Source organism: Humulus lupulus, chromosome 1 (assembly GCF_963169125.1).
Source record: "Humulus lupulus chromosome 1, drHumLupu1.1, whole genome shotgun sequence".
NCBI classification, from domain to species: domain Eukaryota; kingdom Viridiplantae; phylum Streptophyta; class Magnoliopsida; order Rosales; family Cannabaceae; genus Humulus; species Humulus lupulus.
Genome location: NC_084793.1, coordinates 21,654,975 through 21,727,063, shown reverse-complemented (window position 1 = coordinate 21,727,063; position 72,089 = coordinate 21,654,975). Strand labels below are relative to the sequence as shown.

At 32.5% G+C, this 72,089-nt stretch overlaps 4 protein-coding genes and 1 non-coding gene across 5 annotated transcripts; 2 read left to right on the top strand and 3 right to left on the bottom strand.

Moving 5' to 3' along the window:
* The first annotated feature begins 10,687 nt into the window (after positions 1–10,687).
* On the top strand, positions 10,688–11,586 carry LOC133817073 (auxin-responsive protein SAUR24-like). Its single transcript, XM_062249486.1, has one exon. It carries the CDS (start codon positions 10,974–10,976, stop codon positions 11,298–11,300), a length of 327 nt encoding a protein of 108 aa, XP_062105470.1. The 5' UTR covers positions 10,688–10,973; the 3' UTR covers positions 11,301–11,586.
* A 9,733-nt stretch (positions 11,587–21,319) lies between these two features.
* LOC133813118 (small nucleolar RNA R71) lies at positions 21,320–21,426 on the bottom strand. The gene has a single exon (XR_009884160.1). It is a non-coding gene; the product is annotated as a small nucleolar RNA R71 (small nucleolar RNA).
* Positions 21,427–35,523: 14,097 nt separating this feature from the next.
* Positions 35,524–43,247, bottom strand: LOC133788825 (pentatricopeptide repeat-containing protein MRL1, chloroplastic). The gene is made up of 19 exons (XM_062226443.1): positions 42,772–43,247; positions 41,755–42,472; positions 41,437–41,668; positions 41,248–41,311; positions 41,029–41,173; positions 40,805–40,920; positions 40,239–40,367; positions 39,920–40,093; positions 39,663–39,827; positions 39,280–39,420; positions 38,899–38,998; positions 38,613–38,721; positions 38,399–38,490; positions 38,161–38,251; positions 37,494–37,725; positions 37,313–37,405; positions 37,046–37,094; positions 36,755–36,851; positions 35,524–36,221 (listed from the first exon to the last, which is right to left on the bottom strand). The coding sequence occupies exons 1-19, from the start codon at positions 43,105–43,107 to the stop codon at positions 35,987–35,989; spliced, it is 3,318 nt and encodes a 1,105-aa protein (XP_062082427.1). The 5' UTR covers positions 43,108–43,247; the 3' UTR covers positions 35,524–35,986.
* Positions 43,248–43,957: 710 nt separating this feature from the next.
* LOC133795849 (putative HVA22-like protein g) lies at positions 43,958–44,798 on the top strand. The gene is made up of 5 exons (XM_062233321.1): positions 43,958–43,989; positions 44,111–44,209; positions 44,290–44,346; positions 44,425–44,488; positions 44,598–44,798. Exons 1-5 carry the CDS (start codon positions 43,958–43,960, stop codon positions 44,796–44,798), a joined length of 453 nt encoding a protein of 150 aa, XP_062089305.1.
* A 1,688-nt stretch (positions 44,799–46,486) lies between these two features.
* Positions 46,487–47,071, bottom strand: LOC133795781 (uncharacterized). Its single transcript, XM_062233261.1, has one exon. The coding sequence runs from the start codon at positions 47,069–47,071 to the stop codon at positions 46,487–46,489; it is 585 nt and encodes a 194-aa protein (XP_062089245.1).
* Between the last annotated feature and the right edge of the window lie 25,018 nt (positions 47,072–72,089).

The following is a 72,089-nucleotide window of genomic DNA, read 5'->3' as shown; positions in this document are numbered from 1 at the left end:
AAAATATAACCATAATTCATATAAGCTCATTAAACATAAGCATTCACTAACATAATCATGCATTAACATAGACATATCTCATAAATAGTTTCTACCATGAAGTACGTCAAGCGTACACCCTACGTGCAGGTGTCCACTCTTCTTACCTCAAATGCAGCAGCAATCCACACACCCTAATGCGTCTCTTCAAGTATCCTCGGCGAGCCTAAACATAACATATAACATTAAGGCTTTAAAACCCTCAACCAAGAAAAACCATAATTAAACCCACTAAAATTATTTTTAAAACTAATTCATCACCATTATACTTAAGAAAGTCTTTAAAACCCTTCTGCATATAGTCCCAAAAATTACCAACTTATATCTAAAGGTACATTAAAATATCCTCATAATCACATTTCTAGGTAGTTGGCGCTGTCACGCCAGTGCCTGGGTGCGGTCGCGCTCATAGAGCGCCAGGACAAGCTAGGCAGGTAGCACGGTCATGCCAGGGTTGGGCGCGGTCGCACTAGGTCTCTACTTTCAGAGATCGCAGTGCGATTTCTAAACCTGAAACTCGAGCCAAATCGTAAAATCTCTAACCCCAAACCCCCAAAACAGGTGTCCTAACATGTTTCTAACCCCATGAATCCAGATATTAACATCCCTAAACCTATATTAAACATTCATCAACCTAGAAACAACAACAACAGTCTTAGATCTTCAAAAACTTAGAATGACAAAACTTTAAACAGAAGTTTGAACACTTACAGATGAAGATCCAGCCACCAAAATCTTAGATCCTTGACGTCTATGGGATCTCCTAGCCTTTCAATATTCCAAATTGATGATCTCCTCCAAACCTCAAGCTTTAAAATCTCAGATCAAGAACGAGAGATTGTTCTTGCTCTGTTCCCCTTTAGCCTATCACAAAACCAGAGTCTGAAGAAAATACGACATTTAAACTTATTTTACTTACTAATTAATTATTTAATTTGACTTAATTTGTGTAAAAACCAAATGAATTTTCTGTCCCTAGCCTCAGATTTATTCTTAATACTCACTGAAGACCCTTATTGTAACTCCCATCCAAAACTAATAGCTTCAATTTTTGATAATTCACTTTCTATTATAAAACTCATAATTCTTCTTGGATCCCCAATACACAACTTCTATTACACCTTGGCCCCTAACACTTGAAGAAACTAACGTGTGTGGATTGCTTGACAGAATACATAAATAAACATACATCATAAATCATGCATATCATAATTTGTATAATTAAACACATAATATCATACAATTTACCATAATACTCTTACAAGTAAAAGCGGATATTACACCAATGACTTCAATAAGGCTTTGTAATATTTTTGTTGACCACGATTTTGGCCAACGACGAGTAGACGTCAAAACTACAATAAACCTTCAAGAGAAAAAACGACACTGATGATTTTTATAGTGGTTCAGCCCCAATATGTTGGTAATAGCCTAATCCACTTAGAGTTACGATTTATGGATCTACACTCAAGATCAGATGAACCTGTGTCAACTGAGTTTCTTCAGTGTAAATGAAAAGAATACAATATTTCTCTCAGAATACAAATACTTTCTTAGGAAAATTAGAATTCGAATCCCTCAGTGATGCCATGAGCTTTGTATTTATAGGCCCAGGATCGTGCAAACTGAACTCCCTCATAATCGGGACACTTCTGCTACTCTCACAATATTTAATTAATAATGAAAGTTAAAATACAACAACATGCGATTTCTTTGGGATAATCTGAGAGATTCCCGCGTAGGTAAGACTAATTCTAGCAAAAGGCTTTACTGGAATCTCGCTGCATAACGATGATCTATCTAGTCGGCCAACTTCACTCCTTGAAGAAAGATTGGTCGGCCAAAATAACTGACTGGTCGGCCAAGACAGGTGACTGATCAGTCAAAAATCTTTTTCGGTCGGACAAATCACTTCCAAACTAGATAAACAATTTTCATATCAGCAATACCACCAGATTAATCTAAAACCTTTGACTCGGCCATTTCTTGCCACTTATCACTTTTATTGCCACATCATCGTTTTCAAATTTTGGGGATAACAATTTTCACTAAGGCAAAGTTCAAATTGAAAGATATTTTATTTTATACACCAAAATTGTTAAGCTAAGAAGAGATTATTTTATTTAACCAAGTGAGGGAATGTTGAGATTGGTTAAATATAATGGTTAAGTTGAAGTGAAAACAAGAGATTGTGTAGAAGACATCTAAAAGTGACTTTTATGGGTCTAAAGTGATACAATGAGGTATCCAAACATTCACAAAAAAAATTGTAGCATTTGGAGCAATTTGATGACCATTGGAGAGGTCCAAAGTCAGAGGAGGTGGCGATGTGTCGCCCCCTAAGTGGCGTAGCATCGCCAAAATGTGAAGGGCTTCAAAAGCCTCAGCAGGCAATACATCACCTGGGCGGTTTTTAGGGTTGTGCAGTTGCGTAAAATGCTCCAAATGATGTGTTTTAAATTCTTATTGGTTAGACTATGACGATGCCTACACTATAAATAAATGTTATTAGAGTTGTAAAGCATTGATTACACTTTCAAACTCTCTCTCTCTCTCTCTCTCTCTCTCTAGCTCTCAAAGTTTTCTCTAAGAAACTCATTAAACTTTGATTGACTTACATAAGTTTTAAGACTTGTTAAATCCCAAATCTCATTCTACTTAGTTGAAGCTTCAAGCAATAATGGAAGGCTTGGAATATAGATTTTGGACAACAATATTCTTATTGTGTTTAAGCCTTAGAAGTTCCCCAAGTTTGAAGATTCTAGTTGCTCTAAATCAAATGTTGTACCTATCTAAACCTAACTTTATTTGTTTTACTCTATTTTGTTTTCATTGTTAGTATTGATGATTAAATGTTTCTAAGTTCATCTTATCATCATTTAATCATTTAGTTTCTTATATTCAAGATTGACATTCATATAATGAACATGTTTATTTCATTATCAAGATTTGTATTTATACTTTGAATAAGGTTCTTGCCACTACTACAAAAAAATGCTTTTTAGGGCTCGTAAAAAAGTTTTTAGGACTTGCGGGGCGTGAGCCCTCTATTTGAGAGCTTTAAAAACTAAGGTTATTTAGGACTTACAACAGAATGTTTTTAGGGCTCGCATTGTGAGTCCTAAAAATTTTTATTTTTAATTTTTAAAAAATTAAATGGTAGCCAAAGCTCCCACCAGAGCTCCGACAATGATGACGGCGCCACCACCCCACGGTGGGGGTTTGGTCCGATCCTTTAGTGGGTTTTGAAGCCCAAGGCACAAGGAATGCAGTGGTGGTGGTCATTTTGCTCGAGGTGGCTCGAGGTGATGGGAAAATGCCCAAAACGTTTCGGAAACCAACATGGTCGCCGAACTTAAGAGGCTCCCTCGACTAGGCTAGTGGGAGCTTGAGGCCATAGGCTCGCGGGGCTGAGGGTTTCAGGGACCAGGGAACGCTGTGGACCGGCGCGTGTAGATGGGCGGTGGTCGGAGTGTCGCCGTTCGTGGCTTGGCAGTGGGCATGCGTGAGAGAGAGAGAGGAAGAAAGAGAAATGGGGGAAGAGAGCATGGAGAGAGAGAGAGAGGAAGAGAGAATGGGCTATTGTTTTTTTTTCTTTGTGATTTAATATATAATAAAACTTTAGTTAAAAAAAATTATTCAAACTTTTATGACACACATAAGTTTTTAAGGCTCGATTTGCGTGTCCTAAAAGAAATTTTTTAAGGACTCTCAATGAGTGTCTAAAAAGTCCAGAAACTTTTGTTAAATAAAAATTCAAACTTTTAGGACACACATAAGATTTTAGGGCTCGTTTTCCATGTCCCTAAAGAAACTATTTAAGGAATCTCAATGAGTGTCCTAAAAAGTCTAGGAACTTTTGTTAAAAAAAAAATCAAACTTTTAGGACAGCCAAGCCCTAAAAGAAATTCTTTAAGGACTCTCGAAAAGTGTCCTAAAAAGTCCAGGAGATGTTTTTACGGCTCGCATCTAGGTGAGTACCCGAAAAAAGTGTCCTAAAAGCATGTTTTTGTAGTAGTGTGCTTAGCATTTAGGATTTCAAAATATTGAACTCTTCCCATTATTAATTGTTGATTTGCAAAGTGTAAAACCATATATTCCCAACAATAACTCATTTCTCAAAGAACTACAAGGGGCAAAATGGTCATTTAGCTTAAAGTTCCCACTAAGCCTTAAATTAGACCACTAATTCCCAACTTAGTCCACTAATCCATCCAACACAAATATTCTGCCAATATATTTCATTTACTTATAGTCCCAAAATATTGAATTTCCCAAAATACCTCTATGCTCGGTCCAAGCCAGGTATTTATCTCTGTTATGACTATCCGCTTAACCGCTCGAACGGATCCACTCATGCTGAAAATCACGTACATATCTACATAATAATATGGTCTCAAGCACATAACACATAATAATTACAAATACGCTCTCAACAAGTCAAAATTATGAAAATGCTCATTTTTAACAAAATTGGGTCTTTAAACACATTTAATACACATAATCATACATACGCAATCATATAATAATATAAATCAATTAATTTACACATAATTATCTCATGTGCCCTCCCAACACGCTAATCAAAGCACTTAATTGTATTAGGAATTTTGAGACGCTACAGATCAGGTTATCTAATGGTGTAAAAGTTAATGTAAAAATATGTGTCCATAATTAATTAATTAATTATGAAAATCTAGATTTAAACTTTTCTATCAATTTTTATGTTTTTTTTTTTTAATTTAAGTTTCATAATTAATATTACTAACCAAATAAAAAATTGTTAGTTTAAAAAATTAACTTGATTAAAAACGTAATTTTGGAATGAAGTACAAAATATATGATTTTTTTTTACAAAAGAAGTACAAAATATACGATTAATTCTAACGTCTTTGGTAAAAAATAATAATTATATATTGCCTAAATCTATGGAAAAAAATGATATAAAACTATATTACTATTACTATTACTTTTCAAAATCATATATACATAAACCATATTTTTAGCCGTTAAAAAGATTGGATAGAGATGAGCCTCCATTTGCAAAACACATGAAGGAAGACAGAGAGTTATAGATAAAGGGGTTGTTGTGGATGTGGTTGTGGTGGGTCTATGTGGCATCAAATGTTTTAGTGTTTAATTAAATAATATTTTTATGATAGGTATTATATGGTATCCAATATTATTTGATGTTGTATTTTGTGAATAATTAAATTTAAAATAATGTCAAACCCATATTTTTTATACACATAATACACACAATAATTGTTTTTACATAAAAATACACATAATGATTGCAGTATTTATTTTAAACTAAGGTGTCATCTTAATAAATTAAAATTATTTTTACACATGTTATATTATTATGTGTAAAAAACATATGTACTTATCATTACTTTTAGGGTATATTTGGTGTGTTGTATAAGAACTTCTCGTTGTATTAATAAAATACAATGCTATATTTGGTAAAGTTTTTTGTATTGTATTACATAATAAAATGTCAAATTTTTGTACAATGTGGATTATATTACTTAATACAAACAAAAAAAGAATTGTTGTACTATGTGGTATGGTATAATTTTATTTCTCATATTGTATTACATAATTTCAAAAAATTTCCATAATTTTATATATTTTTTCACATCACCTTTTCTCATTTAATTTTCTCTTTTATCAATTTATCTCTCATCAATTTTTCTCATATTATTTTCTCTCTCATCTTTTTCTTTTACAATTCTTTCTATTTCCTAACTTTCTCTCTCCCATTTATTCTCTTTTTATTATTTCATCTCTCATCAATTATACACTTAATATAATTTGAAATTGTTTATCTTATTTTATAATAAGTAAAAATTTAATAAATACAAAGTTAATGCGACATCTTATTAATACAGCTTAAATGAAATATTAGTATTATATTAAATAATAAAAAACAATACAATATACTATCTTAAATTTTAGAGCATTGCTATAGAGCGCTATGCCTGGCACCACCTTATATTGATTGGTGCAATTAAGTATCATGCATCACTTATTGTATTATAAATTATAATATGTGAGACTCAATACTAAATTGCACCAATAACAATATATCATGTCATGTGGTTTTGAATACCATTGGCGTTGTTATATTATTTTATAATATAATATTTAGATTAAATAATGTGACAATGAGTGTCACATATTGTAACATATTAAAGAGGGTTACAATATTTGGATATATGTGAATATTCAAATATGTAACATATTTGGTGTTACAAATTTGTAACTCCCAAATATTACCCAATAATGTGTATATTTGATGTTACACATTTTGATTTGAATTTCTCAAAGTCATAAGAGATGTGGCTGTTAGAGATGTGATTTTAACCTCAATAATGCGTTTAGGGGTTACAAAATCAATTGTGAGTGATTTTGAACCGTTTAGAAAATTGTACAAAAATATGTGCTGAAAATGGGTTGTGGGCGAGGTCACTGTTTATCACTGGTCGCGCCCTGGGGGGCAGAGGCCAATGGCTGTGGTCATTGACACTCATGGTCGCAGCCAGTAAGGCTGACAACCAAATTGGATTTTCAATTTTTTCCAATTTGAACGGTTCTAACATCCTAAGTAACTCTCAAATCTCTATTTTAATTCCATAAACATCTAATTAAACATTGGTAACAGCCATGGGGTTGGTGGAATTTGAAATTCAAATAGTATCTCTAAACTCTATAAATAAGAGCATATTGCTCACTTGTAAAACACAATTTTTCTATCCATTAAAGCACTTGGCTAGAAAACACCTAAAGCCTTGATAATTCCACAGAGCTATTTCCAAAATTGTGAGAGTTCCCTTAGTGCTTGAGTTAGGGGGAAATAAGCTTTTGAACAAAAGTTTCAAACCTTGTTCAAATTAGTGATCCCCAACACTCTTCATTTTGGTTGTGCGAGTGAGAGTTCTTTGTTCATTGTTCTTGTTCTTGTTCTTTTCTTTTTATACTATTGCTTTCATCTTCTTCTCATATTCTCTATTTACTCTTTTACTTGTATATTTTGTTTTAGAGTTGTAATATCATCTACATCTTTCATTCTACTACTCCTAGTTTATTTGTATCATTTTGTCATAGAGTTGTATTTTCATTACTATCTTCTTCTACTATTTTCCATATTTACATGTATCTTTTGTTATAGAGTTCTAATTTTATTTAATTAATTGTTGTTCATTTGTATATTTTGCTTAAAGTTGTAAAAGTTTTTTACTATTTCCATTGAGGCAATTTATATTTTCTTAAGAGGTGTCCCTTCGCAATACTCTAAGATTATGTTTGCTAAGGAGGGAGAGAATAGAAAGGATGAAGAGTATAATAATTCTCCTCTATGTTATTTGATATTAGAGGTAAAGTTAGAAGGAATGAGAAAAAAAATTAATTATTAAAATTACCATATTATCATTTTTAAGATAGACATGTATTATTTGTTAAAGAAAAAAAAATGATATTTTATACACCCTATTTAGTCTTTTTGTTATTTTCTTCTATTTTTGGAGGTATTAAACTTTGTGGGTTTGGAGCAACTCTCTTATCCCTCTTGAGGAATCTACATTAACCCTTCTCTCAACTCTACTAAATATAGGGTAAATTTTAGGAAAATTCTATAATAGGAGTGTCAATTTAGCCCTTACTAATAGGAGCATTTCTGTTTCTGGCATATAGAAAAATTATAACTATATATATCATAGTATATATTACAATTATAGTATGTATTCTACTAGTTTTTAAAAAAGTCTAAATACTTTACAACGACGAAAACAATAATTCAAAATGGTAAGTTGCACGAATATAAAAAGAAATGCATATATGCAATTGATTGTTTGAACCATATTTTGAATATTGTAAATTATTCATAATTTTCTAAAAACTAATAGGATGTTTACTATAACTATAATGTCCAATATTATATATATAAAAAAAAGAGTATGAGATATAATTACTGGTGGGTCTAAACTCAAACCCTAATATAAATTTCCGTTAATTTTAATACTAAATATTAGAAATTCTAATTTAAAATATCAAAATAAATGGTTGGATACCACAACAATACTAAAATAAATGATGAGCCAATAAGATATAAAATGGCAGACTAGACTGACAGCGAAGAGCGTTTAATATTTTTTGCACAAATCTCAACACAAAAACAAAGAGAGAAGCAGTAGTTGCACAAATATCAAGAGCAGCCATTCCACCAAATCCAATAACCGCACATGTGACAGGAATGGACGAAATAAGTACCCAAAAAATACGAAAATAATAAAAAAATAAAACCTATATTTCATTTTTGATTGGTTCTACTATCATCATTGAAGATTTTTTTAATTCTTTTGCACAGAGAAGGTAATTTCTTCTGTTTTATAATAATAAAATATGAATTCAAATATAATTTAATATTAAAATTCTCAACTTGATATTGTGTATTGTTGTGAACGATTTCCTATTTTTAGTAAAAATGATTTGGTTGTTGTTGATATTGTCTTAAATTATTCGTAGAGTTCTTAGGTATGATTAAGCAATTAGATAAGTTAAAATGTGTTTGGATAATTATTACTTTGCACAAAACAAGTTTTATTGGCCAAAAAAAATCTATAAAAACACGATTAAGACTACAATTTTATTTAATAATAATTGATGAGAAAAGAGATATAATGGAAGACTTGGGAAGTGGGAACTACTAAAACTACCGATATCTCAGATATAAATTATAGTTTGTATCTCATCTCAGTGTCTATATACTTTTTTACCAGATAAAAATATTGTGTTCGTGATTTTATAATACATTTTTAATGGTAACAATTTTCCGAAAAGTATTAATTTATTTCAATTTTTATGTGACAAAAATTTGGTATAAAATCTTCAAAAACAAAATGAGAAAACCAAATAATTAATCACTACATTTGAAATTGGGATTTAAAAGTGATGAAAATAAACAGATGGTTTGATCAAATTTGTAATTTCATCAACAAACAAAACTAAATCATTAAGGGACAGTTTGATATTGTAGATTCGAGAATGAGCATGTGAATAATTTTTTTTTATTATTTTTGGTACTAAATTTGAATTTTTTAAATCCAACAAAGTGAATTTTTGAGATTTGATTTTTTCTGGTTCAAGCAAAACTCATTTATAATTTTTAAATACTCAAAAATATGAAACGCTTTACAATATATATTTTTTAAAACAAATCTTAAACCAATATTTTCTTGGTTAAATTATATTATTATTTTATTTTTATGGCTTATAATGTTAGAATTTTTAATACACTCAAATAACATGAACAAAGAATAATCTTCAACACATAATTCAAAATAATGTCATTATAAATGCATATATGAGAAATCTTAAATCATAATTCTATAGATCATTTGCTAAATTAAAGAGGCCATTGTTTGGAGATTGCACAGAGGGTTTAAATCTTCCTATATAATATGTATAGAGAAGAGTCTCTCTTTTCTTTCTGTTAATGGGATTACAGACAGAATAGAATAACATATATATATAGGGGACCACAACCCTAATTTATAATTAGTGATTTCCAATTTTGCCCATTATAAAATTAAAAGTTCACTTTCCTGTTTCTACACATTAAATTCATAACACTTTAATACCCTATGATATTTATAACATAATTGTTCACTTAATATTATATCACACTTTATAATAGCATTGTACATTATACATATGTGCCTATAAAATAGGATTTTAATCCAACATATAATATATGTATACAAATTAATTATAAAATAAAATTGAGATGTAAAGTTTTTTTGTGATATTTTAATTTAAAATAAGAAATATAACAATATTAAAAATAAACATTTATATTCATAGCTTTCAGTATTTAATTATTGTATTTTTTTAGTTTTAGTAAAATTTTATTTTCATGAGAAAATTTATTTATAAATTAAAATCTGAGAAATTTTTAAAAATGGTAGTTATGATTTTACTATTAAATGTTGATAAAATATACTATTATATTAATAAACACCCCCATAACTCTCTTGTTACTTAGCTAGCCACTTCAGTTTCACAACACTCGTCTCACTTCTTTTGAGGAATTTTTTTTCTTTGTTTGGATGAATTTAATGTGATCATATCATTGCTAGTGATGAGCTACATACTTCCACAGTTCCACATTTCATTTTTTCTATTTATTTATGATAAATTGGTGAAAATTGTATTTTTTGTAAGTGAGTTTCTACTTTAGTATATTTTTGATAAGTTTTTATAAAATGACTTGAAATTCGATTAATTATTTAAATTTTTTTATTAATTATTTAAATTTTTTGACTAACTATTTAAATTATTAGATACTATTTTGAAAAAAAAATTATTAAAGCTAAAATAAAATACAAAATCAATTTAAAAAGTATACTATTTTGACAAAGGACACTTTATCTATTTATACACACATACCATTTATAAAACTATTAAAATTTCATAATTCGTTGGTTATCTACATTATTATTTTTCCAGTGTACGGCCTCCTGTTTCAAGTTTCAACGCATTTGACATAAAGCAACTCCATGTGAAATCTTTACAGTTGGATCATAATTCCAATAGTATTTTATTTTGTTTTTTGAGGGTTTTTTTTTTCTTTTTTATTTGTTGCTTGATATAATAAGAGTGTGGATAAATGTTAGCCGATTGAGCTATAATGAATGACCAAAGCCATGTGAAATCTCTGATGAAGTGGGGTCCCCAAAAGCTTACCTGGCTGTCAGACTTTCTGACCTCACATCCACCTGTTTCTCATTCCCTCCCTATAAATAAACAACACTCAATAACCCCTTCTCATTCCAACATTTTTATCCATTATCAAACTTCAGAGAAAATCTAAGCAAAAGCCATTAGAATCAGGTTTTAGAGTTGCCCACTTGGAGTACTTGAAGTTTACTCAAATGGGTATCATCAGATTACCATCAACTATTCACAATCTCAAGCAAGTTCTCAAGCTTCACTCACCAACTACAGGAGCTAGGCATCACCACCACCATTCTGGTGTCCCAAAAGGCCATATTGCAGTTTACATTGTGGGAGAAGTTCAAGAGAAGAAGAAAAGATTTGTGGTTCCTATAGCTTACTTGAACCACCCTTCATTCAAGGAGTTGCTAAAGAAAGCAGAGGAAGAGTTTGGTTTTGACCACCCAATGGGTGGTTTGACCATTCCATGCAAAGAAGACACTTTTGTTCATGTCACTGCTCAATTGAATTTTGCTTCATGTTGAGGAATGATATTGAGAGTAACTCCACATTTTTTTGGGTAGTAGAGGTTGTAGGGATTTTTGTTACATGTAATACTAGATAAATCCTACCATTTTTAACTGTTATAGCTCATATTGCTTTCTATTGCATGGCTACAACATATGGCTTCATTCCTCAAGTTGTAAATTCCATGGCCGTGACTTTGGAAGCATTTTCATGTGCTTAATTTTTCTTCACAATTTGAACATAAGCTTATGATGTGGATTCTGTCAGGCAATATTTTAAACTGAAAGAAAACTCAAGTTTAGATAATATGGCACTCAAAACAAGCCATATTATTCCATGTACTTTTTTTCCCCTTGAATTGGTTCATTTTGGGAAACGAAACAGAGCTTTTTCAGTTGCTCATTCATAAGTTAAAAACGATACCAATATGAGCTTAGACATCCTTCTCATGGCTTGGAAAAGTAATGAAGCAAACACCTTTAATCAGCTCTTTCTTAAGTGTGTAGATTCCATTACTTTTTCAATAATGAGAACTCCAATTATTAAGTGAGGAGTGTTAAGGAGACTATATTTCACTTTTTTTTTTTAATGACGTCTGTCAATTTTTTTAATAATATCTATTTTAATAAAATAAATAGTCATAATATTATATTTTATTACAATTATGTCACTATAATTATATACGTATATAATATATCTGTCTACCTAGTTTTATTTGGGAAATTTTAGTTTCTATGCTTTATAGAATGTACTAATTAAAAAAAATGCTCAACATATTAGAGATTTAAAAATAATATTATGTTTTGATACTTTACTCAAAATACTTTTGTCATTTTCCCTCTCATTTCTCACTTCTCTCTTTTATCTTCTCTCTCTCTCTCTCGGTTCACTCTCTCTCACCTCATGGCACCACCAATACCACCACCACACTAAATACTGCATTTCGAACAAATCTAGGCATGATTTTTGAGTTTTTTTTTTTGCGATTTTTTTTTCAGATCTGAAACTCTGAAATGTGCAAAAAATCGACATTGCTCGATGGTGGTTCGATGGTGCTCGATGAAGCCTTCAAAATCATGATTTTTCATGAAAAAAAGACTTTGTTCAATAGTGGTTCGATGGTGCTCAATGCAATTCTTGCAAGAGACATAATTTTTCACCCGCATATTCGTTTGGGGTGATTTTTTTATTTTTGGTATTTTTTCAAGATCTACACATTTAACATACTCATATGTAAATTCGTGAAGTGTAACACTTGAAAAAAAATACAAAAATACAAACATACCTCATATTTAAGACATGTTTTGGTATATTTTCAAGTTTTAAACTTCCCAAATGTGCATATGAGCATGTCAAACATGTAGATCTTGAAAAAATACCCAAAATAAAAAAAATCACTCCAAACGGACACCCAAGTGAAAAATTATGTCTCTTGCAAGAATCGCATTGAACATCATCGAACCACTATCGAGCAAAGTCGTTTTTTCATGAAAGTCTTGATTTTGAAGGCCCCATCGAATGGTTGCTCGGTGGTGCTTGGTGTCAGCTCGATGTGTAGCACCCACATTATTTTGATATAATATAGCCAATAATCACATGATTGCATTGCATTGCATTACATATCATACAATATGTATAATTTGAGCATATGCATATTCTTATAAGTGTTTTCATGTATAAGTATAAAAGTTGTGTATGTGATGTCTATATGTATGCTCAATATTATTAACTTTGTGGCATTTGAGTTGTCTTTTATGGGTGTTTGATGTGCTCAAGATATAAGAAAGTGTGAAAAATATGGACAAGGCATGGAATTAAGTGAGGAAAGTGAGACATAGAAAGCAAAAGATGTTAAGTGGTGAAAAATAGTACAATGTCGATTACTAGTATTTCGGGGTAAAATTGAGTATTAGTGGATTTACCAAATATAATTGAGGTATGATTAAGGTCTCATTGATGAAGTAAAAATGGTTTTAGAACCATTAGATCAATTCTTGATGGGAGGTATACATAATCAGTGGTATTGATGCAAAGTGAAAACGAGCTTAGCATAAGTGCGCTACGCTCGATCGGGTAAGCATAACTATTGGGTATGAACTCATATGGACCTAAGGTTTGGTGTGAGTGTTTTACACATAAGGATAATAGGCCTAGCAGATGATTAAGTCGAAATTATTGAAGTGATGAGGTTTTCATAAGTCAAAAGGTGAAATGATGAGATGAAATGTGTCAAATTTTGATACAATAAGGCTAAATCATTGAAAATAAAGAATTTTCATCAACCTTATCACTTTGCACAACCATTACTCTGAAAAACAGAGAGAAAAGAAAACCAAAAACTATTTCTTAGCTGGTTTGAAGAAATTTTAAGGAGATCCAAGTGAAATCAAAGCCAAAGAAGTGGATTAAGCTTAGTTCTAGCATTTTTATGGTAAGTTCTTGTACTTGGAAGTTAAACTATGTTTTTGAATTTTGCTGAGAGCTTATCTATGGTGTTTTATCTCTTGTTAAGATATTTCTTGGTGGTTTCAAAGTGGCTTGAGGTTTAGAAAAGCTAGAAGAGATTGTTTTCGCCGAAAAGTTGCTCAGTAAGTGAAAATTTGTGTTTTATGAGGTTTTTGGGGTTCTTGGAGTACAAACTGATTTTTTGGTTATTTGATTGAGTTTATAAGAGAATATATATGTTTATAAATGTTTGAATAGATGTGGAGACTCATTTAATTTGGGTGATGATCTAGGAGATAAGAATTTTGTCAAAATCGGTATATGATAACTTTATGATGAATCATGTTGGTATTTGGGATATATGGTTATGGCAGGTTATTTGATGTTGATTATTGATTGATTTTGATATTTGAGGATAGCTAAAATTAAGGGGAAACTCTGTCAAAATTTCTCCAAATGTCTAAGATAAATTTAACGCTCGATCTTAGGTGGTTTAAGGCATTTTAGGCATGAATTGGATAAGAAATTTGATATGATGTTTTATGGGTATTTTTAAATGAGAGTTCAATGTATTACTGCCATCATTATGATGAGAAATCCATGCCATTGTCAGGATAAGCACATCAACACCTAAGACAGAAGGTAAGTAAAGTACTCAACTGCAACACAAGAATTACATGTTATGTGATGTGAAAGTATGTATTATATGAATATTTTGTGAGTAAGTGGTATTAACATACATTGACACTTCATCATAAATTTGTATGCATGGCATAATAGTGATATGGTAAATTATTATATGATATAAGACCATGCATGATATTATGATGATTAATTATATGATGCCTTAGCAAGTTTTGTGCAACATAAAAAAAAGTTGTAATAAGAAGTTTAAGTTCAGTGCCACTGTTTTGACAAGGCAAATGAAAGTGTTAATAAGTGTAAACGGAGGCCTATAATAGGCTTATAGTGGCTGCCCAATAATTTGGGCTAGGTTTTAGTGAATCAATTATATTGTTTGCCATGTTTCCGTTTTTATTTCTCCTCCATATGAGTTATTGTTATATGTATTGACACCACAGTGTGTGGCCGCCTTAACTCTTGAGACCGACGGGGCAACGATGGAATAAGGTTTTTAATGTGTCCTACTGTGGTGATGGCTAGCCGGAGGAGAACCCATGGGATTTTATATTATATGTGTAACAAGCCCTGCAGGCATTGACCAATTCAAACAGTGTGCACAATATTAAGGGGCCCAAAATTTAAAAAGAAGTTGTGTATGTCCATTGATATTGGGTAATCATTAGCATTGCATGCATTACTTTGCTTACTGAGCTTTAGGCTCACAGTTGTCTTGTGTTGCAGGTAGAGAAAGAAATGAGTGAATGACATAAGGAGAACTGAAGATGGTCCTGACCGTGATTTGTACATATGAGCATATCGACCTTTTTGTGGGTTATTTCAGTTATCAGTGTGATGTTTGTAATAAAGTGTGAAGTTATGTTTTGAAAACAAATTGGGTTATTTAATACTTATGTATAATATATTTGAGACACACTTTATATTTAATGTAAATAATGTGAAATAAGTTTTCAAGTTTAAAAAAAAAAAAAAATGTCCAGACTTCCGCAGTAATAAATTATGATATAGTTTTAAAACGTAACACCTCAAATATGGTTTTAACTAAAGTAAGTGAGGGTGTTACATGATGGGGCCTTCAAAATTAATATTTTCATAAAAAAAAATGACTTTGGTGGATGGTAGTTTGATGGTGGTTCGATGCAATTCTTCTAAGAGACATAATTTTTCACTCGGGTGTCTGTTTGGGGTATTTTTTTTTTATTTTGGGTATTTGTTCAAGATCTACACGTTTGACGTGTTCATATGCACATTTGGGAAGTTTAAAACTTGAAAACATACCAAAACATGTCTTAAACATGAGATATGTTTGAATTGTTGTATTTTTTTCCAAGTGTTACACTTCACAAATGTGCATATGAGCATGTCCAACATGTAGATCTTAAAAAAACATCCAAAATAAAAAAAATCACCCCAAACGAACACCCGAGTGAAAAATTATGTCTCTTGCAAGAATCGTATCGAGCATTATCGAACCACCATCGAGCAAAGTCATTTTTTCATGAAAAATCATGATTTTGAAAGCCCCATCAAGTAGGCATCAAGCACCATCGAGCAAGGTCGAATTCTGCAGATTTCAGAGCTTCAGATCTGAAAAGAAAAAAATCGCAAAAAAAACTCAAAAATCATGCCCAGATCTGTTCGAAATGCAGTATTTAGTATCTTAAGTGAAAGAAACATCATTATATTTTAGAAACAATTAATTACCCATAAATTTCTACTCAAAGAATCATCAAAATGTATGTTTCTTTGGGTATAGTGTGTTTATCTCTACAAAGTGGCCAAAGTTATTGAAGTCTTTTTGGTGTTGGTGGTGTTGTCTCTGCCGTGGGTGGTGGTGTCGTGAGGTGAAAGAGAGTGAACGGAGAAAGAGGAGGGGGGGGGGGGGGGGGGGGAGAAGAGAGAAATGAGGAGGAAAATGACAAGGGTATTTTGGGTAGAGTGCCAAAAAATGACATTATTTTGAAATCTTTAATATGCATAGCATTTTTTTTTAATTAGCACCCTCAACGATGCATATATAGAATGTGAAATTTCCCTTTTGTTTCTACTATATTATATGTATTTATATTCATAAACGTCAATGCTTATTTTTTTTTATCTGTTTATCTTTATATTAGGTAAAAGTAACGTATAATGCAAGTTTGCTTGGTTTTAAAGTTGTATACATTATCTATAATTTTAACAAAAACTCGTTTACTATTTTTTTAAATATATATATATATATAATAGAATGAATTATAGTTCTATAGAATATGTAAATATTTATACTAATAATCTCTACATATATGACATCTAAATACAACACTGACATATATATATATATATATTTATATGACTATGTGACATACATATAAAATACAATAATATTTAAAAATAAATTAATAATAGAAATATAATAAGAATAGAAAAAGTCATAGTGTAGACAGTAGTATATATGCATCAATTATTTTTAATTTCTAATATATCTCGCAATGTCCTTTGGTGAATTTAATGAAGAAAAAAAGCTACAATCACTTGATAAAAAACAAACTATCATACAAATTTATAAGATAAAAAAATGATATGTATGTCTTTATTATTTTTAAATAAAATGATTTAATTATTTAAACTATTATAAAATATCTTTAAAATGTGTTATTTTAATTAATTAATTAATTTTTTCTTAAGCTTATGTTTGTTTTAGATTTTGAATTTGGCAGTGACAACAAAAGATTATAGATTATATATTTAATATAATATTAAATTCAATTTAAGTTATAAAATGTATGGTTTTATTATTTTTAAATAATTATCATTGTAAATATCTCAAAAATATCATATTTTAATTTATTTAATTATTTATTTTATTTTATTTAAGTCTGTTGTTAAATATAAGAATATTTTGTTAAATATAAGAATATTCTGTTAAAGTTAACTGAAAAAAATTAAAAACTGTTATAATTAAGAATTTCCGTTATCAACACACTTTTTATATAGAAGATATATATCTTCTATATAATAAGTGTGTAGATAACGAAAATTCTTGGTTTTTACGGTTTTTTATTTTTTTAATGTTAACTTTAACAGAATATTCTTAAATTTAACGGTAGTTTGTAAACACTTAAATTTAAATAAAATAAAATAAATAATTAAAAAACTTAAAATATGATATTTTTGAGATATTTTACAATGATAATTATTTAAAAATAATGAATAATTAAACAAATTAAAATAAGATATTTTACAATGACAATTATTTAAAAATAATAAATAATTAAACAAATTAAAATATGATATATTTTAGATATTTTACAATAATAATTATTTAAAAATAATAAAATCATACGTTTTATAATTTAAATAAAATTTAATTAAATTTAAACTCATTTATTATAATAATATCATATTAAACATATAATATAATCTATTGTCAATTAGTAACAAATTATTTTTTTTATAAAAAAACTAGTAAGAAACTCAAATTTAAAATATATGTATAATATTTAATATTACATTAAATATATAATATATAATCTCTTGGTGTCACTTCCAAATTAAAAAATTAGAACATAAACTTAAACAAAAATAAATAAATTATTTAATTAAAATAGGATATGTATTTGAAATTTATATGACATTAATATAAATTTAATAAAAATAATTAATAAATTTTATAAATAAATCTAAACATATTGCACATTACTATATATATATATATAAATAACGCCTGGACTTATTTATATTTTTTTATTTCTGTATATATATTTGAGTTATTAAGGCCTCAACCCATTTTTCTTTTTGTTATATGTTTATAACTAGGAAACGATACCGCGCTTGCGCGGTCTTGATAATAACTCAATGTTACATATATATTAATATTTTTTATATATTAAAATATATGATGTTATTTTTGATGCATTAGAAACAAAAATAAGAAAAGAATAAAATTGAAAGTACTCAAAGATACGCAACGTGAAAAAAAAATATAATCATTTATTAAGGATACAATTGAGCTACATAAAATTTTAAAAAATGAGTATTATCTTGAACAAATAGAAGGATTGCAAAAGTTATACCTTATTAGGTAAAAATTCGAAGCAATGACATAAGTGACATGACTACCACATTGCAGACTGGATATTTTATCTGATTCATTGATTTGTGAGCTGAATAAGTAAAACACATAATGAAAATTATTATTTTAGTATGAGGTTGCAATAATATGTTAATTAAATTTAAAATAAAATGTAAGGATGTGATACCTTGATTTTATGGGCTGATTATACTATATTTTGGAATACTTCATTGTACACGATATTAAAGAGGAACGTAAATTATTATTAGCATTAATAAACACTTTTAAAATTATTATTGATATTTGTACTAATAAACACTTATTACTTATATTTATAATTTGTGTCACAGTATTAGAAAAAAAAAACATGAGTTAAAAACAATATAGTTTTGTTATGCAATCTTCAAGATTTTTATGTAAAAAAATATGTACAATATTAAAAAATGACAAAAATATAGATTGATATACTTACCTTTACTTAGCTTTGGGTCGTAGGAATCTCAAACGCAAGAAGAAAAATTTTATAGCTGAGAAGAAATAAAACAACAATACTAATTTATAAGAACATGCAATACAAAATAATAAACAACTCAAACGATATTTTTTATTAAAAAAAAATGGAAAATGCAATCCTTGAAAAAAAAAAAAAAGATTAAAGAAATTTGTTTTGATATATTTTTTAATTCATTTTTTTCAATATTTTATCAAATAAAACAAAGTTAAAACTCTCTTAACTTTATATAATTGCAAGGTGAACACAATTTGCTCAAAAGTAAAGTGCAATACACACACATATATATATATAAAGAAAATAATGATATTTCATAGACACATGAACTTGTATTCTTTATTAATATAGTAAAGCTAATAATTAGAACAATGAAACTAAAAATACCTTTAGTCTAAGTGCAACTCTATTGTAAGATCACCTTTTTTTCCTCCCAAATACATTGGAATCGCTCCTCATCAAGATCTCAAAAATCTAATTTTTTTTTCCTTTTCTTACATTTCAATGTGTGTGTATTGATAAGCGTACAAAATATACGCTTATTAATAACATTTTCAGATTGATTTGGTTGTTTTTCTCAAGAGAAAGTTTCTATTTAATCTGTTTGGTGAACTTGTGCAGTTTGTCGTTATAATTCTGATTTGTTCGAGAATTTGGATAAATGTTGGTTTTAGTAGCCGAATATTGGCCAATATGTGGAAATGTTGTACAGGCGATATATCGCCTGTCTTGGGCGATATATCGGCATAAGAAGGAATTCCAAATTTTGTTTTTGCAGAAACGACATCAGAAACTCGCGTTTTCATCGAGAAAATTCGCCAGGCGATATATCGCCTGTCTTGGGCGATATATCGGCACGAGGGCATTTTTGGAAATTTTCATGGAAATTCGTAGGTTTTTGGATTTTTATAAAAAGAAGATCTGAAAGGAAAAGAGGAGGAAGCATTCTGACGGCAAAGAGAAAGAAACAGAGAAGAATCCACGTTTATTTCGTTTGTGTTTATTTTTATGTTTTTGAATTTTAGATTGGATGATGAAGTTTAATATTATGAACTAAATTCGTATTTAGAGTATTTTAATGTAGTCACTGGATATTCTATTCGTCTTCAATGCAATTTCTATGAATCTTTGAATTTATGGTTATCTATTGTTCTTATGTTTAATGCTTGTAATTGATTGGCCATCTGTTGCATGATTATTGGTTTTAATTCAATATCTGAAAAGTGAGAATTGGAATAGCTTTAGACAATAGACATAGATTTCAATTTAGAACGAAAGTATCAAATTGGTTTGTGTAGCAATTAGGTTTTTGTTCTTAATGCGGTTTATGTGTAGAATTTATCACAGACATGTAGAAAATTCACAGGTAAACTGAATATTTTATATCTTGAGAGAGAATAGAATTGTCATTAGTAAACTTGCTATAACCATAGATCAAAGAAACATATTAGTTGTATTATTGATTGACTAGAATTGAAGGTTGATGAAATTAGAATACTCTAATCTTTCGCTTATATTAAATTTCGTTAATTAAATTGTGCTTTCTTAGTTTATTGTTCATTGTTAATTGTCACTCAAATTTCATTAGTCAAATAGAAATAAAAGTTTGCTATTGGTAATTAGTAGATCAATTCCCTGACGGAACGATAATCTATTTCCACTACTATTACTTGTTTATTCTATTGCGTATACTTGCGCAGTAGTAAAAATTCGCAACACTTTTTTGGCGCCGTTGCCGGGGAATTGATATTCTATTAATATCAAGATAGTTAATTTTTATTCTAATTTGGCTGTTTTTATTATTTGAACTAATCCAAATTGTCGCATTCTGTTTTAATAGGTGAATCTTTTGTATGCGACGTGAAGGATCTGCAAATCTTGTTCCTGTTAATCCTGAAATCGAAAGATCCTGCAGACAAAACAGAAGGAAAAAGAGGTTGGAAGTATCAATGGCTGCCAACCAAAGAGACGGGGTTAACAACAATGATGGTCAGAATCATATCGCTCAGGACCAAAATGTGCGAGCATTAAGAGATTATGTGCTCCCCGCTGTCACAGGAGTACACTCGTGCATTAGGCCTCCTACTATTACTGCCAATAACTTTGAGATTAAGCCGGCGATGATACAAATGGTCCAGACTTCTGTTCAGTTTGGTGGTCTCCCCAATGAGGATCCTAACTTGCACATAGTGAATTTCCTTGAGCTATGTGCAACGTTTAAGTTTAATGGGGTGAGCGATGATGCAATAAGGCTGAGATTGTTCCCTTTTTCACTAAGGGATAGGGCAAAAAGTTGGCTTATTTCTCTACAGGCCAACTCAATCAATACATGGGAGGAACTAGCTCAGAAGTTTCTCTCAAAGTTCTTTCCTCCTGCAAAAGCTGCAAAGTTGAGGGGAGAAATCAATAACTTCTATCAGAATGAGGAAGAGTCATTGTACGATGCATGGGAAAGATTCAAAGACCTGCTCAGACAATGCCCTCATCACGGTATAGAGAAGTGGATGTTAGTCCACAATTTTTATAATGGGCTTTGCGGTACTACTCGCACTATAATAGATGCAGCAGCAGGCGGTGCTTTCATGAGTAAAGGGGCTGATGAGGCATATGAATTGTTAGAGGAGATGGCTATGAACAATTATCAATGGCCTGCCGAACGAGACACTTCACAGAGAAAAGTAGCCGGGGTACATGAATTAGATGCTATAACTGCTTTAACTGCTCAGGTTGCTTCATTGACAAAGCAGTTGCAACAAAACAAGATCTCAGCTCAAGCCCAGGCTATACAGATGCAATCAGGGTGTGAAATATGTGGAGGGCCTCATTTATATGAACAGTGTACAGCGGCCAACATGTGTGGTAATATGCCAGTTAATCAGGCTCAGGTACAGGCAGTTGGTAATTTTCAGAGGCCTTATCAGAATCCGTTCTCCAATACTTATAATCCTGGGTGGAGAAATCACCCAAATTTCTCATGGAGAAATAATCAGGGCCAACAGTCACAGTTTCAAGGGCCATACCAGCAGCACATGCCACAACAGCCTATGAATCAAGCCTCATCATCACACCAGCCTAGACCGCAAGATCAACCAGAAAAGACTAATGAGTTGCAAGCAGCCTTGTTGACCCTCACTAATACTCAGACTCAATTCATGACTGAGACCAGATCCTCTATTCGAAACCTTGAGACACAAGTGGGTCAGTTGGCCAACATGCTTAATAACAGACCGCAAGGGAATTTGCCTAGTAATACTGTGGTAAATCCTAAAGAGAACTGTCAAGAAATTTCGTTGAGGAATGGTAAGCAAGTGGAGCAGCCCAGTGTACAAAAGTCAGTGGTTCGGAATGAAGAGTTGGGTGAGAAATCAGATACAAAAGCGAATGGGGTTACTGAAGACCACCAGGGTTCAAACAAGTGTCCTCCCGTTGTTGATAGTCAGCCAGTTCAAGTTCCATATCCTCAGAGGCTTAGAAAAACTACACTTGATAAACAGTTTTCTAAGTTTTTAGAGGTATTCAAAAAGCTGCACATCAATATTCCATTTGCTGAGGCATTAGAGCAGATGCCTAGTTATGTCAAATTTATGAAAGAGATTCTGTCAAAGAAAAGAAAGATGGAGGAGTATGAGACGGTGGCGCTCACTGAAGAGTGCAGTGCGATATTGCAGAGGAAGTTGCCCCAAAAGTTGAGAGATCCGGGGAGCTTTACTATACCGTGTACAATTGGGAAATTTGAATGTAAGCATGCTTTGTGTGATTTGGGGGCGAGTATAAATCTGATGCCTTTGTCTGTATTCAGAAGACTTGGTTTGGGGGAGGCTAGTCCTACAACAGTCACTCTACAATTAGCAGATCGATCAGTGAAACACCCCAGAGGAATCATAGAGGATGTTCTTGTGAAGGTGGATAAGTTCATTTTTCTGGCAGATTTCATAGTTCTGGATATGGAGGAGGATATGGATGTACCAATCATTCTGGGCAGGCCATTTTTAGCTACGGGGCAGGCTTTGATTGATGTTCAGAAAGGTGAGTTGACACTGCGAGTTCAGGGCGAAGAAGTGGTATTCAACGTGTTTAAGGCCTTAAAGTTTGCAAATGTCAATGACAACTGTTTCAGAGTTGACCTGGTAGAGAAAGCGGTGGCTGAAATTAATCTCACAGAGGATTCACTTCAGAAGAGCTTGACAATTGGAGATATAGATGCTGAGTCAGATAGTGAGGTCCAAGAGTGTGTACAGTGGTTGAATTCTAAAGGGCCAATTTATAACCGAAAATATGAAGATTTGGGCCAAGGACCTGAGAGACCATTACCATCAGTTCAGAAACCTCCAGAGCTGGAATTGAAATCATTGCCTGCACATCTTCGCTATGTTTTTCTGGGTGAGAAGGAGACTTTACCAGTTATTGTGTCTTCTTCTCTTTCTAATGAGGAGATGGAAAAATTGTTAAGGGTGTTGAGAACTCATAAGTTGGCAATTGGATGGACGTTGGCAGATATTCAGGGGATAAGTCCATCCACAGTTATGCACAAGATCTTGATGGAAGATGACAGTAAGCCCTCTATTGAAGCACAACGTCGATTGAATCCAGCAATGAAAGAGGTGGTAAGGAAGGAGATCTTGAAGTGGTTAGATGCTGGGGTGATCTATCCTATTTCAGACAGTAGTTGGGTGAGTCCAGTTCAGGTAGTCCCTAAGAAAGGAGGGATTACAGTGGTGAAAAACGACAATAACGAACTTATCCCGACGCGTACTGTAACTGGTTGGAGGATTTGTATAGATTATCGTAAACTGAATAAAGCAACCAGAAAAGATCACTTTCCACTGCCGTTCCTTGATCAGATGTTAGATAGATTGGCTGGACATCAGTATTACTGCTTTCTGGATGGCTATTCAGGGTACCATCAAATAGCCATTGCTCCTGAGGATCAAGAAAAGACGACCTTCACCTGCCCATATGGTACTTTTGCATTCCGTCGTATGCCGTTTGGTCTGTGCAATGCCCCTACCACTTTTCAACGGTGTATGATGGCTATCTTCTCTGATATGGTGGAACGGAGCATTGAGATCTTTATGGATGATTTCTCGGTGATGGGGTCTTCTTTTGACAATTGTTTGACGAATTTGGAGGCTGTGCTGAGAAGATGTGAAGAGGCGAATCTAGTCTTGAATTGGGAAAAATGTCATTTCATGGTAAATGAAGGCATAGTACTTGGGCATAAGGTGTCTAAGAATGGTATTGAGGTTGATAGGGCTAAGATTGCTACTATTGAGAATTTTCCGCCTCCAGTTTCAGTTAAGGGAGTGAGAAGTTTCCTTGGTCATGCGGGGTTTTACAGAAGATTTATAAAGGACTTCTCCAGGATTTCTAAGCCACTCTCGGCTTTGTTGATGAATGGGGTGCCATTTGAGTTTGATGAGAAGTGTCTTGAAGCTTTCAGGATACTAAAGCAGAAGTTGGTGTCGGCACCTATAGTAATTTCACCGGATTGGGACCAGCCATTCGAGTTAATGTGCGACGCAAGTGATTTTGCAGTGGGTGCGGTTCTGGGGCAGCGTGTTGACAAAGTATTTCGGACTATTTATTATGCCAGCAGAACACTAAATGGCGCTCAGTTGAATTATGCCACTACTGAGAAGGAGCTTCTTGCCATTGTCTATGCATTCGAAAAATTCAGGCCGTATTTGATGGGGAACAAAGTTATTGTGTATACTGATCATTCCGCAATCAGGCATCTTATTGCTAAGAAAGATGCTAAACCCAGACTTATTCGTTGGGTGCTTCTTTTACAAGAGTTTGATATGGAGGTTCGGGACAAGAAGGGTACAGAGAATTTGGTGGCGGATCACTTATCAAGACTTGAGTTGGGGGATAAGTCAGAACTTGCTCCAGGAGAGATTAATGAGAGTTTCCCAGATGAACAATTATTTGCAGTGGAGGATGATTTGGTGCCATGGTTTGCGGATTATGTGAATTATTTGGCAGCCAACGTAGTGCCACCGGAATTTGTTGGGCAGAGACTGAAAAAGTTTTATCATGATGTGAAAAACTACTACTGGGATGATCCTTTCTTATTTAAACAAGGTCCGGATTTGATTATCAGAAGATGTGTGCCAGAAAGAGAAATGAAGGACATCTTGTTTCATTGCCATGCATCGCCGACTGGTGGACATTTTGGGGGAGCAAGGACTGCTGCAAAGGTCCTTGAATGTGGATTCTATTGGCCTACTCTGTATAAAGACAGCTATGACTATGTGAAACGGTGTGATCGTTGTCAGAGGGTAGGTAATATCTCAAGACGTCATGAAATGCCTCTCACTAATATATTGGAGGTTGAATTATTCGATGTTTGGGGTATTGACTTTATGGGACCTTACCCACCGTCGTTCGGTAATTTGTATATTTTATTGGCGGTGGATTATGTAAGTAAGTGGGTTGAAGCAGTTGCTACTTCAACTAATGATGCTCAGGTGGTAGTCAAGTTTCTGAAAAAGAATATCTTCTCTCGTTTTGGCACACCTCGAGCGATTATAAGTGATGAAGGGACTCATTTCGCCAATAAGATTTTTGATTCCTTAATGGAGAAATATGGAATTAAGCACAAGATGGCATTGGGATATCATCCGCAGTCAAATGGGCAAGCGGAAGTGTCAAATAGGGAGATTAAGCTGATTTTAGAGAAGACGGTGCAAGTTAATAGAAAGGATTGGTCGAATAAGCTTGATGATGCGTTATGGGCTTATCGAACGGCTTTTAAAACGCCAATTGGTACTTCTCCCTACCGTCTTGTATATGGTAAAGCTTGTCACTTGCCATTTGAATTGGAGCATAGGGCACAGTGGGCGTTAAAGAAGTTGAATTTCAACCCGGCCGCTTCGAAAGCATTAAGGCTAGCTCAACTGAATGAGTTAGATGAATTACGTCATGATTCCTACGAGAATGCAAGAATCTACAAAGAGAAGACAAAGAAATGGCATGACAATAATATTGTCAATCGGACTTTTCAAGTGGGCGATAAGGTGCTGCTATTCAATTCCCGTCTCAAGTTATTTCCGGGAAAATTAAAGTCTCGATGGTCGGGGCCATTCAATGTTACAAAAGTTTTTCCATATGGGGCTTTGGAGATTCAACAAGGTGATTCTTCGCCGTTTAAAGTTAATGGACAGCGGGTGAAGCATTACTATGGAGGAGAAATTGAGAAGAAGGTCAATATTACTCTGGTGGATTCTTGAAGGAAAGGAAAGCAGCGTCCGGCTAAATGACGTTAACGACAGCGCTTTTGAGAGGCACCTCATTATTTTGTAATTTATTTTCGTTTTCGTTTTCGTTTGACATTATTATTTTTAATTTCTTTTGGTGTAGTAGAACCGTGAAAAACGTGAAGAAAAAAAAAAAGATGAAAAAAGTTGATAATTTGAACAGTGTTTAGGAGATATATCGCCTACACCAGGCGATATATCGCCTGGACAACCGATTTGGAGGGGATTTTTGGTTTTAAGTTGGAATTTTTTTTCGGTCCCAGGAGATATATCGCCTATCAATGGCGATATATCGGCTACAGCAAAATGGGAGGCGACATATCGGCGGTTCAGGTGGCGAAATATCGCCATACAAGTCAGAGACGACGTTTGAGTATATTGCAAGAGGCGATATATCGCCTCATAGAGGCGATATATCGGCTCAACTGGGATAAGGATGCGATATATCGGGGGTTTGGTAGGCGAAGTATCGGCACGCAAGTCAGAGAGGGTGTAGGCATATAGCTTGTGGCGATATATCGCCACTTACAGGCGATATATCGCTTGGATGAATTTTTTTGGAAATAAAGTGTCACGTGGGGAGCACATGATCCCTTCCTATCAGATTATATCCTCCAAACAGAACCCCAATTCGACCCTTTCCAGAACCGAAACCCTCTTCCTATTTTTCCCACTTTTCTTCTCAAGCAAAACCTCACTTTCAAGCATCATCTTCATCAAGCACTCAAGGGGCCGATTAGAGCAGTGATTCACCACCGATTTTCTCATCATCTTTCCATATTCAAGGTACACTTTTGAGTTTTTTGTGTGTTTGATGATCTATTGAGGAAATTTGAAGAAGTTGATGTTATTTTGGGGCATTGGACGAAATTTTGAGAATCTATTGGGAGATTGGCTTTTGTTTACTGTTTTTATCATTGTGGGAGCATATTCTATACAGTTGGGGAAGATTGTGGGTTGTTTGAGTATTGTAGGCCAATTTTTCTTGATCGCACACTAGGTGTTCGACAAAATTACTCAGTGAACGGTTTTGGACTATTTTGGATATTCTAGTGTGTTTTTGAGTTGATTTTGGGTTCTCAGTGTGTTCAGAGACTATTCCCTGTGTTTTTGTGATTCAATTACTCTATGGCTCCCAAGAAAGCAAAAACCATGTCTACCGTCCAAAGAGCCAATGTCAATATTGCCCATACCTTTGTTAATCCCACTGCGCAAAATAAATTCGAGGAATGGATAGTAAAGAATAAAACAATGATAGTAGAGTCTCACTTTAGGCCCAGTGAATTGGATGGAATACTCCCACAAATGATTATCAATCGGAATTGGAAGCAATTATGTGAGCCAAAGCTTTTGGCTAATATTAGTTTGGTAAGGGAGTTTTATGCCAACGCTTTTGTCGAGCGGGATGATCACACAGTGTTGGTTCGGGGTAAGAAGGTCTGCTACTCTCCGCAAGAAATCAATAGGTTCTACGGCCTAAATGATCCTTGGGATGATGATTATCGCGCAGGGGCCGCAGAAAAGGACTACGATTTGCTTCTAAGGGAAATGACGAAGCCTGGTTCCACTTACAAGATGGGGAGTGACATGATTACTCCAAGATCAATTAGGGCTACATGTTTGAGTCCATATGGGCGGTTGTGGAACAGGTTTGTCATCAGTACTCTCATGCCTTCCACTCAACAAATGGAGGTGACCACTGAGCGTCTTTACTTGCTCTATTGTATCTGTTCAGGCAAGTCGATTAATGTTGGGCGGCTTATTGCTGAGAGTATCAGTTACATAGCGCGAGGGGCCACATCTGGTGGTCATGGGCATGCTTCATTAATTACCAGTCTCTGTAAGGATCAAGGCGTCCCAATGAACATTAATGAAGTATGTGAACAATCTCCAATCATTAGTCATCAATCGGTGTTACATCAGGATGAGAATTATGGGGGTGTTCCTCAACCCACTGGTTTGGGATACGAGCCTGTTGATCCGACTCTGCTGTCCTTGCCACCGACCGATGAGCAACCTGAGACCACTAGGCCGAAGAGAAAGGGGCGGAAACCATCTACTTCTAGAGCTACTGAAAGCTCTAGTTCTCGACAGTATAGCACCATGCAGCAAGACATAGAAGAGTTGAAGAGACAACAACAACTGTTGTTGCATGGTCAGGCGGACATTCGAGATCGTCAATTCCACATGACGAATTACATGGCCGATTTTTGTGGGGCCTTTGCGCGCTATACGGGCTTCAATGATTTTCCCCAATGCCCTCCAGAATTGCGCCAGCCATATCAGCCGCCTCCAGATTCAGATGATGAAGAGTAACTGTTCGGTTGTCAGGTTTTTTTCTAGTTATTTTATTTTATTTATTTTCTTTTAGTTCAGGTCCTTTGGATTTTGTGAAACAGTGAGGGCACTGTTTATTTCAAGTTTGGGGGACTATTTACTTTTCTTTTGATTTTTTTTTTATTTTTAATTTTAATGTTGGATGACTGTACAAAACTATTATTGATTGAGACAGGTGGGCTTCAATGATGATATATGCTAATTCCTTGATGTTGTTAGACTGATGCTTTGGATATGTAGACTGTGTGCTTAACCTGTTGATAAATGATCTGAATATTGTCATTTGTGTAGTATATGTGTTTTATTTAATTTATGCTCTACATTATATAAGTTTATAAGTATTGTGGGAATTGGTATGTATGGTGGATGTTGAAATAAGTTAGAACTTGCTCAGTTGATTTGTTGAGACGAAATGCTAAATGAAGTATTGAGTAGAGATGATTTAGGCAATTTTCTTTGTAAACGTTTGAGCCTTTCTAGCTAACCCATAAAAATTTATTCTTAGTTACCCTTTTTGAGCCTAAAGCTTTGGTTTTTGTTCTTGATTATACTATTGAGCTTAAATTTCTTAACTTCATCATTTGTCCTTTTCCTTTGTTATCATAAGCATATAATTTGTGGGAAAGTGGAATGGAAAATAGTGAGGTATTAGTATGATTTGAATATAGTATGATTGTACAAAAAGAAGAGAGAGAGAAGTTTTTGAGAAAATAGAAAAAATTCACTTTGTCACACTCCTTGATTATATATAGAAAATATTAAGTTTGGGGGAGTGTGATTTGAAAAAAAAGTGATGAGCATAGAAAAAAATGATACAAAAAGAAAAGAAAAAAAATGATGAAAGTATGTAATCTCTCTCTCTAATTGTATAAAAGGGTGATTTTTGGTGTGGTGAAGAGAAAGTTGGTTGGTTTCAAGGTTTATATGCTTATGGTAATTTCGAGCCTAAATGACTATTTATCTACCTTTACCTAAGCCTAATGTTATGAGCCTATAAAAGTCCTTTTGATCTACTTGATACAGATTTTATATTAGTGGAGACAAGTTAATTGAGCAAGCTTATGGTGAATTTTGATGGGTTTGTGGTATGAATGGATGTTGATACTTGTAAAATTATGTTTTGTACGGCATTTGTTAAATTAAATATGTATGTGCATGAATGACAGTATTTGGAGAAATTATTGATATGTTGAAATTCTAGTCACATGATCTGAAGCATTGGTTGAGCGATTGAAGAGGAATTGGAATTTTTGAGAAAAATTATGCCCCTTGTCTAAGTCTAATTTTTTTTTCTGTGAAGTTAAGTCATCCAATAGTTTTTTTTTTAGTTGGATTGTTTCTTTGTTCTTTCTTTTGTTTGCTTGAGGACAAGCAATCAGTCAAGTTTGGGGGTGTGATAAGCGTATAAAATATACGCTTATTAATAACATTTTCAGATTGATTTGGTTGTTTTTCTCAAGAGAAAGTTTCTATTTAATCTGTTTGGTGAACTTGTGCAGTTTGTCGCTATAATTCTGATTTGTTCGAGAATTTGGATAAATGTTGGTTTTAGTAGCCGAATATTGGCCAATATGTGGAAATGTTGTACAGGCGATATATCGCCTGTCTTGGGCGATATATCGGCATAAGAAGGAATTCCAAATTTTGTTTTTGCAGAAACGACATCAGAAACTCGCGTTTTCATCGAGAAAATTCGCCAGGCGATATATCGCCTGTCTTGGGCGATATATCGGCACGAGGGCATTTTTGGAAATTTTCATGGAAATTCGTAGGTTTTTGGATTTTTATAAAAAGAAGATCTGAAAGGAAAAGAGGAGGAAGCATTCTGACGGCAAAGAGAAAGAAACAGAGAAGAATCCACGTTTATTTCGTTTGTGTTTATTTTTATGTTTTTGAATTTTAGATTGGATGATGAAGTTTAATATTATGAACTAAATTCGTATTTAGAGTATTTTAATGTAGTCACTGGATATTCTATTCGTCTTCAATGCAATTTCTATGAATCTTTGAATTTATGGTTATCTATTGTTCTTATGTTTAATGCTTGTAATTGATTGGCCATCTGTTGCATGATTATTGGTTTTAATTCAATATCTGAAAAGTGAGAATTGGAATAGCTTTAGACAATAGACATAGATTTCAATTTAGAACGAAAGTATCAAATTGGTTTGTGTAGCAATTAGGTTTTTGTTCTTAATGCGGTTTATGTGTAGAATTTATCACAGACATGTAGAAAATTCACAGGTAAACTGAATATTTTATATCTTGAGAGAGAATAGAATTGTCATTAGTAAACTTGCTATAACCATAGATCAAAGAAACATATTAGTTGTATTATTGATTGAATAGAATTGAAGGTTGATGAAATTAGAATACTCTAATCTTTCGCTTATATTAAATTTCGTTAATTAAATTGTGCTTTCTTAGTTTATTGTTCATTATTAATTGTCACTAAAATTTCATTAGTCAAATAGAAATAAAAGTTTGCTATTGGTAATTAGTAGATCAATTCCTTGACGGAACGATAATCTATTTCAACTACTATTACTTGTTTATTCGATTGCGTATACTTGCACAGTAGTAAAAATTCGCAACATGTATATATATATGATGTGAAGAATAATTGTTTGACCTTTCCTTTTTTTATAACCACATTATTTATAGTAAAATGTGGTGTGCTTTGAGAAAAGAGAAATGTATACGTGACTTTTTTAGTATAGTTAATGAAACAAAAATTTATTTTACTAATGAATATAACCTGAAATTGAAAAATAATTAAAATAAACTGAAAAATAAATTCAAATTTTGTTACGTTGGTATTATTATTTAATAAGATATTTAATTCATATTGTTATAACATTTGAAATTTATATATGCATATATATGTTATTTTTATTAATATAACTCATATGCATATAATAAAAATTAAATTCTTGGAAATATTTTAACGGTAAGCCTTCACCTATATGTCATTAATGTCATTAATTTATATATATATATATTTAGATAAATGCATATATATACATATATATGTTGCGTATTTTTTGTATTATTATTATTGTTATTATAATAATATTGTGTCATATACTATAACTATACACGTATATATATGTAAATGTTTTTTAATTAATTAGTTATTGTTTTAGATAATAAAGTTATTTTTTAATGATTAATCAGTTAGGAAGTAAAATTAGAAATTAATTACAATTATTATTATTATTATTATTAATGAGATATAGTTAAGATATATAAAGAGGAGATAGAATTTTAATGGTTTTGTAGTTATGGATATTATTTCATAGTCAAAACCAATAATAATAACATATAATAAATATATTATTATTATTATTAATAATAATAATAAGATAAGAGAATAACGTATATAAATTTAAAGTTTTATAATCATATGAATTAAATGGCCTATTTTACATATATATAATAATTATCAATAATTCAAATAATGATGATTTAAATGGTCACTCATATAATAATAATAATAATATAAAGTTTTAACTCCATATTATTATTATAATAATATATATATGTAAATAAAACTATACATATAATACTATTTTATTATATATAAATACAGAATTATTATTATTTGAACTTATATATATTTGTTATGTTATAATTAATAGTATATGTAAATATATATGTATATAATAAATTTATTCAGATAATGATAATATAAAACTTTAACTCTCATTATAATAATAATATAAAATTATTCTATTATATATAATAAACAATTTATAATATGCATATATATACATATATATGTTACATATTTTTTGTACTATTATTATTGTTATTATAATAATATTGTGTCATATACTATAACTACACGTGTATATATATGTAACTGTTTTCTAATTAATTAGTTATTGTTTTAGGTAATAAAGTTATTTTTTAAGATGAGAGAATAACCTATATAAATTTAAAGTTTTATAATCATATGAATTAAATAGCCTATTTTACATATATATATAATAATTATTAATAATTCAAACAATGATGATTTAAATGGTCACTCATATAATAATAATAATAATAATAATATAAAGTTTTAACTCCATATTATTATTATAATATATATATATATAAATAAAACTATACATATAATAATATAATACTATTATCATCATGATTTTTCTTGTTATACTTATAAATATAATAAATAATGTAATTAATATAATAAATAATAATAATATTAAATTTTCTCATATAATAACTCACATGTAATTAATATAATACTAATAATTTATTAAAAAAATCAAATTTTTAAAAATTAGATAATTCTAATAATTAACTCACATGTAATTAATATAATACTAATAATTTATTATAAAAAAAATCAAATTCTTAAAAATTAGATAACTCATCTAAAAGAGATGTTAGAATGCCACCTAAGTTCTATGTAGCTCCCTATTATATATATATATAGATATAGATTATATATATAATGATTAACATCAATCAATAAATTTGAGATCAAATAAATAAAAACTAATAATATTGACTAGTTTTTCAACTCGGGAAATCATATGATATTTTTTTTCTCAAAGTACTTGGGTAATAAATAAATTATAGATTAAAAAATTATGATGAATTTTTTTTTTAAATAGTTATTTTCCAATTTACATTCCTCTTATGTATAGAAATGTAAAATAATTATTTAAATAGTCTGCATAATTATAAAAAAATTGTAAAAAAAAACATAAATAGTTATTTTCTTTATTCTATTTTTTATTCCCTATAAATAAAAAAGTAAGTTGAGTGATTTAATTATAATGACATTATTATAATAAAGATAAAATATTATAACTAATTGTTTTACAAGAATAGACATACTTTTAAAATGACACATGTCATCAAATTAAAGAGAGTACAAAAAAAAATAGACTAGAGTATCTCCTTAACACTCCTCTTATTAAGTTAAATACTATGGGCGCCATACTTGCCGAACACCAAATATTACACCAATTTTTATTTTTTGAAAAAAATATATCTCTTTTGAAATACTATACTTTTTTCTTTTTCTTTGCGTTATTACCCAATAACTAATTTATAAGTAATAATTATTGATTTTTCAATAATATCATAATTATTATATTTCAATAATTAGTTAGTAAAATATAATATTTATTAAATAAACTAAACATTACATTCATTGCTTAACATTACATATATTATCTAAAATAATGAAAAAACAAAAACAACCCAAAATATAATCACAAGTTGATGATAATTCAATTCTTTTTTTTTCTTATGTTATGCCATTTTAGTTTTTCAACTTAGTGCTATGTTGTATTTTCATTTATTTTTAGTATTTAAAATTATTGTTTTTTTTTCTTATCTTAATTTCAGTGTTCTATGTTATTTTTATTTTGTATTTTCTTACCATGCTAATATTTTTAATTAATTTTTGTTTTTGTTTTCATCAAAAGATAATATTTTAAAGCATTGATACGTTGTTTTCTTCTTTAAATTTGTTATTTTTTTAGTTATATAAATATTAAAATATGAAATAATCAAACAAATATATTCTATATAATAAGTGTGTAGATAACGGAAATTCTTAGTTTTAACGGTTTTTTATTTTTTTAATGTTAACTTTAACGGAATATTCTTATATTTAACAGAATATTCTTATATCTAACTGTAGTTTGTAAATGCTTAAACTTAAATAAAATAAATAATTAAAATTTTAAAATAAGATATTTTTTAGATATTTTACAATGATAATTTTTTAAAAATAATAAATAATTAAACAAATTAAAATATGATATTTTTGAGGTATTTTACAATGATAATTATTTAAAAATAATAAAATTATTTTAAAAACTTAAATAAAATTTAATTAAACTTAAACTCACTTATTAGAATAATATCATATTAAATATATAATATAATCTACTGTCAATTAGTAACAAATTGATATTTTTTTTAAAAACTAGCAAGAAACTTAAATTTAAAATACATGTATAATATTTAATATTACATTAAACATATAATATATAATTGTCACTCCCAAATTCAAAAATTAGAACAAACATAAACTTAAATAAAAATAAATAAATTATTTAATTAAAATATAATATTTATTTGAAATTTATATGACATTAATATAAATTTAATAAAAATAATTAATAAATTCTATAAATAAAACTAAGCAAACGTGTATATTACACGTTGTTTGTATCTAGTATAAATAGAAATATAAAAATAAGGATATAAATGTAATCAAATTTAACCTGAGAATTAAAATGCAAGGATGATTTAAAAGCAAAATAAAAAATGATTAACCTTTGAAGTAATAAGTTACACACCAATTTAGTGCAAATGAATAGTCCGGTGTAGAATATTCATCATTTTCACTAATTTAGTGTGGAATTTGGTGTCCTTAGAGCAATGATTCTGTACCATTTTGGAGATTGGTGTCCTTAGAGCAATGATTCTGTACCAAAATAGTACCAATTGGAGATGCCTCTCAAGTCTCAAGCTAAGATTAAGCTATCTCAGCTTCAGTAGTGTAGAAAAAAGCAAACCAAACCCTGAACATAGACCCAACTAAAAGGCAGACAGTTTCTAGTATCTTCAGGGTTTTGATAATAGACAGTTGTCTTTCAGTCATATCATTTATAATCGTTATTTCAATAGTTCAAGAAAAATAAATACTAGTCAGGACAGCAGGTTGGACAGTCTTAGTTTTGGTCTGTCAGGAGCCTCTCTGCACTATTATTGGGGGCAGCTCGCAACCACCTTTAAATTTTGTATTAAGTTATTCTATATCAATTCATCAACAACATCATCACATGGATTGGTTTGCTTCTCTCTTAGTTATGTGATTTTATTTATGGCTTAAGCAGGCCTCAAATTGGTCGGTCTAATGGAAGTTGTGGGTACTCATTTGTGTCGTACAAATGTACTCTATTTCTATCAAATGAGACATTGGTTTCATTTGTGTTTTATATATTATTTAAGTACATTCATTAACCAAAATTCAATCACAATCATTCTTAAGGGACTTGTACATGTGGTTTGTATCCTTATACAGAGATACATAAAGTGAGTTGGGATATTTGGCAACAGAGATGTTTTACCTTTCTCTTTAGACTACTAAAACATCTTATTATACCCTACAAATTATTTACCTTACAAGATAAAATTGGAAAATATCCTTATGCCGCTCCATGGATCTCTCCTCTATGCATGAATTGGCTTTGAGATCCAAACGTTTTCTATTCACTTTGCTATGTCTTCGGCTCACATTGGCCACAAACTTATAGGAAATCTATAAATTTCTAGAATGGTATGGCAACCAACTAAGGCTCGTGGCAGAAACCGGCCAGAATGATCATTGATGAAACTGTTAATAGAGCATCAACTGAAATTAGGAAACATACGTAGTAAAAGTAGACGCTTCCAGGATGTCTGCCGGTGACATCGCCTACTTCAGTCTAATGACAAGTTGCCGGCTCTAATGTCACGCTGCTGATGGGCAATTCCTTTTCCTAGTCGGAACTGGGATAGGTTTATCTCTTCTGGTTTGCCACTGAAAACAGGAGCAAGCTTAGGTTGAAACCATCTTTTTAATATTATTCCACTAATTCTGATTTTTCCATGTGATTCATTTCCTTGGTAATGTAATCCAATCCTCCTCAGTAAAGACGCCACTGCCTGACCAACCCTGTTGACACTAAGATATGTCAGTTTAGTAAACAGAGAAAACAAGTGAATTATCAGATAGAAATCAGTTGTTTGACCAACCCTGTTGACACTAAGATATGTCAGTTTAGTAAACAGAGAAAACAAGTGAATTATCAGATAGAAATCAGTTGTTTAAACTATAGAGCATGACATTCATCGAGTGGCTTGTAAACTATAGAGCACATATCCCATTAACCATTTCAACTTAAATAATGAATTTGATTATTCTTTTTTACATATTTTCTGTTTGTTAAGTACAGCAATCTTTGTTTTTAATATTTTTTAACTTAATACTCTATAGTCAGTAAAATTTCAGTTTTCAGAGTCCAAAGTTTCTGTATTACTTGTGTCTTTTCAGGTTAATTTACCCCTATATTATGATTATAGATTGTAGTTGTTTGTCTCTACCAAATTTGATGAATCAAATATGCTTTGGCTTAACTTCAGAAATACAAAACATAGAAGCTCAATCAAAGTTCATCTTGATTGTAATTGTTCAGAAGCCAGTCTTACCTCCCCGCAACGTTGACAGTCTTCTCCTCGCCATTTGGAGATGTGATTTGGGCTTTATCAACAGGGAGTAAAATGGTTATGCCGGGTAACCTTGCACCTGCACAATGTGTCATGGTCCACCAGAACAGCAAAGATGTAAATTAAAAATGTTCCTCTAGATCATTTATGCTTGATAAAATTTTAGTGTACATTTCACACACCTAATGAATCTTCTGCGTCACTAAAAACTTCAATCACAACTCAAACATTTCAAATGACAAAACAAAAAGGAGAAGAAGAGAAGATAAATACCAGCCGCAAGCCGATGTTTGAGACCTTTCAAAACGGTTAAAAGGTACACCTGCCAAGTACGATATAAGATTTTAATTAATGTGAACGAATGAGTTTTTTTAGCATGCATCTTGTCCTTGCTTTAACCTTTTTATTCGTTAGGAAAATGTGTGATAAATACTAGACATCTTATTGAAAAATGCGACAACTACAAGACCTCTCAAGGATTATGTAGTAATCTAACTACCATTGTATATAAGTGACCTTGACTTTGGGAAGAGAACTCACCTGAGCAGTATGAATCTGCAACTTCCTTGTATCGACAATAACAGGATTTTGTTTAAAGGATACCAATGGAACGATCCCATGAGAAGCAGCTTCCTATTTTAACGTGATAATGTTAATGGTTTTCAGTTAGTTTCCAATTCAAATTATGAACCAAAATTGTTGAAAATTCAGCACTACTGACCTCAAGTAATGAAAAAATGCGAGGGTCATATTCACCAAACCCATCTATCAGTGAACTAAGGTTTGAGGGTCTTCTTGTGTCCGCACTTACACCTAGATTCTCAATGAGCCTACTTTTCAAGGATGCATCATGTGGGAGCTGCAAGCATCCCAAAACTTGAGATAAGACATCAACTGTAGGGACAATACCGGGTGAAATTGAGTCACGGTAGACCATTAAGGCTGATGATGTCCTGTACACATGGCACAATAAATTGCTCAGAAGCATATTTTATACTAAAACCCTTCTTCATTAATGATAAATAACCAACTTTCTAAATCATTTAAGAGAAACGAAAGGATGTAAACTAATTCAAGGGGATTACAGTCAGTGTTCTATTCTTTAAATTCTTTTGCTAAACGCAGTAGGAAAAGTTATAAAATGAAGAACGACGTTTCTGCTGAGTACAGTTCGAGATAATTTTCTCAAATATTATAATTATATGTTATTTTTTCTGTGTACAAATAATTTTTTGGGCAAGGAAACAAAGCAATTTAATGAAATTCATTTTATGGACTATAAATGATTGTGCATGATTAAACAAAAATGTTGTTTTCTGCTGTCTAAAATCAAATAGGTCTAATAGAACATCAAACAGAATATCCGAAGAAAAGGAATAATGAAATACCATTTATTGGAAACCTCTGGACGGCCTGACTTGAATGAAACAATAGGGTCACCAAGCATAGCAGCGTTCTCATATCTTCTTAAGCACATGGCTGCAAAAACAAAAGCATTGAAGAAAAGTCATTATAAAAGAAAAGAAACGCTAAGAAATATTTAAATGTCCTAAATACTAAATAAAATAAAAAGAGACAAAAAGACAATTGACGGGAAAAAATAGGAACAAGTATTGGTTAACTTACCAATTACGCATCTAGACATGACAATATTTGGAGTAATTCCATCCTTTTTGGCTTGAGAATAAAGCTTGAGACCTACATCTAGATCATCTTTTCTACAAACAATATGCACAGAGCATAACAATAAGATCTTTAAACAAAACTACAGGGCCTACTTCTAGACATTCATTAAGGAAGGAATTTTATAAGCATCAAAACAATCATCAAAGTAACTCACTTTTCGCTAGCGACAAGTAGAATGGAGTATGTTATATTATTTGGAGACAATCCTATTGTGTTCATTTCTTGTAGAATTTCCACAGCCTTATCTAGTTGATCTCCATCACCTGTAGTGAAGTTAAATGACATTAAAGATTATAAATTACTATACCAAGACAACATAATTTAATATAACCCACATCATGGGTATAAATTTGTAAAACTGCCATTTCCAAAGAATTAAAAAAAAAAAATCACAATGAGAAAATAAATAAACAACGGTTTAATAAAGCCATGGGACTCACACAGTGCAGTCATCAAAGCATTGACAGTGGAAACAGTTTGCTTCACCTTCATTGACTTCAGATCCTCATATAGCTCTAGTGCTTTCTTCCAGTCTTTAGCCTAAAATGGAAAAAAAAAAATTGGAATGATGAATGTCTTCATGAAGTAATGTTGTAGTAGGTTCAGCAGCACAATGTAGCTTGCATTTAAGCCTCTCGTGGGGGAAAAAGATTAAAAAAAAATTACTGGCAATTTCTCTAATGACAAAAGCTTCAGAAATTACGCCTGTTTTGGTCCAAGTTGCAAATACATTACAGAAAGACTTTACAAATGGCTAATATAATATTTAGGCAGAATTGTTATAGTACGTGACATGTAAGATTGCCTAAGATGAGACATACATTGCTACAGGCTCCCATCAATGAACTATATGATACAATGCCGACTTTTACTCCTTGGTTCTTGGCTTCACGTAGAATTTCAAAGGCATCTTCGAGCTTTCCAGCATGCCCTGCAGCAGCTATTAATGAACTGAGAAACATCTGCAAGAAAGGCCACAAAAGAAAAACTAAGAAATAGAAAACTGAACGCAGAGATGGAAAGAATGAGATGATCATTATTATCTTTTACATAAATCAAATCATTTCCCTTCTGCACACTTTAGCTTGTAGTAAAAGATTAAAGTTCTTGAGCAGTAAACCTTGTCTCAGTCGCATCCTGCTACTACTATCTCCATGCAAAATGCAACAGAAACTTCAACAGGTCTTAATGTTGATAAAATTACCTGATCAGGGACCACGCCTTTGCTAATCATTTCTTCATACACATTGCACGCAAAATCCCAGTCGCCTGTCTGGCCGCAAGAATTAATAGCAATTGTGTAAACCTCTGGGGTGCCCTTAATGTTGTATTGATGAATCATCTTATATACTTCACGTGCCCGATCAACCTGTAAAGAATGTAGAGTTAACTAAAGAGGAATTTCAATGAAAAAATGAAGAATAATGCCCAACAACATGAGTAAGGAAGGGAAAAACTAACCTGGCCAGCATTTGCACATGCCTTCATCAATGCGCCGATTGTGACATGATCAGGGTCTATAGGATGTATCTCTTCAGACATTTCTGCTAATACATCAAAAGCACGATCAACCGCTCCTGATTGACCACACGCTGTAATAAGTGCATTGAATACAACTCGATCTGGCTTCACGTTCTACTGCATGTTATCAGACAAACACTTAATTCGAAATCATTGCACAGAAGAAACAAGAAAACACATTCATGATAGAAAACTGGTAAGAAGTAGCATAAGCAAATTATAAATAATTAATTTTATAGGTCTCCCACAATAATCATACCTTGGACCTCAATATACCATAAGCGCCAAATGCCTTTGCAACTTGACCAGCTCTGGCACAACCATCAATAAGTGCCCCGTACGTGTGAAGATTTGGTTCTACTCCAGCATTAACCATTTTATGAAACACCTTAGGAGACAAAATTATGTAGTAGTCAACAAGGGAGCTCATCCTCATTCATCATTAACCCAATGTTTACTCCAACAAGACATAACGAAGGATAACAATTTATCATTTAGCTCCTCTAACGTTAGACAAGTTAGCAAAAACGTCTTTTAAACAGCATTAATCTGGAGCCAAAAAAAAAGACAGAAAAATAATGGAATATGACTGTGGCTGAGAAGCAATTAGAGCCAATTACACCAACAGTTCATAACAAGTATTCCATAATTACAGAGAAGTTTCCAGCTTCAAGTGTCCCAACTAGGAACAAAAAAGGAAATTCTTCCATAAATAATATGCCAGAGGCGCGTAAGACATCAACTATTACTAAAAAAAAAAGTTCCCAAAACAAGTGAAAAATTCAAGAGGGAATCTCAATTGTAAACCACAAGGAAAATACATACTTCGAACATGGAATCAACTTTGCCACTTTTAGCACATGTAGATATCAGAGTAGTGTAAAGTTTACAATCAGCTTTCAATCCAGATTCCTGGACAAGTCGCAGAACCTGAAAGGCTCCTAGAGAACAGAACACAAACATCATTAAGTTATACAACAATATACAACAATAAATATATATTTGTGACAGAAAATTCATCATTTACAGACAGAAGTGTGACGAATTACCCTGTGAATCTTGCGAACTCGCACAGACAGACATAAGCATGTTAAATGTACTCAGTGTTGGATTAGGAATCAGTTTGATGAAACGAAAAGCTTCTTTAACAGTCTTTTGAAATTTGCAGGTTTTAAAGAACCTTGCATGGTAAACCTGAAAGCAGGGGATCCAATAAATTTGGGAAATTCTAGATACAGTAAAGATAATTAACAGCTATAAAGACTCACCTTACTCATGTCCAACAAACCCCTTTTCTCCAAATCTTCAAGAAATTCTAAGGCATTGGATAACCTAAGAAACCCACGTCATTCAATATTTTTGTTCTTCAATTAAAAAAACTCATTAATTCCTACCCAATAATGCAACCATGTAACTTCTCAAGAACTACAACATGTGCATGTACTGTAGCAACATACCTCCCATCCTTTAGCAAACGATGGTATGCACTGAGCTGCTCTGAAGTATTATTTTTGCTGTCAACGTCCATGCCATTTATGTGGGGCACCTGGGGCAAAACTTGGTAATTATTCTGAGCCAAATGTCCTTTTCTTATATCCCTTGTATCTCCTCTACCTTTTCTCAGAACTTTTTTACCATAAAGAGGTCCTTCTTTGTAATTTGCAAAAGGAAATTTTCCTTCAACATTGCCTGTATAAAAATCCCTTTATAAAGTCAGAATAATGGGAAACCCCAAATTATGACACCATCCCTACAAAGAATCTTCATGGCATTACCTGGTGATATATGGGGAACCCCCACAGATTTTTCAGTACCTTTCATATTAGAAATTGTAGAAAATGAATTGCTATACAAAACAGAAGCATGGGAAGCGAATGATTTGTGACCATTAACGTTTGCTTTAAATGTTCCCTCTGATTTGCTTTCATTATAAAACATGTGAAGCTCTTCTCTAACCGAATCAACAAGAAAACTAGTGAAATTAATTGTTTCTCCCTCTACACCAAGTTCTTTCTTTTCTAGTTCAGGTTCATGAACTTCTACAAGCGAATCATTTTCTTGAACATCATCATTGCTAAACTCAGACTCAATTTCCTCTTGCAACTTCTCTATTTGCAAACCATTCAACTTTTCCGCAAAGTTAATATGTTCTAGCATAGCTGACTCCGAAAGCAGAGGTGAAAGAGACTGATCCAAAACTTTAGATTCGTTTATAAAAGTCGAATTATTAGAGCCCGAAACGAAGACACTCGAAGTAGGTGACTGTAATGCGTTAGTGATAACAGTCTCTTTGTTCATCAAAGCAGCTTGGTGAAACTGCAAGGGAGCCTCGTTATGAATGGAAGCATGACTATTCTCTATGTTCTCATCCTTCAACAATTGCTTAACTTCCATTTCGCGATATTCACCAAAATCGAACATCTCATGCTCAATGACATGGTTTATGCCATGTCCTCCCAACTGAGGTAACGCGAAATTTGAAGGCCTCTGCACCTATTTTCATTTTTAGAATTAAAATTTTGTTAAAAAAATTACACAAGGACAAAAAATTCCATCATCTTATGAGCTCTTTCAAAAACTCAACCACTAATTTCCTCAAAAACTATAAAATTACTACAGATAAGAGTCAAATGCTGACCAATTTTCACCTCCAAACTTCCCCAAGCTCAATTAACCCATAATTACTCAGTTCCATAATATCTTTCCCTTTAAATGACTTAATCTACGTACAATCTACATAGTAATCAGTCACAAGACGTATCTTACAATAATTATTCAAATAGAGTACTAACCTCTCTGGAATTCTTCTTAGGCCTAAAGAGATTCCAGTAAACGAACGAAGCAGCAGAGACGGTAATGACGGCGAAGACAACGAGGACCGAGTGTGAGCCAAGCGCAGCTCTGAAAAGGAACCGCGAGGACTGAGAGTGAGACCATGACTTTCTGTGGCGTCTACGATAGCGGAGACCACCTGGAGGCCTAAGGTTATGGCCACAGCCAAGAAATTCTCTTCGGATGGATCGGGAGCGAGCTGAGGAAGACGAAGAAGAAGAAGTAGAAGAAGAAGACAGCGGTGTGCATGAGATAAGGGTGAGAATTTGAGGCTTCGGTGAGAAGCTCACATCCATGGAAGAGGAAGAAGAAGAGGAAGATGAGAGAGAAGAGAAGAGATGTTGGGTTTGAGGCTTTGAGCGGTTGAGGATAGGAAGAGGAGAAAGGAAGGAAGAAGAGGTTGTTGAGTGAGTGACTGAGGAATGAGTAGAGCAAAATAACGTTCTTCCTTTTAATTGGCTTTTGTTTGGTTGTTATGGTTTTCTCTGCTCATCCATTTCCCTGCTTACGTGGCATCATTCCTTTTGTTTTCGACTTTCGATGAGCTATTGTCACCTTTTTTTGTCCTTTTCCATTCCGTTGGCTGCGGTTGTTTTATGGCTCGCTGCCCCTAGTAACTAAAACGGGGCCGTTTCATTTAATTTTTACTTTCTATATTGGTGTCGTTTGCCTGTTCTATCCACCAAGCCAACGGGAAAAACACCCAGCGACGATATTTTTAGTGTCGCTTCTTCTGGTAACAGTTTTTCTATTTCTGTTATTCGACAGCTTTGCCATTTCGATGTCGTTTTCTGACAGTTTATTTAGCATCGCTTGGAAACGATGCTGTAATTTTATTCAGCCATCACAAGGGTGTCGTTTTATTATTATTTGATCGTTTACCAGACATTTTTTAAACTTAGCGTCGTTTACGACGGGACAGGTTAGCCATTTTAGTGTCGTTTCATTCCTCCCCTTAAACGACATTTGCAGTTGCTTATTTGACGATGCGTCACAACCCAATTAAACTACAAACTAAATCGGTCTTTTTGAGGCTTCAAAAGATAAAACCGATTAAGCAAATAAAAAACTACTTCTCAAAAACCATAATTGCTTGACCAAATATCCTCTTCACAAAGCCATTGGGTGTGGATTTTTGCAATCAAAATGCTGGGTTCTTTTCTTTCTAGGCTACTTATGTAAGTTATTAATGACTGGAATCTCTCTCATTCCATGCATTTCCCACTCCTAAGTAAGCACATTTTTTTTTCCTTTACTCAAACTCAAATTATATGAGACTTTAATTGCTTTTATGAGCAGAATGACATTTGGTTACGCTTATCCGGCTTACGAGTGCTTTAAGATTGTGGAAAAGACCAAACCAGAGACTGAACAACTTCTCTCATGGTCCAAATACTGGTATTTAAACAACATTACACACCTAGTTAATTTCTTTTGCTTTACCTGTATATATAATCATTAAGTATAGTTTTTCTCAGGATTTTGGTTGCTGTGATTACTGTTTTGGAGAGAATTGGAGATGTCTTTCTTTGTTGGTATGGAATTTTGGGTTCTTCTTATTAATTTTTTGTTTAATTTAAGTTCTGTTAATGATTTTAATTTTCATTGTGAAGGTTACCATTGTACAGTGAAGCGAAGTTGGCACTGTTTATGTACCTATGGTCTTACCAAATGAAAGTACGTACATATATAGATTATGTTTTTATATAATTTGTACAATATTATTGGAAAGATTTAATTGTTTATTAAAAGTTGGGTTAATTAGAAAAAGGTTCACAATACACAGGGGACGAAATATATTTACAGTAGATTGTTGCAGCCTTTTATGAGGCGCCACGAAGCGGAAATTGATCGGAACATAAGTGAATTGAGAAGTAAGGCATTAAGTTTTGCATTTTATTATTGGAAAAAGGCTTTGGACGTTGGACAGACCAGATTCTTGGAGATCTTGCAGACTGTTTCTACTCCTCATAACCAGCATAATTGAGGAAGACCTCACCAAAAGCTAATATTTGTCATTTTTTTTATATATATATAATATCAATTTTTTGTTTGTAGGTAGTTTAAGACTTATATATCGAGTGAGATTTTCTTTCTACACTTACATATTCTTATTTACATATTCGCATATATTAAAAACAATTTTGACAAATAAAAAAAACAAAAAGTCCATTTGATTCAGAAAATCTTCAAGATTTTTCAGAGCAAAATGTTAGATTTAAACCAATGAGCAAAACAATAATTATGAAATGATTTAATCCACACAATCAATGCTCATGTACCAATCAATATTACATTTTATTTGGGGCATTAATTGCACAAAAGACATTCTTTTTAAGTTTGACATTAAATCTCTAATGGTCGTCTTGATCACTGTGAATATGTCCAAAATAATAATAATGTACAAGATCAAATGCAAAGATGCAAAACAACTATGGAGAGTAAGCCTTACCACCAACTTCACATGTACCATGACATTCTATTTTAAGAGGTATATTGGGCTTATTGAGCTCATTTTATTAGTGATAGTGAAATATGATTTAATGGGTCAACTTATAATCATTAATGTATTTCTATGTGACTGAAATGCAGTTGATAAGTGTTACTAGGTACTCCAAATAATTGTTGTGATCTCTCGTTATATTAGTCCCTATAATAATTTAAACACAAAATTATAGTATTCCTATAAAATGGTCAACCCTATTTTGTAGTGTGAGAGTTTCTACTGAAGGAAGTAATAAACAGATTGGTTCACCATTTTATCTGAGATGCCTCTACATGGTTTTATATTTTCTCATTTTAGCTTTCTATATTTATCATCAAACCTATTATATCGGAATAATTTAAACATTCTGAATAATTTATAATGCAGAAACCAAAGTTCCTAATATTCCGGTTTAACATGCATGTTAAAAAAATACAAATTTATTTTCGGCACTGTGAACTTTTTGAAATTTTTCGAAAATTTATAAGAAAGATACCGTAATTACAATGAATATTGTCATCAAATTATTGAAAAAAAACTACTATAAGGTTGATTAAGAGGTTAAAATAGGAAATTAAATGTAGCACTCCTCTTATTAAAATTGGAACATTAATATTTTTAAATAATAAAAGAATGCTGGAACCAAGATGTTCATAAACTCAGGAAAAAAACCATAGGCACCACAGGTTCACAGCAGGTAAAACAAAGGACATTTCCTCTTATTTTGTGACAAAATATTGCACGTGGTAGAATATATATATATATATATTTTAAACTAACTTGATGTTGTATAGCATGGGATTATTGCAATGCATGTAGTCGGAAGTGTAGAGAGAGTGAAACGAAGCCCTATGTTGCTTGCTGGTGTTATTCATTTCGTGGGTTTAAGCATTTTATTTTTATTTTTTAAAAAAGGAAGTTTGATAATTTGATTTGAGCAATGGAAGTATGGTTTTTTTCGTGTGTATTTTCAAGTGAATTGGAATTATTATTTTCTCAATCAATTGTAATGCTATCAATTTTTTCAATTGTTGCATGTATAGTGGAAGTTTTTTTATTTTAAAAACTGCCTGCTGGTTGTTAAGCACTTTCAAATAAATAAATCAAATAGGTCTTTATGCTCTAATAAAGAAAAATAAAAATAAAAAAAGTCTTCACGAAACACTAAAGAATTGGAAAATTATTCTACTTTAACACAAATGTAGTGTGGGTAAAATCCAAAGAGGTCGCTTTTGTAAATTCAAAAAATTTGTTGCGTCCATGTCGAAATGTCGTGTGAAGCTTTTATTCTCAAAATCATAGAGACCCATGTCCGAAGGTCCCAAGTAACCAATATCAAGAGTATCTTTGTCCTCGGTGAAATATAAACAATTTCCTTTGTATCCATCAATATTTGGAGCTAAAACCGATACAGAGCTATTGTCACCTAAAAATATAGCCACATCATGACCTAAACTTTCCATCTCGACCCACTTATCTCCTCTATTATGGCTTAATTTGAAAACTTTGAACCCACTCGTCAAACGAATAAAGTCACTACATGTGTTAGCCAAATACCTTTTAATTTGTAAAAGTTGTCCACAACATTCCACTAGATAATATTTGCCACAAAACTCTTCTTCTTCATCTTCATCTTCCTCTTCGTTTGAAACTCTACTTGCTACCATCTTTAAGTGCGGATTTTCAAGATCAAAACTAGCAACTTCCCCTTCGCAAGTTATGCCATAAAAATTATCCTTGTAGTGAATCACATCGTCGAACTGAACCTTCTCCATCCCAGTAACATATTTTCATCCATACCATATTTTCATCATTATTAGTTCTAATATAAGCTAATTCTTGAAACTCTCACTACAACAATTAATGTTAGTTGCGGCGTAGCTATTAGCGGCGGGTACAGTCCGCCGCTATTATACAGGGTATTAGCGGCGGACCCTAATTATGTGTGGTTATTTAAAAATATATAATAATATGTATTAGTGGCGGAATTCCTATTATTAGCGACGGGTAGTCCGCCGCTAATACAACAGAGGAAAATACCTGGGAAACAAACAGTTTATTTTTTAAAGTGTTATTAGCGGCGGATAATCACCTTTTTTTAGAGACGGGTATCCGCCGCTAATATATTTATTAGCGACGGGCTATAGTAATAGCGGCGGTAACCGCCGCTAATGCTTATGTAGAGGTTACAAATTGCACCACACCTCTCTTCTTCGCATCTGTTCTCTTCTCCTGCCTTCGCACAGTCTCACGGTGCTCCTCAGTCCTCATGCAGCTCACGGTGCTCCTCAGTCCTCACGCAGCTCTCGGTCCACCATCTCACCCTTAAGGTAGAGACGGCCCTGGTTGATTGTTTTCATATTATAAACTTGTCTATTTTGATATGCATATGGTTATTTTATTTGGGCATATATTGAAATTTTCTAGTTTGAATAGAAAATGATGTTGAGATTTTTGAGTCTTGTAACCCTCTATATAAATATATGTATATATATATATATGGAGATGTATTTTTTTTTCAAATTAAGATTATCAAATGCATTTCTAAACAAATTGGTCTAAATATAACCAACTTCGTTCACGCAGAAACTTTTTTTTGTGTGTAAAAAACCGAACCTATTACACAAATGAAATAACATACACAAACTATAGGACTATGTCATTTAAGTAAATCTTTTTTAAAATAAAATACTTCTTTTCTGAGTTCACAATTTTATCTTATTGGATCTCTCTCATGTTGCAGACCGAGAAGGCGTTTCTTAAGCAACCCAAGGTGTTTCTAAGGTATATTGTAGAACAAAAACAAACCTTTTTCGTCTATATTTATGTATTCAAATTTGTACATTTATATTTTAGTTTTTCAGAGCCGGGTGTACCTACTTCAATGTATACATATATATATGCATTGAATAAAAGTGTACATATATTTATATTCACTGTCTTGTATATATATGTGTGTGTTCATACTATATAGCTATAGTATTCTTTTCAGGGACTTATTTGAGGTCTTATTTGTAAACGAAGTAAATCATATAGTATTCTTTTCAGGGACTTATTTGAGGAATTATTTGTAAACAAAGTAAATCATATTTATGCAGGGAACTGCTCTGCATTTGAGTCTCTTTATGGTGCTTGCGAGGCAATGTTTAAGTCTGACTTTTGTTTTTTTTTCTTGAAATTTTGATGTGGTTGTTTGTATTTGTTTTTACATTGTTTCATAAATATTAGAAATGCTAACACTACTTGTTTGTTTTGAGTCAAATTTTGGTTACTCCCTGGTTATACTGAATTTTTCTGAGGGTTTGGAGTTTTATCTGTCACACTTTGAAAGTTTTTATTTTATTGCAAATATACTGTTATGAAAAAAATCACATTTCTCGTAGGTTCTGTTAGGTGTTAGGTGTTCTGTTAGGTTCTGAAATAAGTTTTTTTGTATATAATTGTGTACTTGTATATATGTGACTGTGTGATTTTGTTCTCTCTGCTTTTAGTGGAATGAATCGACCAATTTTTTTATGGATCAAGAAGTGTTTATTTATGCTCAGTTATACTATATTTTAGTGGGTTTATTTTAATTTTTTTTCCATAATTCAATATGCAGATGTTGTTTTTGGTAGTTTACTGCAAAACTGTAGAGCTACTCTAGATTTCCTAACCCTAAATCCTGTCTTGATATTCAGGTATGAGAAAACTTTGGTAGATTTTATAGGATGGTTAGAAAGTTGTAGATTTTATGATTTGATTAAGTTTTTTTTTAATCAATTGAATTGGTGGTTTTTTATTTATTAGTTTATAATTAAAAAAAATATTAGTATGTTGCTTTATGTTTTTTGTGAAATTTAATTAAGTAAAATAGTTTTTTTTTGTTATATGTTATGTCAACATAATGAGAATTGCAATGTATATTATATAATTTAGTTAATTAGTATTATTATAATTAATTGAAAATTATTAAAAAATTTATTAGTAGTTAATTAGAAGTTAATTTATTTTTTCTGTCTCGGTATGCTTGTGATTAATGATTGTTGAATACAACCATCAATTACAGGAATATTGACACAGAAATAATAAGTTTAAAATATTATTAATAAAATAATGAATGATAAAGATTAATAAAATTTATCTAATTATTTAAAAAAATAAATTAGCCTTAAAGTCAAATAATAATTAATTTGTAAAATTATTATTATTACAAATTAAAAAATTATGAATAAATAATAATTTATTTTTAATTATTTTTTACTAATTTAATTAATTAAATAATAAAAAATAATTAAATAGGTATAAATTACATAAATATAGAAATTGATAATTATATTTCATAAAAGTATAAAAAATTAAGAATAAATAATAACTTATTTTTTGATTAATTTTTAATAATTTAATGAATTAAATAATAAAAGTTTGATATAATATTATCTAAATAAATAATTTAATTTAATTTGTTTATTGAATAATATTGTTTAATATAAATTACATGAATATAAAAATTGATAATTATATTTAATAAAATTTTAAAAAATTATGAATAAATAATAATTTATTTTTAATAATTTAATTAATTAAATAATAAAAGTTTGATATAATATTATCTAATTAAATTATATAATTTAATTTGTTTATTGAATAATATTATCTAATATTAAATAGTTATAAATTACATGAATATAGAAATTGATAATAATATTTAATAAAAGTATAAAAAATTAAGACTAAATAATAATTTAATTTTTGATTAATTTTTAATAATTTAATTAATTAAATTATAAAAGTTTGATATATTATTATTTAATTAAATAATTTAATTTAATTTGTTTATTGAATAATATTATCTAATATTAAATAGTTATAAATTACATGAATATAGAAATTGATAATAATATTTAATAAAAGTATAAAAAAAATTAAGAATAAATAATTATATAAATAATAATTTAATTTTTGATTAATTTTTAATAATTTAATTAATTAAATTATATTATTATTATTTAATTAATTAAATTATATTATTATTATTATTTAATTAAATAATTTAATTTAATTTTTTTATTGAATAATATTATCTAAAAATCCATCATAAAATAGCATAAGATATTATAATATTGCACAAGATTTCAAAAATGATAACAAATCTCCTTTGTTATCAATTTTTATTCACATTACTAAAACTCACACTCTTATAACGCTTTAGATGGCGATTGACAAGACTTGGACAACATTGAGAAATCGTGGTTGTCAAGAATATTGGAATGGTCTGCAAGCTTTTTTTAGGATAGCGTCGGAACATGTAGATTTTGATGGAAGAATTAGGTGCCAGTGTGTGAGATGCAATAATAATAGATTTGAATCTTTAGATGTAGTTCGGGCACACGTTCGATAAGGGTTTTCATCAAGCTTATGATAAGGGGATTTTTCATGGTGAGGTGGAAGAAATTGTTGCTGATGAGGTGGTTGATGAGAATGAAGATGATGAGATGATTCACGTTGTGGAAGACTTCCTTTTACCGACAACTGAGGAAGTAGAAAGGGATCCCAGTGGGAGTCAGTATTATGACGAGTTATTCGAGGAGATTGAAGCGGAGTTGTATCCTGGATGTGATTGGATTTCATCTCTTAACTTTTTAGCAAAGTTATTGCATCTAAAAGTTAGAGGGAAGGTGCCTAACAACATATTTGATGAATTGCTGAAGTTGTTAAAGCTTGCATTTCCTAAGGAAAACAAAATCCCCGGATCGTACTACGAGGCGAAAAAAAGATTGAAAAAGTTAGGGTTGGGATACGAGTCCATTCATGTGTGTCAGTATGATTGCTGCTTATTTTACAATGAGCATGCATCAAAAGAGACATGTCCAGTATGCGGAAGTAGTAGATGGATTACTTTCGAAATGACGAAAGGAAAAAAAGTGCCACACAAGGTGATGCGTTACTTTTCGTTGACCCCTCGGTTGAAAAGATTATACAGTTGAAGGATTACAGCAAAACACATGATATGGCATCACTCCGGGAAATCAAAAGATGAAGGGGTGATGCGATACCCGGTGGACGGATCTGCGTGGAAGGACTTTTATGCCAAGCATCCTGATTTTTCAAGGGATCCCAGAAATGTTCGTCTGGGCTTAGCTGCTGATGGATTTAATCCATTTGGCAACATGAACCTTGCATACATCATGTGGCCTGTGGTGTTGGCAAACTATAATCTGCCACCTTGGTTGTGCATGAAAGACAATTATTTCATGTTGACCCTCCTTATTCCTAGGCCAAAATCACCCAGTAAGGACATGGATGTATTTATGAGACCATTGGTGGATGAGTTGAAGGATCTGTGGGTTAACGGAGTTGATACAAGAGATAGTACGACCAACAGGATGTTCAAGATGCGGGCAGCCCTTTTGTGGACAGTGAACGATTTTCCAGCTCGTAGTAGTTTGTCTGGATGGAGTGGTCAGGGATACAAAGCTTGTCCTACGTGTAATGAGGACACAACTTCCATCCGAGTGATCGGTAAGACATCTTACGTTGGTCACAGAAGATTCTTGCCAAGTACTCATCGAACGAGAAGAGACAAAGAGTTCGATGGAGAAGTTGAGAGAAGACGTTCTCCGAGACGGTTTACTTGTGAGGATATACTAGAACAAGTTAATGCTCTTGCAGCGCAAGTTCCAGGAAAACATGTCCAGTTTGGGGGTGTGAAACGTAAAAGAGGAGTAGATGAAGGTAATTGGAGGAAATTAATTATTTTTTACGAGCTTGAGTATTGGTGTACAAACAAATTAAAACACAATATAGATGTCATGCATGTTGAGAAGAATGTGTGTGATAGTCTCCTTGGCACTATCTTAGACAATGATAAATCTAAGGACACCACTAATGCCAGACATGATTTGAAAAAGATAGGTGTGAGAGAATCATTGTGGATTTATGAAGATGAGAATGGGAAGCTGATGAAGCCGCACGCTCCTTATGTGTTAACTCCGGCGCAGAGGCAACAGTTTTGTCAATTTATAAAAGGAGTTAGATTTCCAGATGGCTTTTGTTCAAATTTGAAGAAGAAAGTGTCCGAGAATGATACAAATATTCTTGGGTTGAAGTCACACGATTGTCATGTGATAATGCAACGATTATTTTCTCTCGGTGTTCGCAAGTTTCTTCCAAAATCTATATCGACCACTATTGCAGAATTGTGCAATTTCTTCAGGCAAATATGTTCGAGGACTTTAAATGTTAAAGATATGGAGGAAGCACAAAATGATCTTATTCAGATATTGTGCAAGATGGAGTTGATTTTTCCTCCAGCTTTTTTTGACATAATGATTCATTTGGTATTACATTTGCCAGAAGAAGTAATATTGGGTGGCCCGGTGTTTATGAGGTGGATGTATCCTTTTGAAAGGTACATGAAAAAATTAAAGAATTATGTGGGAAATAAAGCTCGCCCTGAAGGGTCGATCGCCGAAGGCTATGTCGCAGATGAGGCTTTGACCTTTTGTTCAATGTATTTCAAAGACATTGAAACAAGATTTAACCGTCTTGATCGAAATGAAGATGCAACTTATATCCCACGAAATCTTGCAGTTTTCCAATCTCAATGTCGTCCACTCACAAAGGGAACTTTGAAGACTCTCGATCATAATACTCGTGAAATAGCTGAGTGGTTCATACTTGAGAATTATCCTGAAATTGAGCCTTATTTAGAGTAAGTTTATTCTCTTAGAAATTAGAACATGTGTGGTTATTATCAGTTTTTTGTTATCAAGAACCGTAACACTATTCTAATTAACAGCGAACACCTACAAGAGATTAAACAAAAATACCCAGATGGTGATCATGATCGTTTGCATAGGAAAAAATTTTGTTCGTGGTTTCATAAAAAGGTAGCTTTGAACTTTGAACAGTGATTTTGTTAATGATATATTTTGTGAATCTAATATCATTCTATGAATTTAGATATATGACTTGCACAAGCTTGGGTCTTTGGAAAATGGTGATGAACTGTTAGCTTTAGCATCTGGGTCAGATCATTTGTCAACCTTTTACCAAGGTTGTATAGTCAATGGTGTTCGATTTATTGCACACGATCGAGACAAAAAGCGCACCACACAGAATAGTGGAGTGTTTGTTGCCGGAACAGAAAGTTTTAATTATTACGGCACGCTTGAAGAAGTAGTGATACTTTCTTTCACTGGTGCATATTCAATGGCATTATTTCGGTGCAAATGGTTTAATACAAATCCAAGAATGAAGAAAACAGTCATTGAAAATAATATCACCAGTTTAAACGTCAATGGTGAATGGTACAAAGATGAGCCGTACATACTTGCTACTCAAGCTAAGCAAGTTTTCTATCTCGATGATTTACTTAGAGGTCGTGATTGGAAAGCTGTAGAAGATGTGAATCATTGACAGATTTGGGACATTAAGGACAATTCTGATGAGGTTAATGATGTTATTGATGTTGTACATGAAACAAGTTCATCAAATTTTTTGTTGACTGTGGACCTCGGAGAGTTGATTATGCAATCTGATCAACCTGCTGCATATGTTGGAGTTGATGAAGATGGTGACGACGAAGCTGATATGTCAGAACATGAGGGCGTTGCAGATGTAGAAGATGAATTGGCTGTTGAGCTTTGTGAAGATGAAAATGTGTCTTTGATTACTGATGGAAATGATAGTGATTACTCTGTTTAGTTTTTTCTATTTGTGTAACAGAACTATGTATTTAAATATAATGAAGTTTTTTTTTGTAATTATAATATAAGATATTTGAGCTTTGTGAAGATGAAAATGTATCTTCGATTACTGATGGAAATGATAGTGATTACTCTATTTAGTTTTTTCTATTTGTGTAACAAAACTATATATTTAAATATAATGAAGTTTTTTTTTTTTGTAATTATTATTATTATGAATTCAATGTGATATACTTCTATTTAATGCTAATTACTAACTAATAAATTTTAAACTGAAGTATAATGTCAGCTGATATAGCTACTTATCACGGTGGAGATGGTGGGGGTCAAGACCCACCCGATCCTTTTAGGGTACCAACATCTTGCGAGTCAGGTTAAATATTGCATATCAAAATTATTTTTAGAAATTGTATTGTTAGATAAATATAACATCAATACTAATACTGATTATTGTTAATAAATTTTAAACCCCGCCGACGAGAAGAAAAGGTCGTGGCCCTGCTAGTAATAATGTTCTTGAAGAACGAAGGAAAAAAACTGGGAAACCATTGGATCTAGAGCTTGATCCTGTGACCAACAAAGTGGTTGGGCAGGAGGATCAATCTTTTATTCGCATGTTGGGCACTCTAGTTTCCATTTTGTGTCCGGGGCATTATTTGGATTTTGCAGATGTACCTCAACAGTTTAAGGATCAAGTGCTTGATCGTATAAGGGTAAAAAAATTAAAAATCTTGTACTTTTCATTATTTAATTCCATTATTTACAAGTTATCTAATATTTTTTTTCTTAATGAAGTATTACTATAATATAGACGGTCATCCATAACGTGAGTCAGTTCTGGCAACTCACGAGATGGGGGAAAGATATCGCGAGAGAAAGAACTATAGACATAGACACTTCAAAAATCATTATGCTGGACCAGAAGATTTGGAGAATGTCCTCTCTAAGCCACCTGACCAATGCACTAAGGAGGCTTGGCAGCTTATTTGTGAAATGTTCTTGAGCGAAAGATTTTTGGCTCGTTCCGCTAAAAATCAAGCAAACAGAAGACAAATGAAGTATGTAACAACACAAGGCACAAAGTCGTTGGCAGCTAAGCGTCACCAATATGTAAGTGAAGATGTTAATGTTGGGTTTTATGCCCTTATAGAACCATGTCGAACATGTAGCATGATTTCATATTATCAATAAAAGTAGTAGAAATCATTTAGTTTGAAAACCGTGTTGATTGCTTGTTTTATTACATGATTATTGAAATAATACAAACATTTATAAAATCCCGAACATATGGATAGTTACAATTATAGTGACTAGGTCACAGTGGATTATAGTTGTAATTATATGTTCAAAAGAATGAGTCCTAAGATTAGATCAGTGCATTGGATTTTCACTGATTAGGCAATCTACGATATGATCTACTTACACATTCAGGGTGTGATGTCTTGTCCAAGGCATCGACCAAGTAGATAAGATCGGATGTATTTAGTTACATCGGACTAGGACCGATATTGATTATTGATTGATAAATAAGTATCGTTGTTATCAAATCTAATCAATGTCACAACGTTGACCATATATTAAGTCGATCTTAATTTTGAGTGATAATATTCTGCTAATTATATTATTTAAATCTTTTGACTTGTTCGTTACCAGCTTACCCTACGGTCTAGCCCATACTTACATCTTGGAGATTTATTAGTGTAATTGAGTGGGAGTATTATTCATAGATACGAAATCTATAACTTCTGTATGAGAAGTAAAAAGATGATTTCCTTAATTGCTTTGTTCAAAAGGTTAAATGATTGAGATCTCATTTCTGTGATTAAGTTCACGGAAATATCATTTATAAGGAACTTAGTGGGAGTTAAGGATAAAATATTGATGAGGGGTAAAACGGTAATTTGCACTCAGCTCGTTAGTAAGTCATCGATAGAGGATTGACTGATTGTAATGGTTATAACAATGGATAACGTATTTATGGTTTTGAAAATACGTTCTATGAATTCAATAGTTCAATTCCGAGTCTATAGTGGAGTCACGAGGAATTAATAAGGTAGTGAAATTATTCGTAAATATATTCACGGTAACTTGTTGGAGCTTGATTTCATGGATCCATGGTCCCCGCATCACCTTTGAGTAAATCATCTAGAATGTCTCAATTAATTGATTTGATTATCAATTAGGATTTTTAAAGTTGACTAGGTCAATTTTGGAAAATTTACAGAGATATGAGATTTAAAGAATAAAAGAGAATCTTTGGGTAAATTTATTAATATTGATAAATTGGTATCAATATAAATAAATAATATTAAATCAAGTTTCAAATTATAATTAGTTAATTTGAATAAGGATTTAATTAATTAATTAAAAATAAATAAATAAAAGGTTTTGAATTTAGGCCCAGTTGGGATTTAAATTCAAAACAAAGAGATTGGGCCCAAGTCCATTTATGGCAGCCCAAGGCTTTTATTTTTGTTTATTATTTTTAATTAATTTAAATTTAAATAAATCTCATTAAGTTGCTATATAAGGAATATGATATCTAGGGTTTTCAGAAGCAAGTCAGTCTCAGTTGATTTGGGTAAGTGAAAACCTAGACACTCTAATCCTTTCTTAGCCACAATCTCTTCTTCTTTTCTAGATCTCTATCTCATGTGTTGAGAATCAGCCCACACTAGTTCTAGGTTGATCAAAGGCTTGGTGAGGAAGACTATGTTGCTGATCTTGTTCAATCTCTTGATAATACTCTGCTACAGAAATGAATCAAGGGTTAGAGAGATTGAATGATGTAGTTGTTCCAGTTCCGCTGCGTAATGTAAGTTTTTACTTTACTCTGTATTTGTATCAATTTCATAGGAGCATGTTCTAGGAATTTGCATGTTTGTTTGATAATATGTAAATTGCATGAAAATAAATAAAGATCCTTCAATGAGTTTTTCCAACAGTTAATTTAATTTTATAAAATAACACATTCTGAAATATTTTGTTTACATTTGTATAGGAGAACCCAGATGCGCATGTTGTTGATACTTGGAGGGATGCTCATATGAGAAAATTGACAAAATCTTTTGTCAATGAGGCAGCTCAACAAGATTATGTAAGTGAATAGTATTGTTTTCTTGTTGCTAATGTTTATAATGTTTCTTATTTTTGTTTATAATGTTATCTTTATACAGGAAAAAATGGCGGCAGAGGTTCAAAGGACACAGCTTGAGAGGCAAAGTCAACAGCAGAGTGAGGCATCTCTAAATGTATCTGGCGTTGATTCGTCCCCGGTCGATCAATACGAGATACTAAGTAAAGTACTCGGGGAGAGATCTGACTACCAAAGAGGAGTGGGTTATAGGGCGAAAGGGAAGGCAAAAAAGACATCATCTAGCTCTACAGATCAAAGTCAGTCCCAAGCAAATACTGCTGCTTCGCCTAATGAAGATATGAGAGTTATGGCTTTGATGATGAAGGCAATTCATGAGAAGTTTGAGACTTCGACAACTGTGCATCCCAGTAAACTGTATGACCCAATGTTTGACAGTTTTCTGCAGAGGCATTTGCCACCACAATCCGAAGGTGGTTCGTCTTCTCAGAGTAACACTGCCAATCCTGACTTTCATACACCGCTACAACAGCAGCACCAGCCTCCTTCATAGCAGCAGTATCAGCCTCCTTCACAGCAGCAGTTCCAGCCTCCTTCACAGTATCCGCCACATCAGCTGTACCAGCCTCACCCAATGTATCTGCCACATGTGTCGTTGCAACAACCTCCTCAGTATCAAAACCAATACACTTTTGGACCCTCTTCCCAGTCTCCTTCACAATATTTTAGTTTTACCGATTTTCCAGGAGGATCGATGCAGCCTTCGCCACCTAATGTTAGATATTGGGAGGTTGGAGGCAGGTCACAGCCACAGCCACAACCTCGAGATCTGTTTGGGGACCTCACGCTCGGACGATCATCACAACCACCTTATATTCCTTCACCGTCACAGCCACGGCCGTCACCCTCACCGCCACCGCCACCGTCACAGCCGTCGTCCTCACAGCCAAACCAAAATGTTGAAGATGAGGACAATTTCAACATTAATCTTAATGACTTTCTTTAGTTAGTAGTTTATATATTTGGAGTGAATTAATACTTTATTTATTTTTAATGACTATAGTGATATTTACTAGGTTGATAAATATTAAAACTATTTATATTAATTTTAATGTTAGTTATGTTTAAATTAATTAAATGTTTATTTTTGTTAAATTATATTATAAATTATTTTTTAAAATAATTAAATTTAATAAATATTAATTTATTTAAATTTTAATTTTAAAAAAATAATATTAGCGGCGGAGCCCGCGGTAAATAATAATGCCTTGGACATAGCTATTAGCGGCGGGCTCCGCCGCTAATGCCCGCCGCTAATAAATGATTATTAGCGGCGGGTGTGTCAGTCCGCCGCTAATAATCATTATTAGCGACAAAATTTTAGGCGCGGTGTATTAGCGGCGGAGTCTCGCCACTAATCCAACAATATATGTGCCAGGAAATTTTACTGTCTTGATCTCCAAAAATTTATTTTTGAAGATGTTATATATGCTCCATATATCATCATCACGAAAAAAAAGTAAGGGAAATCTCATAGTTTGAATTAGTTTACTTTGGTTATCTTTTGCTACGCAATACCATGAAGCGCATACACCACTAAAATTTAAATATTCCTTAAATGATGTCATCTTCTCTAAAATTGAGTCTAGGAGATGTTTCGGCAGATTTGACCAATCTGCATACAAAATAAATAATCAACTTAGATATTGGTAACACATATAAACGTGAAACATATACAAAATTGACACGATTATTTATTCTTTACAACATAAACACAATACATAGATCAAATGTTTATAAAAATCATGGAAAACAAAATTATTTTAAGATTTATGTATATATATGTATATGTACACGTGATCCCAAAAAAAAAGTTAGTCATACCTGAATCTATTAGGCTAGTTCTTGAGTCTGTCAAGCTACCAATACTCTCTATTATGATCAGTCTAGTCCGCACTTTCATAAATCTATGAAGTTTACCCTCTATTTATAAGAATGGAAACTAGTATAAGATAATTATTATCTTATTAATATTTTAATAAAAAAAATGAAATAACCGAAATATCATAATATTTATATAAAAATATATACTATCGTATTTGAATTATTTAAATTCAAAAGAGATAATCATAATATTAATTTTTAAAGGTTTTTTATTTTTTTTAATGTTAACTTTAACGAAATATTCTTATATTTAATTGAATTTTTTATATATTTAATAGTAGTTTGGAAACATTTAAATTTAAATAAAATAAAATAAATAATTAAAAAATTAAAATATGATATTTTTTTAGATATTTTATAATGATAATTATTTAAAAATAATAAATAATTAAATTAATTAAAATAGAATATTTTTTAGATATTTTACCATAATAATTATTTTAAAATAATAAATAATTAAACAAATTAAAATAAGATATTTTACAATGATAATTATTTAAAAATAATAAAATCATACGTTTTATAACTTAAATAAAATTTAATTAAACTTAAACTCACTTATTAGAATAATATCATATTAAACATATAATATAATCTATTATCAATTAGCAACAATTTAAAAAAAAAAAAACTAACAATAAACTTAAATTTAAAATTCATGTATAATATTTAATATTATATTAAACATATAATATATAATCTCTTGCTGTCACTCTTAAATTTAAAATTTATAATAAATATAAACTTAAATAAAAATAAATAAATTATTTAATCAAAATAAGATATTTATTTGAAATTTATATGACATTAATATAAATTTAATAAAAATAATTAATAAATTCTATAAATAAAACTAAGCAAGCTTGATATTGCAAGTTGCTTGTATCTAGTAAAGTATATACGTACTAACATACTTATTTGAATTATTTAAATTCAAATTTTTATTAGTAACTATTAAAAAATTTCTTAAATTTTTTAATTACCTCCAATTTGAATAAAAAATATATCCGAGTGAGGAAAAAGTTAAGAGTATAAGGAATTAAAAAGGAAAAATAGAGGCCTTTGATCCACTCAGTTATTCTCAAGTCCACTTGCGTCCCTTCAAAAAACAAAAATACATATATATATATTGGATTAAAAAATGAAGTGAAATATTATATTAATAAATTGGTAAAATATAAGAAAATGAAAAGAAAAAACCTTCGGATAAAAAAAAAACACTGATGATCATTAAGAGTATCAAAGGAGAGAAAGAAGACGTGACACTCCACGCAATAGTAATTGAAATAATGACGATGTTTCATCTTTTGATGTCGTAAAATCCCATAACCTGCCTAAAAATAGTTGTCTTCTAAAGTGTTAACCATCATAACCAACTGTTAGATGACTCTCATGATTAGTTAGCTGTTACTGATTCTGTTAGAGTTTGTTAGGTGGTTATTAGTTTCTTTCTTGGTCTTCTAGGCTCTGGTTTATATATATACATACATATATATATATCTTTGTATCTTCCCTTATTGGTGTAATGAGCTTTAATACAAAAATACACTTTCACAAACACATTGAGTTCTTTCTCTTTTTCTGTTCTGTGTTTTTCTTAAGTTGGTATCCGAGCCTCTGGATCATGGCGACCTCTGGTGATACCACGATGACTTCTGGCAACGTTTCGACACTCTCGTTGACGGTCCCTACCTCTATGCTCCTGCCTCCCCTGTGATTGGATCAGACCAACTATTTTTTCTGGCGGTCACAGGTGCTTCCTGCCATTCGAGCTCATGATCTTGAGGATATTCTCATGCGTCGCATTCCTCGTCCTAATCCACGAATTCCTGAAACAGAAGGGTCTACTACACTGGTACATAACCCTGTCTTCACTCGTTGGATGCGTCTTGATCAGTTTCTACTTTCTTGGCTCATGTCCTCTATTTCTGAATCCATGATTGGACATGTTGTTAACTGTGAAACATCGACTGATATATGGAGCACTCTGGAACAACTATTCAACACTCGTTCTAAAGCTCGGATGATACATCTCATGTCTCTGTTACAAAGTACCAAGAAAGGCTCTCTCACAATTGACGAGTATATGCTAAAGATGAAAAGCTTTGTCGATGGCTTACGGGCAGCATGCAATCCTATCTCTGAAGATCAGCTTATTCTTTATGTTCTTGCTGGGGTTGGAAGTGAGTATGAATCTGTGGTGGTCAACCTTACATCCAAAGATTCAGTTACTCTGCAAGAAGTTCAGTATATGTTACAAAATCATGAGATGAGATTGGAGCTTAATCAGTCCACTACTCTTTTGGATCTCAGTGGCCCTGTGGCAAACTATGCTCAGTCCAAGAGATCGTCTTCCACTGCTCCATTCCACAATTTTCGATCCCCTTCCACCAATAATTTCTCTCGTGGTCGGGGAAGAGGTTCCTCTACTGGACGTGGCCGAAGTTTTAATGGAGGCTCACGTGTTGTGTGTCAACTCTGTGGTAGACCTAGTCACACTGTTCAAAAATGTTATCGACGGTTTGATGTTAGTTTTCTTGAACCAGTTGAATCTGCTTCTTCTCAAACAGAAAATCCTCCTCAGGTGTATATTGCCTCTCCTTCAACAGTTAGTGATGATGCTTGGTTCTTAGACAGTGGAGCATCGAATCATGTCACTACTGACCCTGCTCATTTGCAGCACAAGAACTCCTACAAGGGTAAGGAAAAACTCGTTGTCGGTAATGGCTCTCAACTTTCCATTCAACATATTGGTTCTAGTTATATTGCTGCTAATCGTTCCTTACATTTAAAGAACATTCTTCATGTCCCTTCTATAACAAAAAATCTGATTAGTATTTCCAAATTTACTAAAGACAATAATGTAACAGTTGAGTTTACTTCTGATCTCTGTTTTGTTAAGGACAAGACTTCGAACCAGCCACTTCTTCGGGGCATTCTTAAGCATGGGCTGTACCAGCTGGTTGCTCCTTTGGATTCTCCTCAGTTCTCTGTGCCCAAATCTGTTCAGCCTTCCCCATCTAATGTTGCATTCTTCTCTGAGTTTGTATCAAATCCTAAGTCTTTCTCTTGTAATAAAACTTTACATAATGTAAATTTGTGGCACAAACGTCTTGGCCATCCTAATAAAGCTATACTCAATAAAGTTTTGCATTCTTTGAATCTCTCTCATATTGAGCCTACTTTTTGTCATGCTTGTCAATTTGGAAAAATGCATCAATATAGTTTTCCTTCCTCTAATAATTCAACTCAATCCCCATTTGAGATTGTTCACACTGATCTCTGGGGTCCGTCTCCTCATATCTCAGTAGAAGGGTACCGATATTATGTTCATTTTGTCGATGATTTTACTAAATTTACATGGATTTTTCCTTTAAAGCTCAAATCTGAAACTACACGAACTTTTCTTCAGTTTAATGCTTATGTTGAAAGACAATTTGGGTGTAAAATCAAAAGCTTACAAGCTGATTGGGGTGGTGAATACCGACCCCTTCAACCTGTTTTAGCTAAACTTGGAATTGTGTATAGGCACCCTTGCCCACATACTCATCAGCAGCAAGGTAGAGCTGAAAGAAAGCACAGACACATCACTGAGATGGGTCTTACCTTGCTAGCTCAAGCCCGCCTCCTTCTTAAGTATTGGTGGAATGCCTTTGTGTCTGCTACCTATCTCATAAATCGGTTACCCATTCAAAAGCAACAGTTCAAGTCTACATTTGAGTTTTTGTTTCACAAACAACCAGATTATGATTTTTTAAAGGTTTTTGGCTGTGCTTGCTTCCCATTGTTACGACCCTACAATACTCATAAGTTTGATTTTAAAACATCTACTTGCATTTTCTTAGGTTACAGCCCTTCTCACAAAGGGTACAGGTGTTTACATCCCTCTGGCCGTGTATATATTGCTAGAAGTGTCAAATTTGATGAGCAATCATTTCCTTATTCATCTATTTTTACTACTCATAACACTGTATCCATACCTAGTTCATCTCCTCAATATATTCATTTCCCCTCAACTGTCACCACCAACTCTGTATCTCCACAACAACTTTCCATTCTTCCTTCAGTTTCCCTTGATCAACATGTTTTTCCTATGTCTCAGGATGATCCTACAGATCAATCTGCATCCTCTCCACAGGCTTCTCATTCCGCTCCTTCCTCTACCATTCCTATTATTGATGAGTCTGCCCATCTTTCCTCACAGCCTTCTTCTTCAATCTTACCCGTTCACTCTATTTCTCCACACCATACTGCTCCTTCTTCTTCTAGTACAACTCTCATTGCTCCTTCTGGTTCTACTCATGCTATGCAAACCAGGTCTAAATCAGGTATACACAAACCCAAAGTGCTAGCAGCAACTATAACTAACACTAATCATGTTTTTTCTGAGCCTACTACTGTGCAGAACGCATTATCTGATTCTAGGTGGAGGACAGCCATGGAGGTAGAGTATCAAACATTAATAAGCAACAACACTTGGTCTCTAGTTCCTTATCACACAGACATGAATGTTGTTCAGAATAAGTGGGTATTCAAGACTAAACTTAGAGCAGATGGTACTTTGGATAAGTTTATAGCACGGTTGGTAGCAAAGGGTTTTCAACAAACTCAGGGAGTTGATTACTGTGATACTTTCAGTCCAGTGGTCAAACCCTCTACCATCAGAATTATTTTTACTTTGGTTGTCACCAATAGTTGGGATATTCAACAAATCGATGTCAATAATGCATTTCTCAATGACGATCTCAAAGAAACAATCTATATGCAACAACCTCATGGTTTTTAAGATGCTAACTTTCCCAACCATGTTTGTCAACTTCACAAAGCTATCTATGGCTTGAAACAAGCACCTAGAGCTTGGTATGACAAATTGAAATGTGCTCTTCTTTCTTGGGGATTTACCAACTCTGTCTCGGATAGCTCTTTATTTTTCTTTGCTAAGGGGGGTCACATGTTGCTAATGTTGGTCTATGTTGATGATATTCTCATCACTGGAGCTAATTCACATCAGGCTCAGGAGGTCATTTCAGCTCTACATAATCAGTTTGCCTTAAAAGCTCTCGGTCATGTCAGTTACTTCCTTGGTTTTGAAGTTTATAGAGATGGTTCACATTTGCATCTGTGTCAATCCAAGTATGCTTTGGATATACTAAAAAGGACCAATATGGATCAGTCCAAGCCTTGTTCGACTCCCATGTGTCCTGGCTATAACTTAGCGACTTCTGACAGTGATTCCTTCTCTGATCCAACACTTTACCGCAGCATTATTGGAGCATTGCAGTATCTTACTCTCACCAGACCTGATTTTTCTTATGCCATCAATAAGCTGAGTCAATTTATGCAAAATCCCACCATTGCTCATTGGTGTGCTGTTAAGAGGGTGCTGCAGTACATCAGGGGTACTACTACAAGAGGACTTGTCTTTACTCCAGCTTCTCCTCTTGTTCTTCATGCATTTTCTGATGCGGGTTGGGCTTGTGACTTAGATGATCGAAAATCAGTTACTGGCTTGTGTGTCAAGCTTGGTGAGAATCTTATCTCTTGGGGTTCCCGAAAACAAAAGGCTGTCTCTCGTTCCAGCACAGAGTCCGAGTATCTCTCTTTGTCTACTACTGCCACTGAGGTTGTCTGGATCACCTCCTTGCTTCATGAGTTGGGTGTTCATTTAACTACTCTTCTTGTGATCTGGTGTGACAACCAAGGTGCTCAGATGTTGGCCTCCAACCCAGTTTTTCATTCACGGACAAAGCATATTGAGGTCAATGTTCACTTTGTTCGTGATTTGGTTCAGCACAAACGTCTGCAAGTCAGGTACATTTCGACTGACGAACAGCCAGCTGACATGTTTACAAAGCCTCTTACTTTGCCCAAGTTTACAAGCTATCACTGGAGTATGTTCCGTGTAGCTGGAGGGGGCATGTTAACCATCATAACCAACTGTTAGATGACTCTCATGATTAGTTAGCTGTTACTAATTCTGTTAGAGTTTGTTAGGTGGTTATTAGTTTCTTTCTTGGTCTTCTAGGCTCTGGTTTATATATATACATATATATATATATATATATCTTTGTATCTTCCCTTACTGGTGTACTGAGCTTTAATACAAAAATACACTTTCACAAACACATTGAGTTCTTTCTCTTTTTCTGTTCTGTGTTTTTCTTAAGTTAAAGTAAGTTATAGGAGAATACTTCTATTCAAAATAGATTTAGAGTATATAAGAAATTGTAAGCTATCAAAAGAGAGGAGTCCCTCATTGTTTACAAATAACTTCGTTAGTCCCCAAAAGTACATTTTATAACACGCTTTGGATAATACAATGCCCAAAATAGTAAAATTTTTATTATAAGTATTTTGGTTATATTTGAAAATATTTTGACTTTAGGTTCTAATATATCTTTTTACAAAACACAAAGTCTAAAATTAATTTTTTTAAAATTTAGGGTCTAAAACCAAAACACCAGTAATAATGCTATTTTTTTTTATCAATGTATTTAATTTCTAAGAATAATTATGAGAATTATGGTTTGAGAATTGTTTAAGAATAATTAATTTTTTATTACTTTTAAAAAATTTAAAAATTTAATCTCATATGTATTTTTAATATTAGTAATAATACTCTATTTATTTCTGATATCAAATATAAATACAACATACATTATATTTATCAAATATTTTTTATAAAAAATTTTAAAAGTTATTTTTTTAAATAAATATAAAAGAGTAATTGTTTAAAATAACCATTTTCTAATGTCACTTGCAAAATAATTTTTTTTCTTATAAAAAAAAATATTGTATATACAACATTGTGTGACAATTTATCTCCTGATAAATCATGAAATCATGTCTATAGAATACTTTTACTTCACCAAGTACCTTTTTTTTTCTAGGTCTCAAACAATTTCGCAATATTTAGATTTCATTCTATGTAAACATCATTTATTTTAAGTTTTCGTTTTAATTTCGTGATATAATGTTCTTTTCTTTATAATTTTGCTTTTTCATACTCAATTTCTTGAAATTCCTAATTATCGAAATATCATAATATTTATATAAAATTATATACTTACTGTGGTACGTATTTGAATTATTTAAATTCAAAAAATTGTTCAATTAACTCCAATTTGAATAAAAAAAAATCTATCATTAGAATAGTAATCAAATATACATTATAGGTTTTAGTAAAAAAAAAAAGAGATTTTTATTTTTAAGACAAATAACATTTTTTCCTCCCAAATTATGACATTTGTAGAGTTTTACCTCCAAACTTTTTTGCGTGGCAAAAATACCTCTCGAACAATAAATTTCATTGAAAATGTACCCCTTATGTTGTATTCTATGATAAATTGTAAACAATATTATGAGCATTAAATCCATAAATCATATTCAAAACAACATTATATGCTCATACAACAATCCAAGAACACATTTTATTTAGAGCATTGATTTAAATATATAGAGATAAAACATACTTGACATTGAGTCTCCAATGTTCATCTTTGAATCTCTCACAATCTACACAAACAAAATTAGAAAATCGCAATACAAGAGAGAACTTATGAAGAGCAACCCTTACCAAAACCACATTCTTACTTTTACCCAACAACATATATGTTCTATATATATGTCTCGTGTGCCTTCTTACCCTAAGGGGTGTATTGGGCCTATTGGGCTTATATTATTAGATATGGTGAACTATGGTTTAATGGGCCAACCTATAGTCTTTAGGGTGCTACCATGTGCCTCAAATGCAATTAGATTAATATTAATCATCTCATTATGGTCTTTAACTATTTGTAGGCACTCTAGAAAATGATTGTGATAATGGAATTATGTTTGTAATTATATTAGTCCATATAAAATTCTAATATTCTCCCACTTGGACAATATAATCAAACCACCATAATATTGTCCATCACTAAAAGACAGTCTAATAAATCATATATAATATCATATCGATAGGATACATATATTATTTATGATTCGGTCTTGAAGACATTCAAATACAATAACAATCATTAAACCAAACATGCATGTGGTACATTAATTTGAGACTATGCGCATTCTTCTCTTTTGTACCTATCACTTCGTCAAACAACAATATATATATATATATTCATATATATGACAACAATAATAAGAAGTGACTTCAAATATCATTATGCATGTTTCATAAATACAAGTCATAAGCATTCCACACAAAATACTAGCATGTTCAATACATAAAATAGCTCCCACTAAACTCAGTAATCTAGGCCCCTAGTAATCCCATATGGGTAATGTGTTCTGCAAACACACATATAGGTAAGCCTTTTGTAAGTGGATCTGCCAACATGCTAGTGGTAGGCGTGTACTCAATGGTAATGAGGGATTTAGCAACTTTCTCTTTAACGAAATAGTACTTAATATCAATATGCTTTGAGCGAGAAGTACTTCGAGTGTTCTTAGAGAAAGCTACAGCTGCAGAATTGTCACAGTACAATTTCAGCGGCCTCGAAATGGAGTCTACAACACCCAATGCTAAAATGAAATTCCGCAACCATATTGCTTGACAAGTAGCCTCATAACATGCCATGTACTCTGCGTCCATCGTAGAGGAAGCTGTGAGAGTCTGCTTGACACTTTTCCACGAAACAGCTCCTCCAGCCATCATATAGATGTAGCCTGAAGTGGACTTTTTATCATCTAAGCATCATGCATAATCCGCATCACTGAACCCAACTATATCAAGAGTGTCAGCTCGCCGGTAAGTCAACATATGATCCTTGGTACCCTGAAGATACCTCATGACCTTCTTAGCCGCTTTCCAGTGACTAAGTCCAGGATCACTCAAGTATCTACCCAACACACCAACAACAAAAGCAATATCTGGGCGTGTGCATACTTGAGCATACATCAAGCTGTCTACAAGCGACGCATAAGGAATAATCTTCATTTCATCTCTCTCTTTATCATTTTGTGGACATTGGGCCTTTGAGAACTTATCACCCTTCACTATCGGTGCCTTTCCAGGAGAACATGCATGCATATTGAATCTTTTCAAGATCCGATCAATGTAAGTCTTCTGAGACAAACGAAGAATACCATTAGCCCTATCCCAAAGAATCTGAATCCCAAGCACATAGGAAGCCTCACCAAGATCCTTCATATCAAAATGGCTAAACAAAAGTTGTTTTGTCTCAGACACCAGATCAGAATTATTAGATGCAAGCAGGATGTTGTCAACATACAATACTAGAAAAATAAAACTGCTCCCACTAACCTTCATGTATATACATTGATCTACAACATTCTCCTTGAAGCCATTTGCAGTGACAATCATATCGAACTTGAGATACCACTGCCTTAATGCTTGTTTAAGCCCATAGATAGACTTTTTGAGCTTGCAAACCATGTGTTCTTTGCCAGACTTCTCAAAACCAATAGGTTGAGTCATGTAAACATCTTCAAATAAATCTCCATTCAAGAAGGCAGTCCTCACATCCATTTGATTGAGTTCTAGATAAAATGAGCAACTATAGCCATAGTGATTCGCAACGAATCTTTGGTGGAAACAGGTGAAAAGGTTTCTTTGAAATCAATACCTTCTCTCTGGCTATAGCCTTTAGCCACAAGCCTAGCCTTATACCTTTCCACTTGCACATTGGAGTCACGTTTGATCTTATACACCCATTTGCATCCAATGGGTCTGCAACCTTTGGGTAATTCAACCAACTCCCAAACTTCATTTAGTGACATAGAATTCAACTCATCTTTCATTGCATCCATCCACAACACAGATTGAGGACTATTCATAGCTTCTTGATAGGTAACTGGCTCAAAAGTGTCTCCCACATCAAACTCATGTTCTCGTAAATAGACAAGGTAGTCATTAGGAATAGCAGATCTGCGGGTTCTCTGTGATCTTCTCACCATAGCTTCATCATCCCCAATATCAAGATTTTCATCTTGTTCTTGATTTTGAGGTTCATCATGAGTTTCTACTGGAATCTGTTCAATCACAGGGTCATCAATAGGAGCGGAAGCGACAAGTACAGGGACAAAAATGCGTTCTTCCCTGAAAACAATTTCTCTTGACCCTTGACTTGAACCAAATTCATCCTCAAAATAGACAGCCCTATCTGATTCTATAACCCTGGTGGTGTGAGATGGGCAATAAAATCTAGAACCCCTTGATCCAATGGTGTAGCCCACAAAATAACCACTAATGGTCTTCGGATCAAGTTTCTTAGACTGTGGATTATAGGGCCTCACTTCTACTTTGCAACCCCAAACATGAAAATGACGCAAGCTTGGTTTCTTACTTGACCATAGCTCATAAGGCGTCTTTGGGACAGACTTGCTGGGCACTTGATTCAAGATATAAGCTGCAGTCTTTAATGCCTCACCCCATAAAAACTCTGGCAAACTAGAATGAATCAACATACATCACACCATGTCAAGAAGAGTGTGATTTCTCCTTTCAGCAATTCCATTCTGTTTGGGTGTTCCTGGCATTGTATATCTTGCATCAATGCCACATTCCTATAAGTACCTAGCGAAAGGCCTGGGGTTCCTTCCACTTTCATCATAACGTCCATAATACTCTCCACCTCTATCAGAATTAACTGCCTTGATCTTCTTCCCCTTTTGAAACTCAACTTTCGTCTTAAAAATCTTAAACGCATCTAAAGATTCAGATTTTTCACGAATGAGCTCAACATGGCCATACTGGGAAAAGTCATCAATGAAGGTGATAAAGTATTTATAACCACCCATAGCAGGCGGAACAAAAGGCCCACAAATATTAGTATGGATCAACTCCAACAATCGTGTGCACCTATCTGTTTTACTTTTTCTAACCTTGGCCGTTAACTTTCCTTTAATACAATCAACACAGGCAGTAAAATCTGAAAAATCTAGTTCTTGAAGAACCCCATCTTTCACCAACCCTTGCATTCTATCTTTAGAGATATGGCCTAAATGTTTGTGCCACAACATAGAAGATTTTAAATCTAACCTTGCACGTTTAGAACCAACAACAGTATTAAGAGAAGTAGAAACAATAGGAGTAACATCATGCAAAACAAGTTTATATAAGTTTCCACATAAAATTCCATTGCCAACCAAAAGAGAATCACGATACAAATTAAGTTTTCCAGTTCCAAAATTAAGACTATAACCTAGTCTATCCAGAATAGATATAGGAATCAAATTCCTCCTAATACACGGTATGTAAGCAACATCCTGTAATTCCAAGAAGTGTCATGTATTCAATTGTAATCTGACTGTCCCCAAAAATTCAACTTTGACTTTTGCATCGTCTCCCATGTACACATGCTGCTCCAAACTACTCGGTCTTCTTCGACTTGTCACTGCCTGCAAGGAATTTGCAACATGAATTGTGGCTCCAGTATCTAACCACCAAGAATTTGAGGCCACATCAATAATATTAGACTCTAAACAAACCATCACATGATAATTACCATTCTTTTCTACGTGAGCTTTGAGCTTTCAAAAATCAGCTTTCTTGTGCCCAAAGTTTTGACAAAAGTTGCATTTTCCCTTGAAAAACTCATTCGTATGACCAGTAGAAGATGAGACTGACTGTCCACTCCCTTTAGAACTAACTGTTTTCTTCTTATGATGCTTTTGGTCACTAGAGTTACTAGGAGTGAATTTTCTCTTGTGAGAATTATTGGGATTTGTCACCATGGAGATACTTCTTGCCCTTCCCTTTCTCATGTCCTCCTCTTCCTTGGCAAGAATAGTAGACATCTCCCCAACAGTCCATTGCTCCTTCTGAGCATTGTAGCTTGATCTGATTGAATCAAACTGAGATGGAATGTTCTCCATCACCAACCACACCATGTAATCATCACCAAGGTCCATATACATGGCCTTAAGTTTATGATAGTGGCCCATGAGCTTGTCAATGCTACATAAATAGTGTGATGTAGCATGTTCAAGTGTTCATTCTTCTCATTCTTTGAGAATTTCTTATACTTTTCCTTAATGGCAGCAAGAAAATCCTTTGCATTTTCAGACTTGGGAATACTATCACGAATGGATTCGTCCATGTGATATCTCATAAGCATCAAGCAACAACGATTGGAGTGTTCCCAGTCCTCGTAAGATTTCTTATCCTTCTCAGTAGCATCATCAGCAGGCTTAGATGGTTCATCAATTCTCAAGGCCAAGTCCATTTTCATGAAGGTCAAGTTCATCGTGATATTTTCAATCCACTGCTTGTGGTTGGTTGCATTCAGCGTCAAGACGGCAGGAGATCTAGGAATGCTTACAGCTGAATGAGAAACAAGAGCAATAACTATTAAATACATGTTATGATAAACCATGTCATTTGTGCTCTTTTCTCATCAATATATGATCGCAAAATAACAAATGATCATTATGTATGCTAGAGTTCTTAGACAAACACACAAAATAGAACTCATACACAGGTAAGAACAATCTATTAAACATTATAATCAAATACATTAATTTACTATCGAAAGAATAGATAAATTGTGATTCATAATGTTTAATAAATTTTCTTCACCATATTAAGCATCCTTACTAAGCAATTATTATCGATAGGATAATTAATTACTTATATAGATCTTAATGTAATTTTGGAGGAAAAAACACAAAATTCAAATAAATAATTATTTAAATGTTCCTCTTTACTGAACAATTTACATGCTTATTCTTACGACAGGAAAGAAAATAAACAATAATTGTTGACATTATATAATAAGATTTATACCACAAAAGATTAAATATAAATACAATTATGAAACCAAATCTATGAATTAATCTTGTGCATAAACATATACAAATAGTAGGATATGAGAATAGGAGTGAAATGGTAAAAATTTGGCCAAAAAAGACCCCTCACACGCCCCCACGCGCCCTAAAAAGGCTTCTGTTTTTTTTTTTTAAATTTATAATGTTCGTACGACATGTCGTTTACCAAAAACGACATGTCGTTCCGGGCAAACGACGTGCAGCAGGGAGGGAACGACGCGTCGTTTGGCGCTGAAGGGAGGTTGAGCCTTATGTGCGAACGACATGTCGTTTTTCATC

Excerpts from the sequence above, each read along its gene's own strand:
- LOC133788825 (XM_062226443.1), bottom strand. The coding sequence starts at position 43,107 with ATGGATGTGAGCTTCTCACCGAAGCCTCAAATTCTCACCCTTATCTCA. Across the intron at positions 42,473-42,771 it reads CTAAGAAGAATTCCAGAGAG|GTGCAGAGGCCTTCAAATTT; the intron begins GTTAGTACTCTA and ends AAATGAAAATAG. Across the intron at positions 38,491-38,612 it reads CTACTTGTCGCTAGCGAAAA|AAAAGATGATCTAGATGTAG; the intron begins GTGAGTTACTTT and ends TATTGTTTGTAG.
- LOC133817073 (XM_062249486.1), top strand. The coding sequence starts at position 10,974 with ATGGGTATCATCAGATTACCATCAACTATTCACAATCTCAAGCAAGTT.
- LOC133795849 (XM_062233321.1), top strand. The coding sequence starts at position 43,958 with ATGCTGGGTTCTTTTCTTTCTAGGCTACTTAT. Across the intron at positions 43,990-44,110 it reads TTTCTTTCTAGGCTACTTAT|AATGACATTTGGTTACGCTT; the intron begins GTAAGTTATTAA and ends TTTTATGAGCAG. Across the intron at positions 44,210-44,289 it reads CTCTCATGGTCCAAATACTG|GATTTTGGTTGCTGTGATTA; the intron begins GTATTTAAACAA and ends AGTTTTTCTCAG.
- LOC133795781 (XM_062233261.1), bottom strand. The coding sequence starts at position 47,071 with ATGGAGAAGGTTCAGTTCGACGATGTGATTCACTACAAGGATAATTTT.